This window comes from Lynx rufus, unplaced genomic scaffold (genome assembly GCF_022079265.1).
Source record: "Lynx rufus isolate CCGP_SWC_20201006 ecotype Redwood Valley unplaced genomic scaffold, mLynRuf1.p SCAF_2, whole genome shotgun sequence".
Lineage (NCBI taxonomy): Eukaryota > Metazoa > Chordata > Mammalia > Carnivora > Felidae > Lynx > Lynx rufus.
Genome location: NW_025814834.1, coordinates 62,302,937 through 62,375,025, shown reverse-complemented (window position 1 = coordinate 62,375,025; position 72,089 = coordinate 62,302,937). Strand labels below are relative to the sequence as shown.

Below are 72,089 nucleotides of genomic sequence, written 5' to 3'. Positions count from 1 at the left end.
TCAAGCGGGAAGACCCGCGGGACCTGTGAGCCTACCGCGGGGCGACTCGAGGCCTCTCCCGCCTGGGACTCCCTTCCAGCCCCTCTTTGGGGAGGTTCCGGAGCTCTGTGGGCAGCTGGTGGAGGGAAGACCCAACAGGCTCTTGCGTCTTCCTTCTGCCCTCCTCCCAAAGCAACGCCCGGGCTCCCAGCTTCCCTGGCCCGGCCTTCGGACAGGGACCCTGTGCCCCGGAGGAACAGGGGAAGTAGGGTGAGGAGCACTGCGTCACGCCAGGGCGGTTTCAAGCTCTTAACCATTCCCACCGTCTAGGAGATCTACAGTTTTGGGGGACCACACTGGGCTGACCTTGTATATAGGAAACACTGTTGAGTTAAAGCAGAAGGACCTTGGGAGATTTGAAATTGTGCTTTTTTTTTTTTTTTTTTTTTTTTTTTGCTAGGACCCGTCCGGGCTTTGTACAGGTTATTTAATAGCTTTGTTAAAGAATAATTATAATAATTATAACGTTAATAAAAATGTTACTTTTGTCCTCAGCTCCATGCAGAGCTACAGCATGAAATGTCTCTGTAAAGCAATCCGCAGTTGCAGCGTGAAAATAAATACGTTAACTCTGGGGTCACCTCGGGACCCGGCTGAGCCAGTCTCATTTGATCTTTTCTTCTTCGGGGAGGCTTTACAAAATGGTCAGATTTCACCGAGAAGACGGTTCCTGTAGACTGCATGTCGGGAGGTGTCTTTGCTTTAGAAGGGTCTGGGAAGGTGTGTTGGGTGCATGGATGGAGGAAGAAGGGCAGGGTCAGTTTTGCGGTAAAGAGGGATAGGGCAAGATTTTCCAGTCACACCTTGAGTTTCTCATGCGGCCTTAGGACTTGACCGGAGACTGTCGGGCTTCTCTTAAAAGTTTGATACCTGCTGTACATACAATGGACCTTATGTTATCTGGCGAATTCGTGGCTTTCCATTTGGTGGTACTCTAGGGACAGAGGTCACACGGAGCTGTGCTCCCTCCTGGCAGTGGGTTATGCAGGTGTTTGGAGAGATGCTGGAGACTCAAGGATTTGTTCACAGATGAGATTCCGGAGAGTTACAGAGAAACTGGGGGCCCTTCTTCAGGTTGGTCTTTCCCCCAGGAAAGAAGCTGTCACCTCAATCCTCTTGTTTTGCTTCTTTTCTTCTTCATTGTGCTGTGAAAATCTGAAGAGTCTTGTTTCACAATAGACGCTTAGAGATCTTCTGGCTGGGCCTGGAAGTTTTTAGTTCCACTTTGTATCTTGGGATTTTGGTTTTTTTTATTCACTGAAGTTGACCAGGATTTGCTCAGGGAGGAACCAGGAATACTCATAGGTAGGTTTCTCGCCTGTCTCTAAAAAAGTTTACAAGTGTTTTTTCAAGTGTCTTGACTCAGCTGACTCCTGGATGTTTACGTATATTTGAGTTTTTAAACCTGAAACTGACATCTTAATCTTAATAATTATCTTAATAATAAGATAATCTGATATAGAATTATCAAAGAACAGAAAATGTTCTAAATTTTGTTAATATGTTAAGCTGGCCTCATTAATGCCAGATTTCAGTGGAACTGAATAGTCTTCATGGTAGCAGAAGTGTGTATAAATTGATAGGATTTCGCAGTTTACAAACTTCTATTTGAAGTCAAACTGAAGGGTAAATTCTTAAAAGCTAGGAAGGTTGTGCTTGAGACTTACAGTATAAAGTAAAACACAGACATCAACATAATAGAGATGAAATTACTTTCATATTCCTAAGAAATGACATTTTACTCTAATTTGAGACAAGGTAGTAAAAGAATATTCAAATCATCGTGGAGATAGGCCTTAGAACCAGTTGTTCTCATTAGAGATTTTGAAACTGTTTAATGATAGATTGGAACGGGAGTCTTCAGGCTTCTCTACCTGGGAAGGATAGTTTGCTTAGCTAAATTTTCAAGACTGACAGGTTTGCTAGCAATAGTAATAAGAAAGTTGCTACGCAGTTACAGTAATACACATCTAAGTGTGTGGTCTTAATCTAAACCCAGATTCTTGAGAATCATTTCTATGAAGAGTTACAGAAACTCACATCAGAGCCAGAAAAGATGTTTTGTTTTGTTTTGTTTTTTGCAGATAGTAGGGAAAGAGAAATCCTGGTAGAGTGGAAAGACCAAGTGGACTCAAAAGTTAAAGTGATTCTCTCATTCAAAAGAGAATGCCCTTGGTGAAAAAAGAAAAATGGCAAGTTTGAAATGAGCCTGCTGGCCATTACTGACTGTGATCCTTTAGTATCTAAACAGATGCAGTGTTGAAGGTAAAGTTTCCTTCTAAGTTTAACTTTATGATTGCCAAGAGAACTGGATAGAACATACGGAACGTATCTAAAAATACGATATATAAAAAATTTAAAAGCAGAGCAGTCATTTGATGACAAAATAACCTTCTTATGTTTTCACTTGGTTAAACCTACAAGCTTAAAAAGTATGGCAAAAGTACAGTTTTTAGGCTAACTTGGTACCACGGAAAGAGCGTTCTTTATCCTACCACTGAACATTTGTGTTCCAGTTACTTTAGAACAAAATGCTCATGCCATTGTCCAAGTGGAAGCAAGGAAGCCACAATGATGTGATGTTATTGTCCAAGTGTAGGAAACCGTTTCATGTCTATACTGAAAAATAAGCTAATGAATCAGAAATATAAGTTTGACTGCAAAAATGTATTCGATTGTATAAACTGTTAAAATGTGAACTGCTAATGCATGGTCTGTTTCATAAAACTGCAACCAGTACCACTTAGGACTTTAAAGACTATTTTAAAATAAACCAATGTGCAGAAAGAATATGCATAAGTATGTACAATTAAGCACAGTTTGCAGAAAATTTAATAAAATTTAAAGTAAGAGAAGTTCAGTGCTCGCTTGGGCAGCACAGAAACAAATTACCATTACACGTAAACTAAAAGTTATTTTTTATTTAGAGTTTTGCTAACATCAAAAAGGAAAGTTTAATCTACCAACCAAATTCAAGGCTTTACTTAAAGACCCTAGCACCCAATTCAATTAAGTTTTAAAAATTAATTGAAGAGAATATGTTAATGATGGTCTCATATACATTTTTGAAGCAATGGTTTTAGTAGCATGCAAACAACAGTATCATTTTAGAAAATTCTAAAATTAATGTGATATGATTATTTTGAATCTAACAATTGATGAATGAACCGTTTTGATCAAGAACTTAGAAACATGGAGAAACTGACTTATCAGTTATTTAGGTAGCTCTGAAATGTGTGTTTCTAAACTTGTTAACAATACTCCACAGTTTTCTCAAGGGAAAATTGTGTAAATTTTACCTTCAGCTGACCGCTAATTTGTAATGAATGGAAGTAAATTATGTTAAAGAAAATACAACTCTATTATTTACTGTGTTAGTCTAGTTTCAGATAGAATTTAAATCTTAAAACCATGTTATGAATATTGTTTTAAATTATTTTGCTGTAAGTCAACCAAAAAAGACATAGCCATTTAAAAACTAATCTTGATGAGCATGCTTCTTGCAGAAACCTACTTGAAACAATGACATTTGTAGAAAAGGCAGTTTTTCACCCTACTTTGTACTCTGTTCTAATACTATAGGTTTTTCAGTAATCCGTTTAAAGCTGAACCTTTAGTGTTTCCCATTTATTTTGGTTTTGCTGTGAGAGTGTCACAGAATGTTACTATAGTGGTAGCTATGACTTCATATTCATGTAAACACCTAGTAAGCTGTTTAGGGCTCTAAAATTGCAAACCACTTTTACTTGCCTTAGCTCTTCACGGTAAATATTGACAAGTTGAGATACATTGATATCACACTGGGAAATGAACTGTGTTGCATAATGAGATTCAACCTTCAAGTTTTGTTTTTCTAGTAAGTGGAATTATGGTTTGCTAATATCCCCAATTGAGAGCTACTCAAAATAGGTAATATGAATGTTCTATCAGATATCACTACCTACCTCTGGTCTGCATGATAGAGAGGGACTTTAAAACAGTATGAAACCCAGGGCAGCTTTGAAATAAGGATATGTGCCAGCATAGTTTGATGCAACAGGAAAAAGTAAGGAAAAAATCTAGACAGAAAGATGTATTTTGGCAATGAAATCTTTACTTAGATTAATACAACAAAAGGACGCGTTTCATCATTGGGCCACCATAATGGTAACCTGATCAATGTGGTATCCAATATACATAAACAGTACATCTTTCTCTGGTGACGTTCAGACTCAGCACATTTTTGCATAAAGATCTTTGTGTCAATCGCTCCTCCCCCACTTGTTTTTAAAGAATCTGCAATGTTTCAAATTAGTTTATGGACATTGTAAAACAACTTACATAGTGTTACTATAACGAATAAGTCATACTGTTCAACAAAGATATAATCAATTTATGGGCCATCACAACTTTTTTTGATAGTTTCAGTTTTACTATTTCAACTTGTTACCAGTTAGAGATTTGCATGTGATGATTGATATAGTATATACATTTTCATGCTGACATTTTGATGACTTCCCTTTCTAGACTTTATATACTTTTCCTTCCATGTCGTTAGTGATTATGCTGAAGCAGAATCCCCAATGGGGTATGTGACACTTAATTCGTAATTTAGTCCATGCACGTGAACTGCAGTTTCTGCACAGCACATAATAAACTAGATTAACTAATATATTTTGGTTGCCTACCTAATACCAAAATCCAATTCAGGGGAGATAAATCAAGTTCCTAGTTTGATACATGGATAATCCGCAGCTTTCACTTTTCAAAAGTTGTTTCAACCTTATGAAGATTCAGGCCACCTAATATGAGGTGGTTGGGTTTTTTAACTCAAAACTAGTCATCTAACTTTTTTCATTACTTGTCAAAATTCTAACATCAAAAATATACTAAAGTCCTCCGAAGTCTAAGGCAGGAAGGAGATGTTACCTGGCTTTTTAATAAAAAACTCTTCAGTCATACGGGTGCTCTCTAATGATTTTGTGTTTAGCATAATCTAAAACACAGATGGAAAACATCTGGCCCTCAGCTCAATTTCATCCAATTCACAAGGCAAATATCAAAGCTGAATCCCCATTTATACTTACGGTGGGGAAAATGTGTCCTAATTTGAAAAGTATTTGGTGGCAATTTCCTAAAGTCTGCATAAGGTACCAGGAAAGCTTATTTCTCTTATTTCTGTCTTTGCGAGTTTTATTCTTAAATTCTGTATTCTGTTTTCTTTTTCCATTTCTGTATGCTTCTTGACTTGTGGATGTCACGTGTCTTCTATGTATCCATGGTCATCTCTAGCATGGAAACTCATTCAGTGTCACATGTCTCTCTTCCTTTGCTCAAAGTATTTATGCCCATTATTTGATTTTGCTCCCTAGAATGCAGAACTTGACAGGGTTCCAAACTATAGCTCTTTTAAATCTGTTGTAATTTTAATAGACATTTACATTTCTCGGTCTGAAGTTTATATGTGAATGAATTAAATTTATAGTTCTATTTGTAGGTTCATGTTTTATTTATGTAGTACATGGCTGTTGTTTACTGTGGCTTTGTGAGCATCAGTGGGAAAACATATTTTCATCGCAGTTGAAAGTAAAATTGTAAAGTATGATAGAGGATTATGGTTTGAAGCAGTCCCAGGTTGGATAGATTTTAATTAGTAAAAAGCGTACAAGAGAAATAGATTACCTAAATCTGTAAACATAGCCCTTTATTTACTTGAGCTAAAGTTTTAATGAAGGGGGTGTGAACTATGACCTGTAAGCATTTAGCTATTTATATTCCTTACTGAGGTTATTATATTTGATGGAGACTTCTTTTTCTCTCAAAGGCTTTATTCTTTTTTGATCCTTGATGAAGTCCATATCATTTCTTGCTAGTATCACAATAACTGCCAAGGAAGTCACTGTGGCAACAGATTTTGTGCTGAGCCTGGGTTTGGAGGAGAAAGCTGCTAAGTTGTTTGCTTCATCAGTCATGATTCAGGCATGTCGATGGCAAGTCTGTGTACCCTGAGCAGCTAGTAGCTGGAAGTTGTGGGCTGTAGCTTCCCCTTAGCTCCTTCTGTAGCAAGGAGAGTTAGAAATAGGGAAAAGGGAAACAGCCATGGGAAATAACATGACCATGGGGGAATAACAGATATTTGGAATACCCTGTTTAGACAGGCTTTATTTCTAAAGGGGTTGAATAGGATTGCATAGAAGCTGAAGGTTGCTTTTTTTTTTTTTTTTAAACCAAAGGTGAGTGTGAGTAGACTGTAAGGAAGATGTGAGCCTTGACTGAGGACATGTACACTTGGATGATCTTTATGGTCTCTTCCAAAGCTGAAGATCTAAAATCTGTAAGTCAAAAAATTCAAATATATTTGATTATGGCTACTAAAAATGCAACAATTGTATGAATATTTCTGGCAATGTGGCATCTGATTCGAGAAATCCAGTTCTTGGAGATATAGTTTATTCTTAAGTAGTTGAAGGTATTAAAGGGAAGCAAAAGTGATTGAGGGTAAATCAACCTCTATTTGAGTAATATCAGAAGTTAGTCCCATGACCTTGATATTGGCTTTTAAAGATAACAGTTCTGGGCCGGTCAGTCTTTGTAAGTGCTGTATTATTATGCACGTTCCCAAATCCTGTTTCTATGTACAGAAATCTCACAGTAATATGACAGGATTCAAAAATATAGGTAACTTATCAATGATTAAGTAGATGTAATTATTTAGATTTATATTAAGCTGAAAGAAACTGTTATTTCCCCAGTCAAAGTCAGTTAAAATAATATGTACAGTTAAGAATATGCGAGCTGCATACTTAATTCAGTATTTATTATTTATGGATATTAGATGTAGAAAACTAGGTATGAAACAAATTCAAAACATGTATACATAACTAAATTCAATTCACCAAAGAATTATTTGATGTCTACAAGATATAAGGTACGACGAGGCTTCAAAGATGAACACAATCTTTCAAAGAGCTCAGAGTAGTAAAACAGATAAGACTTCTACACGAATGAGTGTAATACAAGGCCTATCTCATGCTAAAAGCGGCCAAGGTACGAAATTTCTAGTAAAACACAAAGGAAAAAGAAATTGCTTCAGGCAAAACAGTGATAAAATATTTGCTGCCATAAATGAGTATTATGCTTTCAAAAACAATGCCCAAGTTGCCTCTGGAGCATTCAGAATCCAATTCGGTTTTTGCGTGGGAGCTGAGAGTTCAAGACAGCGTGGTCCGCAGACTGGCAGCATTAGCATCACTTGGGAACTTGTTCGAAATGCAAATCCTTGTGTCCAATTCCAAGTTACTAAATCAGAAACTCTGGGAATGCGGGCCAGCAATCTGCGTTTACTCCAGGTGATTCTGCTCCACACTAAAGTTTGAGAACCACTGGCTTAGGAAACTGCATATTTAATCATAAGATTAACCTATAGAAAGTAAACAAACTCTAGCTGAAAACATTTCTCACAAGCTACTCTGAAAAAGGGGAGAATGGAAAAACCACTTGGCTGAAACCTCTCACCCAAGTGAGACACTTAGCTGAGAATCTTCTAGCTCCATGAAAATACAGCAGTGGGTCTTTTTTTTTTTTTATTTTTTTTATTTTTAAAAAAAAATTTTTTTTTCAACGTTTATTTATTTTTGGGACAGAGAGAGACAGAGCATGAACGGGGGAGGGGCAGAGAGAGAGGGAGACACAGAATCGGAAACAGGCTCCAGGCTCCGAGCCATCAGCCCAGAGCCCGACGCGGGGCTCGAACTCACGGACCGCGAGATCGTGACCTGGCTGAAGTCGGACACTTAACCGACTGCACCACCCAGGCGCCCCCAGCAGTGGGTCTTAAAGAGTGATTCTTACATGCACGTTAAATAATTATGTTGACAATTTCCTTTTATGGTATTTAATACAAATAGACTTACTTTTTTTAAATAAATGGTATATTTTATATGCTAGTGGGATTTTTCTCAGAAAGTAGAACAGTGACTTTTAGCAACATCTGTTGTCTTAAAAAGGAATACTCAGCTACCTGAGCTGTTTGGGTTTTTAGTGTCATCAGATGACTCATAACTGATTATATCAGGGAACATATAAACTTCACCACTGCAACCAAAAAGTACATACACACCCTATGCTGCAGAAATACAGTGATGACACTTCCAAAACACAAGCCCAGTTTGCTTTGAACTTCTCTTTTGTTAAAATCGCTTTTTAGAACTACCAACAGGGAATTGCAGAACCCTGGGGCTTCTCTGTGGAGCCCAAACTTAGGAGGTTATAGATATTTATCTAAACCTAGAGTCTTCACTTCCCCTGGTTATCACTGCAGTCCTCATTAGCCCACCCCTCTTTCTCCGTGAAGTCTTTCTTGCTCAAGGTACTTCTCAGGGCTATAACTCAAACCAGAATATTATTTTGTAAAATCTCTTTGAAAAACAGTTCATTTCTAGCGTTCAAAATGTTAGAAAGCTGGGAATTGTCAGTACCAGGGAAGGTTGTAACATAAGTGAAAATATTCCATAATTGTTCCCAGTGAATGGGTGTCTCTCTGTGCCTAAGTCTAAGCGGTGCAAGCATCACTGATCTGAGATACTTTAGGAAGACCCTAGTGATGACAATAAGAAACTAGCATCATGCTGGTTCTGACATATTCCCAAGGAGTTCCCCAGAACCCTGAATGATCAAGGGAGCTGTCTATGACTAGGTATATCTACCCAGCCAGAATTTATAGAAATGGAATTGAACATGTTGAGTTGGAGGAGACTTTTAAAATCATCCAATCTGATCTTCTGATTTAACAGGAGAAAACTAAGGGTGTCCTTGATCAACAAAACAGTCATTATCCATGACATTAAATATTAAGAACACGCATTAAAGATACAGCAGCTTAGAAAAAGCAAGAGACAGCTGAGGATCACAAAGAGTGGAAGAAGACTCAGGGAGGTAGCATCAAGAGAACCTTTGGCCCCAAGCAGGCAAAAGACTGGTTCTTAACTTTTTGTGTGCATGAAAAATTACCTGGGATGCTGTAATTAAAAGCAAACTCCCAGGGCTACATTCCTAGACCTTCTGATTCATTAGGTCTAGGGGTGAGGCCCCGGAAGCTTCATATAACCATCACCCCAGGGACTCTAAGATAGGTGGTTAGAAGGCCACCATTAAAGATGTATTTCCTGACCCAAAAAAACCCTCTAATGAGTGGGGAGAGTTCTGAGCATTTTGACAATGGCAAGCGATCAGGTAATAAATCCATACCTAATCTTACTTTTTTTTTTTTTTTAATTTTTTTTTCAACATTTTTTATTTATTTTTGGGACAGAGAGAGACAGAGCATGAACGGGGGAGGGGCAGAGAGAGAGGGAGACACAGAATCGGAAACAGTCTCCAGGCCCTGAGCCATCAGCCCAGAGCCTGACGCGGGGCTCGAACTCACGGACCGCGAGATCGTGACCTGGCTGAAGTCGGACGCTTAACCGACTGCGCCACCCAGGCGCCCCCCTAATCTTACTTTTTAAAAAAGTCAATAGCTCATGTGCTTGGTCCTGAGACACATTTCAGAATCTTGAAGAGTGGAGGTGGCTTACAAGTTTTACCTTATTTACCCAGGTCTTTGCCAAATGCTGTGGGAGTCAGGATCCTTTCCCTGTCATTAAATAAACAAATAAATAATAAGTAAATAAGTAAATAAATAAATAAATAAATAAATAAATAAATAAATAAAAGTAAACTCTACCCACAGTGTTGGGTTCAAACTCACAACCCTGAGATCAACAGTCACATGCTGTACTGACTGAGCCAGCCAGGTGCTCCTTTCCTTGTCACTAAATTGTCACATGGAGACTCTAAATTGTCACATGGGTTTGCTAAATTCTCAGCTAACGTTAGTTAGATTCTGAACTGAAGTCAGGAAAATTGAAGTAAACAGGTATGTTCTAAGTCTCTCATTCTGGGCTCATATCTTTTGGTGAAAATTCAGAATCAATGAGTTACTGAGTTTTATAATTGAAATGCTTTCAAGAGTTCACCGACTAAAAGCTTATCATTGTACAGATGAGGCAACAAGGCCATCAAAGGAAGAGAAATGTCCCTAGCCATAGAGCCCACAGCTCAGAACTCCCTGACATGCCTCATGTCTATATTCTCATTGGTCTCATGGCCTATAATGATTTACAACTAGGTTGTATTGTATATAAGGTTAGAGAATTTTTCTACTACAATGTCTATAGACTAACCTCAGTTTCTTGGTACATGGGTCTTTCCAACATGGCCACTTACTTCATCAAAACATGTAACTGAGAAGGCAGTAGAGTTGCCAGCAAGAGGAAAGTACATCTTTTATAATTTACTCATGGAAGTGACAGCCTGTCAACATTCTATTCACTTGAAGAATGTCACTCAAGAGTAGGGGATTAAACAAAGCTTTAAATACCAGGAGGCATGAATGATTGGCAGGGGGTGGGGGGACATTTTAGAGAATGTCTGTCATGACCTGTGACAAAGCTTAACAAAAAGAATAATAATAATGCAGTCACATATATAGATATAAAGACTTGGACAAATTATTTCATCAGCATTTCCTTTCTTCCTTTTAGTAACAGTAATCCCCAAGTTGTTTCTGTTTTTGTTTTAAAGATTTATTCTCTTTTCAGTGTAGGTGCAGTGGGGTGGTACAGAGTTCAGAGATTTTGGAGTGAGGCTTTGTGATTTTGTTATAAGTAAGCTTGACTCCCTACATGGGGCTCAAACTCACAACCCCAAGATCAAGAGTCACATGTTCTACCAACTGAGCTAGCCAGGTGCCCCAGCAATCCCCAAGTTTTAAAAGAGGCATATGGCTGTCCATGTAGAGACTACATTTCCTAGCCACCTTTGTAGTCAGGTATGGCTATTTGACTAAGTTGCCATCAATAGGATGTGAGCCTAAGTGATGTATGCCACTCCTGGGTAACATCCTTAAAGTTGCATGTGCTCCTTTCCACTTTTCCTCCTTTCTGAGACAAGAATTCAGCCGTGGTAGTAGACATGCAGTTCAATCGTGTGGATGAGGGTAACACCCTGGAAGATGGCAAAAGAGAAAGAAAGAGAGAAAGAAAGAAAGAAAGAAAGAAAGAAAGAAAGAAAGAAGAAAAGGAAGGGAAGAAGAAAGAAAGAAAGAAAGAAAGAAAGAAAGAAAGAAAGAAAAGAAGAAGAAAGAAAAAGAAAGAAAGAAAGAAAAGAAGAAGAAAGAAAGAAAAGAAGAAAGAAAGAAGAAAGAAAGAAAAAAGAAAGAAAGAGAAAGAAAGAAGAAAGAAAGAAAGAAAAAAGAAAAAGAAAGAAAAGGAAGGGAAGAAAGAAAGAAAGAAAGAAAGAAAGAAAGAAAGAAAGAAAGAAAGAAAAGGAAGGGAAGGAAAGAAGAAAGAGAAGAAAGAAAGAAAGAAAGAAAGAGAAAGAAAGAAAGAAGAAAGAAAGAAAAAAGAGAAAGAAAGAAAGAAGAAAGAGAAAGAGAAAGAAAGAAAAGGAAGGGAAGAAGAAAGAAAGAAAGAAAGAAAGAAAGAAAGAAAGAAAGAAAGAAAGAAAGAAAGAGAAAGAAAGAAAGAAAGAGGAAGAGAAAGAGAAAGAAAGGAAGAAAGAAAGAGAAAGGCAGAGGAACCAGCGTCTCAGGACCATCACTTGAAACAGAGCAGCTCAACTTTCCTGGGCTGCCTGCCAGCTGGACTTTTATAGAAGAGGAAAGTAACTCATCTTGTTTAAGGCATTGTTATTTGGTGTCTGTTACAGTAACTAAACCATTATCCTAACTGGTAGATCGCAAAATGCTTCTAGAGGCAGTTTTTAGCTGTGCTCTTGCTGAGTCTTCCTGTGGCAGCTGTGAATTACATCCCTTTAAGAGATGCCACATGGTGTCACCTTTCCAGCTCCTCCTAGTCTGTATCTGTTGGAGTCCTTAAAATGAGTTCTCAACCCAGAAAGCATACCCTCTTAGGATGCTGCTATGGAAAACTCCATCACTGCTTTCCAGCTTTGCCCATGCTCAGGGATCTAGGGGACTTCATTCATTCAGTTATTCCTTTATTTCACTGTACTATTTATATGAAACTATTCTTTGGTCTAGTTCTTGAATCCTGTAAGTAACGTTCATTTTTCCATTTCAAAACAGAAGATGAAGTTCATCTTTTTTATTTATTTTTTTTAATGTTTATTTCTGAGACAGAGGAGACAGAGCATGAGTGGGGGAGGGGCAGAGAGAGAGGGAGACACAGAATCAGAAGCAGGCTCCAGGCCCTGAGCTGTCGGCACAGAGCCTGACGTGGGGCTCAAACCCACAAACCGTGAGATCATGACCTGAGCCGAAGTAGGTCGCTCAACTGACTGAGCCAACCAGGCTCCCCAAGTTCATCTTTTTAACTGCTTAATGGTATTCTGTTGTCTGTATTTATACTAATCTATTTGGTTGAGAGATTGATGGACATGGGGCCCAGGAATGGGCATTTTTTTTCATTTTTTAAGTAAGTTTTTAATTTTAATTTCAGTATAGTTAACATACAGTGTTATGTTAGTTTCAGGTGTACCATACCGTGATTCAACAATTCTATACATTAAGAACCCATGTTGGAGCATTTCAAGGTGAAGTTTTATGATGTCTGCAACTTAATTTCAAATGTTTCTACAAAAAAAATACATCTAGGCTATATCTACACCTTATCTATCAAAAGAGAAAATAAAGCAAATGTAGCACAAAGTGAAGAAGCATTGAATCTAGGTAAAATGTATACATGTGTTCGTTGTTATAATCTTCCAATTTTTCTTCTTTTTCATCATAAGTGTACTTTTTAATCCATAACATTCCATTGGATATAATATATCACATCTTCTTTATTCATTCACTATCAATGGACACTTGGACTGCCTCCATAATATGGCTATTGTAAATAGTGCTGCAGCAAACCTAGGGGTGCATGTATCCCTTTGAATTAGTGTTTTTGTGTTTTTGGGGTAAATACCCAGTGGTGAGATTGCTGGATCACAGGATAGTTCTATTTTTAACGTTTAAAAAAATTATTTAAGGTTTTTTATTTATTTGTCTTGAGAGAGAGAGAGCACGCACGCAGGGGAGGGGCAGAGAGAGAAAGGGAAAGAGAGAATCCCAAGCAGGGTCCACGCTGTCGGCACACAGCCCAATGCAGGGCTCAGTCTCACGACTCTGAGATCATGACCTGAACCAAAATCAAGAATCAGTGGCTTAACCTACCGAGCCACCCAGATGAGCCTATTTTTAACTTTTTGAGGAACCTCCATACTGTCTTCCACAGTGGCTGCACCAGTTTTCATTCCCACCAACAGTGCAGGAAGATTCCTTTTTCTCTACATCCTTGCCAACACTTATTGTTCCTTGGGTTTTTTATTTTAGCCATTCTGACAGGTGTGAAGTGATATTCCATTATAGTTTTAATTTGTATTGCCCTGATGATGAGTGACATTGAACATCTTCTCATGTGTCTGTTGGCCATCTGGATGTCTTCTTTGGAGAAATGTCTGTTCATGTCTTCTGACCATTTTTAATTGCATCATTTGGGGGGGTTTGGGGTGTTCAGCTATACAAGTTCTTCATATATTTTGGATATCAACCCTTTATTGGATATATCATTTGCAAATACTTTTCCCATTCCATAGGTTGTCTTTTAGTTTTGTTGGTTGCTTCCTTTGCTGTGCAGAGGAAAATATGCGTACACATTTTTATGTAGTCCCAATAGTCTATTTTTGCTTTTGTTTCCCTTGCTTGAGGAGATGTATCTAGAAAAAGGTTGCTACAGCTTATGTTAGAGAAATTACTGCCTGTGTTCTCTTCTAGGATTTTTACGGTTTCAGGTCTCACATATAGGTCCTTAACCTGCTTTGAGTTTGTTTTTGTGTGTGGTGTAAGAAAGTGGTCCAGTTTCATTCTTTTGCATGTAGCTGTCCAGTTTTCCTAACACCGTTTGTGAAGAGACCTTCCCATTGCATATTCTTGCCTCATGAATGGGAATTTTATGAAAATGTATTAATGTACTTACTTTTCTGGAGAGTGGATCCAAAATTCAGTTAAATTCTGAACAGATTCATAATCCAAAAGCAGGTCTGTGACTTAAATGGACCAATCCTTGACTTAATCATGTGATTTCACCTTTTTTGTGCTCCAGGTGCTCTGTCTATGCATTCAACTAAATCACTCCACCCTCTTTCCTAGAAATGTGAAAGCTGTCTAGAAAAAACACAGACAAAAACAGAAACATAGAACCAAAATGAACAGTATTACTAGGTTTAAACTTGATGGTTCCATTTTACCTCCAGCTCTTCAGTGGAGAAGACTAATTCTCAGTGTCTACATTTGAGTTTAGTTAAACAATCCCCAAATACCTTCCCATCGGGCTTTCAAAACCTGAGTTTCTGTACTATATCTTCATAAGGTCTATTTCTTTTCCTCTGTAGAATGTGTCCTTATTATATTTTCTTCCCTTTGCATCTATTCTAAAGCACCAGTTTTGAGAAGATACATAGGCTCCATCAAACACTTGAAGAACACCCTATAAGTTTGCTCTCATCCCTACAATTTAATGCCATGAACTAGATAGTCTAAAATTGTGATTCGAGGGATGCCTGACTGGCTCAGTTGGAGGAGCATGTGAGCTTGATCTCAGGGTTGTGGGTTTGAGCCCCCCCCCCCAAAAAAGCTTAAAAAGTATATAATAAAATTGTCATTCAAAGCATGTTCTTTGAATACCAGTGATTTTAATATTGAACTACCATGATAAGAACTTTAAGGGGAAAAATACAACTGCCTATTTTGATTTTGAGGGATTTCAGTTCTGAGATACACACAGAAGTGCAAAGACCATAGATGATTATAGGCAAATTACTTTTAGACTATGAAACAGAAATGGAATACCCTATCTACAAGAAGAATCCTGACTCCCATCAGTCACCAGGGGTTCTCAGGAATTACATTTGGAAAATTAGGGATTCCAAATGTAATTCCTGAGAACCCCTGGTGACTGATGGGAGTCAGGATTGTCCTTGTAGATAGGGTATTCCACTTCTGTTTCATATTCTGAGCTCTTTTGATAACCATCAGCCAACTGAATGATCCTTTCCGTTTCTGTTATGAGTCTGTATCCCATGAACTACAAGCATAATCTATGCTTCTCAGAGCCATTGGTTGATACACAAGGTTTTGTTCATACATGGTGTTGATAAAAGAAAATTAGAAGACAATAGTGGAGTGGAAGAAGCCATAGGAAGGAGAGAGAGACCAAGGAAGACTGAGAAAGGAAGAAACAAGTTGGTCGGTCTAGTAACATGATCCACACTTACTCTTTAGATACACCCCATGAGGAGCTTAGAGGCTTACCCAAAATCAGGGCTCTATCCCTCAAGAGAGCTAGAACTTTGGTGAAGACTCTATCTCTGGCAGAATAGCTGGTACTGTTCCAGTTCACAGAAAACTACACTGTGCGGTGGACACATCTGTACTGTAATGGAAGAGGAGTTCAGGCTCTTGGTCTGCTATTAACTAATGGGATGACCTTAGGCAAGCCAAGTAGTTCTAGGAGAGTCAGGGTTTTTTTTTATCTGAAAACTGAGGCGGTAGGACTCAGTGACTCTCTTAAGGTCCTTTCCTGCTTGAAAATGGCATGATTCTTAGGATCACTTGTATGTATAGCCAGGTGTTCAGGTTTATCTATTGTGAAATGGAACCATCCAACACTTAATTGCCATAAAGTAGCAAGTGTTGTATTATGCTCACACGTTCCGTGGGACAGGACAGTGGGGGTGGCTTGTGTCCCACAGTGTCTGGAGTCTCAATTGGGAATGACTTAGTTAAGGGTGACTCAAAGGCACTGGAATCATCTGGAGGCTGCCCCACTGACACATCTGATGCCTGAGCTAGAATGACAAAGTCTGAGCTCAGTAGAGTCTGACAAGCAGAGTGCCTATTTGTGGCCTCCCCACATGACTTGGGCTTCACAAAACATGGCAAATGTGTTCCCAGAGGGAGTGTCTTGAGAGTGAGCATCCCGACAGTGAGCACTGCAAAACAGGCAGAAGCTACATGGTCTTTTCAGACCTAGCCATAGAAGTCACTTAGTAACACTTCTACTATATATATATATATATATATATATATATATATATATATACATATACACACACACACACTATATACTATATACTATAGTATACTATATACTATATATAGTAATATATTACTATATTAATATATATAAATATATAATATATATAATAAACAAATCAGTAAGGCTAGCCTGGATTCAAGGAAAGGGGAAGGAGACTGCAGATCTTTTTGCAGGGTTAGCAAGTTCATACTGTGAAAGGGCTGTCATTGCTACCATCTTTGGAAAGACAAGTGGTATCTTACAATCCTTGAAAGGCCAATTATCTGTCTGGTATAGTTCATAGGCACCATCTTAAATCTTTCTGAGATCTTAAGAAGGTATTTCAAGTCACATCATTGGTCTCGTTTTTACTCTGGGACTGTGTCTTCCTGATAGCACCCTGGATTTGACCTTTGCGCTGAGGACCTTTCTTACTTTGAGAATGCTTTATGCCCTGGAAGACTGGTTTGAGCCCTCTAATACTTCCTCTAAATTTTGCTGGAAAATTGAACAGATTCTTTCTCTTCAATCATATTTTATCATCAGTAACTAAAAGAAACCAGTGGGCACGTTCAGCTTCCCGCCAGGAAATCTCCTTAGCCAGATCCACTAGTTCATTCAGTATACTTTCTACTTTTCATGTTACTGCAGGTGACGGCGTTGCTAAACCTTTCATGACCACGTATCAAGGTCACCTTTTTCCACCTTCCAACTATAATTTCCTCCTTGTCCCTCTAGCCTTCACTGACAGCCTACTCAAGGTCCATCCACATTTCACTAACAAACGTCCTAAGGCCATTTGACCTTGAGAGATTAAACACATAGTTAATGGCCAGATAGTATATAGATATGGAACTCTGACTCACCATCTTCTTATGGCTAAGAAACCAAGCCATAATCTATAGTAACCAGCCCAGGAAGCCAGCCTACTATAAATCAGACTTGCAGGAAGTCAGAATGCTAATCACTAGCAAAATTCCAGGAACACAGACAATAACCCCTATAACAATTGGCCTAAAGTGACCAGGACTTGATTAGTAACTGACGGCTCCCTTAATTTTTGTCACCGTTTCCAACTTAAGACCAACCAGAAGAAGCTGGATGTGTACCCTAACCAATCACCCAGGACAATGCCCTGCTTCTAGTTAGCCCACCTACAGCACCCCATGCCACCAGTCTCTAATCAGAACAATGTCCTCCCTTTCTTCAACTGAAACTATCCCACACCTCTGCCTGCCTTTGACTTTCTGCCAAAATGCAAGTGATGGTGAAGTTCTAAATAAGAGCTTTTGCCTCTTCTCATCTAGTTGGTCTTACTTTATTTCCACAAGCTTCCTCCTACTGCTCAGTAAAAAGCCAATGGCTTATGCTTTTGTTTTTTGTTCTTTTTTTGTTTGTTTGTTATGAAAGATTCTCTCTTCCAGGTACCAAATTCTATTCTGGTTATCTATTACTGCATAAAACCACCCCAAAACTTAGTATAATGAAACAAGTCACTTAGGCTCACAGAGCCTGTGGGTCAGGAACTCATCCAGGACAAATAAGAACGGCTTATCTATGCTCCACAATGTCTGGGCCCTCATGTGGGAAAACTTGCATGGCTGGGGGCAGGAATGATCTGGAGGCTGCCTCATTCACCTGTTCGACACCTGGGCTGAGGCAACTAGAAGCCCAGGCTCCACTGGGGCTGGTGACCACTGGCTTTAGCTCTTGCCAGCATGGGAGCTGGGCTCTGTGATGGAGTGTCCTAAGAGATGCAACCAGACATCTCTTAGGAGAGAGAAAGGCAGAAGCTTCACAGCCTTTCCTGACATAGCCTTGGAAGTCACCTTTGTTGGTTTAGCGAAGCAAATCACCAAAGCTAACCTTGATTCAAAGGGAGGGAATTAGATTCACCTCTTATTATTATTATATTATTATTGAGTTTATATATTTATTTTGAGAGAGAGAGAGAGTGAGTGTGGGAGGGGCAGAGAGAGAGAGAGAGACAGAGAAAGAGAATCTCAAGCAGCCTCCATGCTGTAAGCGCAGAGGCTGACGTGGGGCACAAACTCATCATCTGCGAGATCAAGACCTGAGTCGAAACCAAGAATTGGACGCTTAACCAACTGAGACACCCAGGTGCCTCTAGACTCACCTCTTAATGGGAGAGTGACAAAGTCCCTCTGCACAATTACACGCGGGGTGGGAGATGCTGTTGCAGCCGTTTTTGGTAACTATGATTTGCCACTACAGATCACCCTCTTCCTGACATCTGTCTACTCATTCATTCCTACTACATATTTTTACCCTACTTCCTCTCAAAAAGAATTTGAGACACCCAGCCATATTTAGAAGATAGATTGGTGGGCGTGGAAACAGAACAAATGAAATTGGTTGAGCTCAGGTGATAATCTCATACAGGTATTCATTTATTCATTCCATAAGTATTTTTTAAGCGTTAACAGTGGCTTGCACACTGTGATCACCTCAGAAGATGTGAGGTGAGCAAAATTAACACAGGCCTTGTTCTCATGAAGCCTAAGCCCCACTGGAGAGGCGGACATTTAAAAATAATCCCACATGTGCTCGCTTCGGCAGCACATATACTAAAAATAATCCCACAAATACGTAACTACAAGTGCTATAATCTTATGAGTGTTACACAACAACGGTCCCAGAGCTAACTAACGAGTGTGCAACAGAGAAGTCTGGTTTAGTCCAAGGCATCAGAGATTTCCCTGAAAAAGGTGACAGTTAGGCTAATAACTCAAAGATGACCAAAAAGGCAGGTAACTAAACCAGGAGGTTGCCAGATACGTTACATGAGCCACTGGTAGCACAGAGATGTATTCTTATTGTCATTATTATGCATTTATTTCACAGTTTTGTGCAATTTGTGACAAGTGATATTGTCACAAACCAATATGATATTGGTTTTCCATATTTGTTAGCACATAAGGTTTTCTTGTAAAAATAAATAGTTTTAAGTTTAACAAAGTTGTCAGTTTAAAGAACAATGGTAAGTTAAATAATAGGGTAGGCATTACACAAGAAAGATAAATATCATGTAGGTGATGTGTGGATACCTGAAGCTTAGAATGCACTAGACTTGCTATGTTGGGGGATCAGGTAGGGAGGGGAGTCATGGGCAGTAAAGGGAGCATCCTGGTACAAAAACCCTGAGGTGGAAAGGGTGGGGGTGGGGGTCCAAGAAACAGAAAAGTAGCCAACACAACTTGAGCAGAAAGCAAGAGGGAATAGTTTGTAGTGAGCTAAGGGAAGCCAGCAGGGCCCTGGTGTTCAGGGACTTCAGTTCAGAACTGAAGTCACCAAAAATAAAAATGAGCAATTGTACTTTTTTCCCTTAAATATTGTACCTGCAGCAGGTGAATACAAAATCAGTGGTATTTGAGTAGTATCCTTATAACAGAACAAATTTATACTATCTAGATAGCAACGATATTGACTTACAGAGTCTGAGAGCTAATATTCCAGTTGGAAATGGTGTTGTTTCACATGTTTTAATTATCCTAATAGCAGTGGGACATCACTGAAGAATTTGGGAAAGGAGAGCGATAAAATCTAGTTTTCAAGGTCTTAAAAAAAGGGAATTTTTATCAATATAATTCATGCATTTGCAAAAATTGTACAGAAGAGCTAATAGTAATAATAAACAATATTTTTGCTCTCCAACCTCTTTCCCACCCCCAGAAGCAACCACTTTAACTCTCTTCTGTTGTTATTCTTCTGACAGTTTTCTTATCTTTATATATGAAAATATGCTTATATCTCTATTTCTTGATTTATTGAGTTGGGGACAGCATACTCAACAATCACATGTGCTTGCTTAGATTTCTTGGGCTCACCTTTCTCCCAGGCTCACAGCTTGTCCTGCCCAGGCCATCCCAGCAGTGACAACTAAGCCTGAGCTTCCAGTTCTACCACAGGAGGTCTTCAGGCCACATGCCCAGATCTGGCTTCCCCAGTGGGACCAAGGAGGTTCAGTGACACAACCTGCATGGGGATGAAGGTAGTTAACTCTCCAGGCAGCACATTATGACCAATGGAAGATAGAAAACAAAGGCAGATTGCAGATATATTTTCTCTTCTTTTCTCCCTCTGATGGATTGTTCCAGGCAAAATATTTCCACACATTCTGTCCAAAGAGGCCCTTTGTGACTGAGTGGTCACCTGCTGAGGAACCAGCTATGTTTATTCGTGGTACTTCATGAAGCAATAGCCAGTGCAGTAAAGCAACGTCTCTTATCTGCTGCCAGTCCTTTCCTGCTTCTTCCATTTCCCTAAGTCTTGCAGAGCTGGGATGACACATCCTAATAAAGCATTAGCCTTTAAGCTTTGCCTCAGGCTGTTTTCTAGGAAAATTAGGCTAAGACAGATATTGCCAATCTTATCTATTGATTTACAGCTATGACTTAACACCATCACTCACATCTTTCTCCCATGTTCCTATAGTTAACTCATTCTTAGTTCTATTAACTATGCTTGTAACTTTCAGCTTTGTGCTTATAACTTTACTTCTTTTTGCAACCACCTGAGATAGGATCTCTCGTCTCTGGCATTTTACAGAATGAAGACACTGGTATCCCTTTCCTTCTTTTACTTCTCTCTCCCTTTCACTCCAAACCTCTGCATCATACTTTCACATGCTTAAGGTTGACAGCATTTGCATCCTCTTCTCTAATCACGATGGTCCTGTTATTTCCCTAAGTGCTAAATTTGAAGTGCAATATACAGTGCCTATGCTATGATGACTGTCTGTTGAACAATAAATGTTTGCTGAGAGTTTGCTGTGTTTCAGGCACTGTTCTGTGGGCTCTAGGGATAAAACCATGAACAAAACAGACAAATCCTTGCCCTTGCAGAGCTCAAATTTCAGTGCAGAGACAAAGAATAAGATAAATATGTAAAATATATTGTTGGTGGCTAAGTACTAGGAAGAAAATAAAGCAAGGAAGAATAGGAAGAGTCAGGCTAAGTGGCTGAAATTTTAGGTAGGCTGGGCAGGGAAGGCTGCACTCAGAAGGTAACCTTATGGAAGTGAGGGAGAAAGATAAATGGCCATCTTGGCAAAGGGAACAGCATTTTAAGCAAAAGGACTAGCAAGTACAAGAGCCCTAAGGCAAGAGTGTGCTTATCTTGCAGGAATGACAGCAAAGAAGCTCATGTGGCTGGATTGATCAAGGGGGAAATGTACAGGGGACTAAGGAAAGAGAAGAAATAGGGAGCAGATTGTGTAGGGCCATGTAAGTCCTAGTGAGGATGCTGGCTTTTGTTGTAGGAGAGATGGGACACCTTGAGAGGGTTTTGAGCAGCGGAGTGACAGGATCACTCTTGATATTGTGTTGAGAAGAGACTGATTGGGGGCAAAGGATGAAGCAAGAAATCTAGCTAGGAGAAGATAGAAATAATCTACGAAAGTGATGATGGTGGCTTGAAGTAGAGTGTGGTAGCAGTGAAAAGGATGAAAAGTGGTCAGAATCTGGATATATGTTGAAGGTAGAACCAACATAATTGGTGAATGGTTGGATATGGGAGAAAAAAAAAATGGAGTGAAGAATGACCATATGGTTTTTGACCTGAGCAACCACAATAGTGGTGTTGTCCCCTCACGAGATGAGGAAGACAATGAGAAGACCAGGCTTTGAGGGAAAAGACCAGGGACCCAACCTTAGCTGGGTTGGGTTGCTATTTTAGTGGTCTATTACTGCATAGCAAATCACCGCAAAACTGCCATGGCTTATGGCTTCTGTGGGTCAAGATTCAGAGACAGCTCAGCAGATTTCTCATCGAAACTATCCTGGTTTTATCACTGAAAGTCCTAAAACCCACTGGTTCCTGGGGCACCCCTCCCAAATTGTGAGCTCCGGTGATGAGTGCAGGCTTTGCAGCCAAAGAAATTGGAACTGAAGGCAGCGCTGTTTTTAGTGCCAAATGAACATGGCATAAACTATCTGCCTGTAGCAGTTGCTATCACTGATTTTTCTCTTGACCACTAATGCTGGCAACCATGATTTAGTTCACAATAATGGATCACCTGTTGTTATGTCCTTTCGAGTGGTACAAGTGTAAAACTCAAGTGCTTTGTGATCATAGTATTAACAGTCCATGTTTGACTTGGCCTGTGGATTAACTGTTGCACTTTGTATTAAGATTATTTTGGCCACCTTGGATAATCAGGATAGATCCCCACCCAAAATTTGGTTTAAATGTTGAGATTGATGCACACACCAAAAGGCTATGGAAAAGTTAATTTATTTATATCATTGAAGCATCTGGGAAGAGCAGGACGGACATCTCCAGCCAGCCCGGGTGCTTTGAGAGAGCAGGGAAAGGAGACGGATGGGCTTGGAGTTTCTATTGCGGTGAGGGAGTGTGGGTGGGAGGAGGGTTCCCAGTGTGGGTACAGGTTGTGTGGTTTGAACCTCCCAGTAGCACCAAAAGAGAGAACAGGCTTTCGTGGCAGCTTGCCCAGATGTAGGGCAGGGTGGGGATACAGAAGGGATGAGGCTACAAAAATGGAGTCAGCCTCCTACTACAGAGATAGCGCTAGGTTAATTTTTAAAACTGTGAATAGTGTGACAGTGTTTTCTAAAAGTTCAGATCATGAAAACGGGAACACCTGAAATATCACAAGCATGGTCGAGATATCACTGAAAGGGAGGTTAACTGTGTGATTTTACGACGGAAGGAAAGACACACACAACTGGACTAGGGCAGTAAATAGCCTGAACAGAGCATGCTGTACAATATGCAGAAAATAATCTCAGGTTGGCCGAGACTGAGGAGGAGACTGTGAAAACACATGCGGGGACTGAATCTCACAAGTCTGGTATTAGACAAGGAAACACTGAATTAATCAAATGTTTGTCCCCCAAAGGTACCAATGCTCAGCTGAAAACAGTGACCACAGAATTAGTTTGGGCATACCACATGAATGAACACACATTATTTGATCATCCCCCTTCTGGCTCTGTGGACCTGAGTAAAGTTATATTTACTGATTCATGGGCTGGAACTAAAATGTCCTGTGGGGCAATCTGAGAACAGATCTGTTGGCCTCTGTATTGGGTTGCCAGGGCTAGACAGTACCACAAATCAGGTGGCATAAAACAACAAACAAATTGTAGCCCCTCACGGTTCTGGGGACTAGATGTCTGAAATGAAGGTGTCAGCAGGGCCGGGCTCCCTCTGAGGCTCTAAGAGGAATCTGTTTGGTGCCTGTCTCCCAGTTTCTGGTGGCTCTGCCAATCCTTGGCATTCCTTGGCTTGTAGCTCCATTGTTCCAGTTTCTGCCTTCATCTTCCCATGGCCATTCCCCTCCCCGCCGCCCACCTACCACACCCCCCCACCGTGTCCAAATTTCCCTCTTCTTAAAGGACATGGGCCCATGCTAATCCAATATGACCTCATCCTGACTTGATTACATCTGCAAAGACCCTATTCTCAAATAAGGTCACATTCACAGGTTTCAGATGGACTTGAGTTTTGCGGGGGACACTATTCAACCCAGAATGACCCCTTACACTGTAGAGCTCATTCTGTCAGATCTTACCCATGAATGTACTTTCCTTAATATGTTAAGTAATGCATTGAATTACAGCAACAACAACAAAAAAATGTTTACCCCCTCTTAGGTATTGTACTTATTTTATTTTATTTATTTGAATGTTTATTTAATTTTGAAAGAGAGAGAGAGAGAGAGCTCCTGCACAAGTGGGGGAGGAGCAGAGAGAGGGGGACAGAGGATCCAAAGCAGCTCTCTGCACCCACTGGGCCACCCAGGCTCCCCCCACCACCGTCTTAGGTATTTTAATGTGAAAAATGGAGTCTCAAAGCATTTTCTTGGTTTCTATGAAGATTTTAAGAAAAGTGTAGAAACTGAGAACAAACTGAGGGTTGATGGGGGGTGGGAGGGAGGGGAGGGTGGGTGATGGGTATTGAGGAGGGCACCTTTTGGGATGAGCACTGGGTGTTGTATGGAAACCAATTTGACAATAAATTTCATATATTAAAAAAATAAATAAATAAAATAAAAAAAAGAAAAGTGTAGAAAACAGAAAACAAAAGATTGTTGATACCTTGTTCAAATAAAAACTAGACCTTGCTCATCTATCTGCATATTCAGCAGAGAGCGCAAATGTAAATCCTGGCAAATTCTATTCAGTCTATAAACTTCTCTAATGTAGACTTAATAATGGCAGAGCTGCAAGTCAATGTGAATTTACATTTGACTGTATTCAGTTTTACCACTACATAAAAGACCCCCCCCCCCATGTCTTAAAGGCTGCAGGCAGTTCAGAGAAATGTTATTGGCAAAGGAAACAAAGATTTAAAACAACATACTTATGGGACACCTGGGTGGCTCAGTCAGTTAAGTTTCTGACTTCCACTTAGGTCATGATCTCATGGTTTGTGGGTTCGAGCCCTGCTTTGGGGCTCCAGGCTAACAGCTCAGAGCCTGGAGCTTGCTTCAGATTCTGTGTCTCCCTCTCCGTCTCTGCTCCTCTCCTGATTGCTCTCTGTCTCTCTCTCTTGCTCAAAAATAAACATTAAAAAAAATAAAATAAAATAACCTACTTATATCAGAAGACAGAAAAAAAATCATTGTTATTTTTTATTAAATATAAGTAACATTTGTTTCATGTTACTGTATTTATGTTATCTTTTAAAACCACCTTAAGAATACATAGTAAAACAGCCTATAAAATTTAAATTTCCAATATAAAGTTTAAAAAGAGATCAAATAAATCGCTATATCCAGGACAAGAAGTAAACTATTAAAATGTTATGTTTTTCTCATACATATTATTTAATTAGTCCTACTATTAATTACTTCTAAATGCCATTGTTAACTAGTCCTATTATTATTTATTTATGTATTTATTGTAGTATTTATGTTTATGAGCATATATTGATCTCTAGCATTCTGCTTTTGAGAGTCGTTTGATAAAGATTTCAAATAAAAATTAGAAAGAACTTCATTAGCTTCTTTAGACCTCATAATCACATTTTCTGTTTATTTAATGAAATTGAAATCTGTAGCCCGCTGAAAACAAAACGAATCTGAAGCTAGTAACCATTATTTTAAATAGGTGGTAGACAATATTTAACATTTTATAAGATGAGGATTAATTGTAACTGAAATAAATATTTCATCATATGATTTAATAAAGTGGGTACTAACTACATTATTTAATAATGTACACCCTAATCTGAAAGAAATCACATGAAAGCTTTATCTGTAGCTTTTATCTAATGTGTCTTTTAAAACTCAGGAGTCCCAGAAATCCTGCCAGTCACACCGAAAAGAATCTATGCGATTAATTTACAGTGATCTGCTGTTCAAAATCCTTTCTAGCTAATGACGTGGCCCTAAGGATGAATATTAGGAATAGCTAAAAAGATTTGCCAGCGTTTAAATATATTTAAAAAGCCACTTTTAGTGTTTATTGTTTTTCACCGATCTTTGCTCCCGTGGACTCTCCCCACAATAATGCTCTGTGTTCCTGACAGCCTGGGAATGGAGGAATCCAGGTCTTTCCACAAAGACTGTCTCCATCACTCTCACAACCCTACTCTACAATGTCTCACAACTGAAAACATTTCAACATTTCAAGATACGCTATTTCCAGCGCTGCTCCGCTTTAACTGAAATACACATAGAACAGAGAAAGATGGGAAATCTAAACTGTTGATGTTGTCCGGATCCATCACGAAAATGAATCGCCCTTTGGCTTAACCCCGGAGTATTTACACCACAGGGCCACCTCTGAGCTTTGAGATGGGTGAGAGGTATGCCTTTCTTTTGTAAAGTGAGAGGAAAAGCAGAAACAGGAAAGAGTCCATGCAGATGTTGAGGATCCTGTAGCTGATTTCCTTAAACTATTTTCTTCTTGGAAAGCAACTGCAGTTTGAAGACCACTGGTGTAGGAGAGGGAGAGCAGATGGACTAAGGACATGTGGCAGGATGGTAGGGCAGCACTGAGGACCCCCTGGAGGTTAACCGTAATGAATTTAAAATGAAATTAGTCATGTGTTTTCCATTAGCTGCAGTCTGTTGGACTGATACAGGCATGAAGAAGGCAGAGAACTGGATTTAACTGGGGTTGTAGATTTAACCAAGTAAGTAGTCTTGAGAATCTAAAGATGTGATACAGTGACCAACAGGACAAAAAAAAAACAAAAACAAAAACAAAAACAAAACCAGGAGGAAAGAAAGAAAGAGAAAAGTAATCACAGTGCACTACTAGATTCTGCAAGGATACATTTTTATATAGACTTTAGCTCCTGACACATCATACTCTCTAAGACCAGCCAGTCTATATGATGTCACCTCTCCACCCCCATCCTCCTTGCTGTGGATTTAGACCTTTTTTATTCTTATTTTATCTTAGTAAGGGTACTGAGGGAAAGAGGTAGGTGATAAACATATGGTGTGCATAGTTTGTCATTTTGAAAAAAAGTTCTCAAATTACATTTTAATTTTTTTAATTTATATTTATTTAGTTTTGAGAGACAGAGTGAGACAGAGCGTGAGCAGGGGAGGGGCAGAGAGAGAAGGAGACACAGAATCCAAAGCAGGCTCCAGGCTCTGAGCAAGCATTCAGCACAGAGCCCGACGTGGGTCTCAAACCCACGAACCGTGAGATCATGACCTGAGCCGAAGTCGGACACTTAACCGACTGAGCCACCCGGGTGCCCCTCAAATTACATTTTAAAAGATCACTCTGGCTCTTAGAGAATGGATTTGGTGGAGACAAGAATGAATGTACTAACCGCAGGGCAATGTTGCAGTAATCCAAGGGTGCCGGTAGCTTGGTCCAAAGTGGTAGATGGTGGAAATGAAAAGAAGGACATGGTGTGGAGAGTTGTTCAGGATGGAAAATTGACATGACTGGGTTATGGAATGGAAATGAGGAATAAAAAAGAGGAATTTGCCCAGGCTTCTTGCTAATGGCTATACTCACTACTAAGTTAGGGAACACTGGGAGAGGGCATTTTTGGTAGAAGACTATTTCTGTAGTTTTAAAGCTACTGAGCTTGAAGTATCACTGATATATCCAAATGAAGATGTCAGAGAGGCACATGCTGTATGAGTTTCGAGGTGATGTCTGAGAAGGAGACATATATTAGGCAGTTTGATGGTATATCAAAGGACAACAAGGTAAATGAATGGATAAAATCTGTTAGGAAGTGAACACAGAATAAGAAGGGACGGGGGTTGTAGGATACTATAAAAAATGGCCATATGCTCCTCTCATCCTGGTTTGCATGATTCATTGCAAAGTGATTTTGTCTCCCATTTACTTTGACCAATAGAATATAGTGAAAACAGTGTGGGAATCTGAGCTGAGATATCAAGAGGCTTGCAGCTTCTGCTCTTGACTTTGAGACTACCACGTAAGAAGCCCAGACTAGCCTTCTTGAGGATAACGGACAATGAGAGGGAGGTCCAGCCAAAAGCCATCACTAACCACCGTACATGTGAATAAAGTCATTTTGGATTATCCAGTCCCCAGTTTTACCATTAGATGACCATACCTGCATGAGCACCCATAGGTAAGAGCAGCAGATGGGTTGAAGGTCATGATCACTTAGCCAAGCCAAACCCAACTTGCTGACCCACAGAATCATGAACAAATAAAATATTTGCTATGATTTGGGGTTTTTTTTATTTTTAATTTTTTTTAATGTTTATTTATTTTTGAGAGAGAGACACACACACATTGTGAGCTGGGGAGGGGCAGAGAAAGAAGGAGACACAGAATCTGAAGCAGGCTCCAGGCTCTGAGCTGTCAGCACACGGGGTTTGAACCCACGAACCATGAGATCATGACCTGAGCTGAAGTTGGATGCGTAACTGACTGAGTCAACCAGGTCCCCCATTTTTTTTTTGATATTTAAAAAAATATTTTCTATTTTTAAGCCGCTAAGTTCTCAGATAGTTTGCTGTGCAGCAATTGACCACTGATGCAGGAGCCTAGTGGTGGAGAAATTCCAATATTTAAATATTGGACAAAGAAACAGAAGATGGTTTCCTGACCCCCCAAAAAAGTGAAAGAGAGAAAGGGAGAAAATCAGAAAGGTATAGTGTCACAGCAACAAGCAATAGACCCACAGAAATCAAGGAGTGTTTCATGAATGAGGGAATGCCAACAGTATCAAATATGGCTGAAAGTTCAAATCAGATGAGGTGAAAATGCCTGTTGGATTTAATGACATCAAGGTCGTGAAAACTCAGTGTGACATTTGGGGCAGAGGGAAAATTGGTAAGTTCAGTTTTAGACAGGTAGAGTTTGAGGTGCATAAGGGATGTCTCAGTACGTGGCTAGATGATATGTCCAGCACATAGTTACATGATCTGAGCTTGGAGCTCACTGGAAGGTTTAGGGCTAGTCAGCATGTAGATGATACAGCCAGAAGCATAAATGACATCCACAGGAAGGCTGTGCAGTATGGCATGGGGAGGGGATCTTGGGGAACACTAAGATTGTAGAGGGTACACACAGGCAGAAACACCACAAAGAGAGGCCCATGAATTAGCAGAACTGGGAAGAAGAGGTGTGTGAAAGCTAAAAGAATAGTATTTCAAAAAGGGGTGAGAAGTAACTGTGTCAGATGCAGCAGAGAGCTCTAGTAAGACAAGACCCAGGAAGGCACCCCATTGAACCTGACACCATTTGCCAGAGCATTTTCAGCAGGGTGGTAAGGCCAGCATTTAGAGCAAAGACTGAATATTAGAATATGGGTATTGATACGTAAAGAGAATCCCAGCAGAGAGAAGGGAGAAACAGAACACTTTAAATGTCAACTGTTTGGGGTTTTGATTTGGTTTTGTTTTGTTTTAGGCTATTTGACTTGAGCTTGTTTCTTAATCAATGGGGAAATGTAGTTTAAAAAACAACAACGACAATGGGAGCGTCTAGGTGGTTCTGTTGGTTAAGCGACTGACTTGAGCTCAGGTTATGATCTCTTGGTTCATGAGTTCAAGCCCTGCATTGGACTCTGCACTGACAGAGTCAGTGGAATTCTCTTTTGGAGAATTCTCTTTTGGAATTCTCTTTTCCTCCCTCTCTCCCTGCCTCTCCCCCACTCACACACTCTCTCTCAGAATAAACTTTAAAAAAAGAATAAAAACAACAATGAAAGGTTATACTCTAAAGGGATTTTTTTCCCCAACATTTGCTTTTCTAGCTTTCATGAAAAATCCTATATGTATTTAGTTTTTACAATACCGCCCTTCATTTTAATATACAGTTGGTTAAAATTCCCACATTTGTTTGTTTTTTCCATTACAGTTTTTATATGAGCTGATTCCGGATTAAATCGCAGAGAGATAAGGGGCTCCTGGCTGATTTATATGGTGGAGCATACAACTCTTGACCTCAGGGCTGTGAGTTCAAGCTCCACATTTGGCATGGATCCTATTTAAAAAAAAAAAAAAAGTTGAGGTGGGGCAGGCGATTTTTCTCACTTGGAGTTATTTTCAAATCACAGAGGAAGTATCTAGTGATCCAAGAGTTCCCAAATGGCGCTAAGAAAAGAAGTGAAATTCCCTTGTCAAATAATTTGAGAAAGGCTGTACATTTAAAATCTCCCTCTGAGAGACTGACAAACCACATTAGCATATTAAAGCCCCAAGGTGTCCTACATTAAGCAAAACAAACAAGCAAGCAAACAAAAAAAACCCTAACAGTTTATAACAGTTTAACAAATTAATTTCCCCCAAGGAAATTCTTTTTATTCTGTATGTCATTAACATGGCAGAAGAATTTCTTCTTAGCACCTCTCCCCTTAGAACACCTTGCCAGAGCAAACTGATTCTACCTATGTTCTGTGTATTTCTGTTAGATTTTACAATAGAGAAGTTCTTCTCCATCTTATCTCTATATTTAAGGAGTCATGTTACCTTAGGGACTTGGAAGACTCCCTAGACTATCTACAGTGAAGAATCGTGGTGACACCACCAACTACCTTGGGGACCCCTTTATAACACCATGGGGGAGAGAATTAACAAAAGATAGGACAGAGGATAAAGATGGTTGAGGATAGGTCAGCAAGAGACAATGCCTTTAATTGACATTAACGAAATGTCCTGCTCTGTAAAAGGACTGGTAATTTATTAGAAATCTTTCTAGAAGGATATGATTGAGGACAGGATCAAAGTGCCTTTTTACATGTCTGGAGGAAGCAATCAACTAAACTACAATCACTTTAAATTAAGACATGCAGTTGGAGATGGTAACATATTTTCAGGTTCTGATGAAATAATCATGACATAATCCTCACAGACATGGGTGATCTAATCATGGATTGAAAGGGAAAAATTGTGGAGAACAGATATGTCAGGGTGGCAGTGTGCAAGCTCCAGCATCACTCAGAGCAGAGCAGAAAGCAATGGGATTCCAGTGTGAACCCTGATGAGGTCCAGCCTGACCGGCAACCAACCTTCCCCTGCCCATCTTTTAAAGTGGTTATTGGGGCACCTGGGCGGCTCAGTCAGTTAAGTGTCCGACTCTTGGTTTCTGCTCATGTCATGAGTTCGAGCTCTTTGCAGAGCCTGCTTGGGACTCTCTATCTTTCCTTCTCTCTCTGCCCCTCCTGCTCTCTTTCTCAAAATAAATAAACTTTAAAAAAAGTGATTAAGTACAACCAACTTTTTTTTTAATTGCTCTTTCATGTATATACATACTAGTATTTAAATTCATCCACACATCAAGAATCGGAAGACAATCATCATTTACATGAGGCCTAAAATAATGTTTTGGCTCCAGGCTCCCTCTGCTGTCTCTGCAATAACAGACAAACATTTTATGGCACTCTCCTGACTAGATTCCAGTATTTATAAAAGTCAAATAAACACAATTCTTGTGCAATAATAAAGGATATCCTCAGTATGATAACCAGGAAGCTCAATATTTGGAGAAACCTGAACAAATTATAAACTAGTTAATGAAATATTACATAGATGGAACCAATGGCCATATGAAGGTCATTATTTGATCGTTTTTAATCCACAAATTGTCACTTCATGTGGTTCAACCTTATATATGAACATTTAATTGTCAGAGAACAGTAAGGGATGTGTATGTGTGTGTTTATGTGTGTGTGTATGTGTATGTGTGTTGGGGAGTGGTTATTGCTTTTAATCCATATTATGAAATGCCCTAAATACACTGGTTAATTTACGTGATGCTTCTTGACCAAAATTAACAACGGGATGTGTTGGGTCTAGTGTCTTATATTACAATATAGTACATTCTATAACTTGGGTTTAGAAGAAAGAAATCTGCCTTCAGGTTAAAAAGCGTGAAGATACAAAATGTTTCACACAGGAAAGTAAATGAAAGAAATGTAGAAAAGCCTTATGTTTACAAGAGGAAAGCTGGAAATAAAATAGTTAACAGGTTAACTGTGAAGGGAGGAAGTAGGGCAATTTGCATATACTTCAAACAATCTCACCCTATTGTGAAAACCTGCAAATCCTGGAAAGAATTAGAGGTAAAAGCCAAAGTCAATACACTTCAAATACCCTTGATGTTTCACACTCACTAAGGAGAAAGCATCTCCTGGGTAAGTTCACACGTTGCACAAAATAAATATTAATTCTGTTGTTGGTAATTTTCCAAAAAGTTAATATTTTACAGTTCAGAATTTTATTTCTTAAGTCTGCCTTTGAAGCTGGGAAAATGCTTTTTGAAGTTCTGTTTTCATCGTCCTAGGAATTTAGTCTAAGAATGAAAGATGCTATCAAAGATTTACTTACAAAGATGTTCATCAAAACCTTATTTTCATAATTACTGCCCACTACTTTAGTTTTACGGTTGGATAGTGCCTAATATACAGTAAGCACTCAATAAATGTTCTTGAAAGAAAAAATTACAGGAGAAAAGTTGGAAATTTCCATATTGGAGACTGATTGACTAAATTATGAATAAATTGTGGTTTATACATATTATATAACATTATATGGCCATTAACAATGTTTTGAAGACTTTTTAAAGACATTGGGGAAGTGTTAAGACACTGGAGAGAATGTTAAGCAAAAAGAGATGCTAACGATGTATACAACATTTAATACAAACTTTATAAATATATGCACATGAAAAGACTAGAAGGAAAAAAGAAGTTACTGACTGAAATGGTTTTTATTTTTTCTTTGTGTTTCTCTGTATGTTGCAAATTTTCTATCATGAACACGTATTACTTTTTCGTAATCAAAAAAACACCAAATGTTAAACATTTTTATGATGTTCTGCTAGCATTCAGATCTGTATTAAAAATTTATCCATTAAAAACCATGGAGTTTAATAAGAGATAGTTGTTGTGGGGTAATTCAGTATCTGTATGAGTACTTGGCTTTGCCCCTTCACTTTGTTAGAACAAATCCTCACTACATAGATACTTTGGGTAATTTATTCAGTGACCTAAATTCAGGAGCCAGAACTAAATTGTGCTCTACTTTTGAGTATTACACCAATAATAACTTTTGCACAAAGGTTATAAAGGGAGGTGAATTACTTCTAAAGTTACTCAAAGATGAAATGTGATATTTTTTTCATCAGAGAGAAATAAGATAACTATCATTGGTTCAAACAGGCACTTTACCTAAATGATCTTTAATCATTTCACAGCTATCTTGGAAATAGGTACTTTTATTCATACATATAATATTATAGTAGAAGTAATAATAGCTAAGAGTTATTGATCAATTGTCATGTGCCAGACTGTATCAGGGACTTTTCTCTCATTTCATATTCTGAGCTACCAGGGCAAGGAGTGTTATTATCCCCATTTTGCACTTGAAGACCTTCAGGCCGAAGGTGGAAGCCAGAGCTGTCTAACCACTCCCCCACGTGGAGAAAATTTAACGACCAAGGTCATTAAACCATTTTTGCCCCTTCTTTTGGGAAGAATACATATTGAAACACTGCATTCTACAAACGGACTTGAGCTCTTCTGTTGAGGGAAAGAGGGGTAGGAAGAGGAAGTCTAATTAGTTAAATTTGAGGTTTCCTTACATTTCTTTGGAGTGGGATAATGGAAATAGCCAATCAGATGTTACTTTTTTATCAATACTAAACAAATTCATCAAAACTAATGTTTCAAAGGCATTGAACAATAAAATGAATTTTCCTTTGTCTTGATTGAATGAAAAGTCTTCAAATTTAAGACATCAGCTATGTAACGGTGTTCCTATAATAGTGGAGATAGTGGTTTTCTATGTCCGGATCAAACTGGGTATGCATTTGTCTGGGACTCATTGAGTTTTTTATTAAAAACAAACAAACAAACAACTTACATTCTGACTTTTTTCCTTTGCCTCCTCCCTTCCATCTAGGAATCCAAGGATATTGAATATGGACAGATGATTAGGATAACTTAAAGATAACCAAATCTTGGGGCGCCTGGGTGGCGCAGTCGGTTAAGCGTCCGACTTCAGCCAGGTCACGATCTCGTGGTCCGTGAGTTCGAGCCCCGCGTCAGGCTCTGGGCTGATGGCTCAGAGCCTGGAGCCTGTTTCCGAATCTGTGTCTCCCTCTCTCTCTGCCCCTCCCCCGTTCATGCTCTGTCTCTCTCTGTCCCAAAAATAAATAAACGTTGAAAAAAAAAAAAAGATAACCAAATCTCTATATACTCTTGGTTCCTGAAATGGTCCGTTCAACTGGTTCTATTATGATATTGATGATAAAATTTACCGCTTTTAAAGCATCTTCTACATGTCAAAGTAGTATATACTTTGTTATTTGAAGCACAGTATCATCTACCAAAGTACACATTCCCAAGAAGGCACCTAACCCCAGAAGTTAAATAGGGATTATACTCCATATATTGTGGCTACTTAGTGAAATTCGAATCCAGATTTTATTCCAAAAAAAAAACGGTCATCCTTCAAAACCTGTCGCATAGCAACAAATCGATCCTAGAGACTTCCCGATCCCAAATGGAGAAAAGCAACCAATTCCTTCCTGGAAGCCAAGCTTGAGGCACAATTAGAATTTTCTAATAGAAATGCTCCCCCACCCCCTTTTGTGACCAAAGCAGTTATTTAAGCCGTAAAACCTCCCATTGGCCAAGCTCAATTTCACATCCCAGGACGTGGCCTCCGCTGGTGTGAGAAGAGGGTCTCTGTTCTAATCACTCGAATCTGATTTCTGGGGAATCAAGACCCCCAGGAAACTCATTTTCTTGGGCGACTTCAGGTTGGAGACCAAATCCTGCAGGCGACATTCGTTCATCCACATCTGGAGATAACCCTTTCTCCCAACTCAAGACTTCTTTTATCCCCACCCCCACTTTTCCCTCTCCCCGACAAGAATAGGTTCAGTTATGGACAGCGACATTCCAATCTCGCTCCTTTCTTCACTTCTCAAAGTAACGAGTGCACGTCCGGACGTGTGTTCGAGATTGCATGCATCTTATTCGCAGCGCGACGCAACCGCTGGGCTCTCCATAACCCGGGTTTCTCGCCCCGCCTCCTTTGTGATTCCCAGAGCCTGCTCCGCCCACGTCCCGCCCCCGCCCTGCCCCTCAGCCCCGCCCTATGTTCGCTCTGCCCCTCTACCCGGTCCTGGACTGGCTCAGCTTCCTCAGCCTAGCCTCGCAGGCCTGGCGGGGTCCCGTCCTGTCCCACCTTCCCCGGCCCGCTCCCTCCACAGCTCCCCGGGTGCGGCCCGCCTCCTTCCTGGCCCTCAGTGGCTCCCCCACCTCGTCCCGCCCTCGCCCCTCTCCTTCCGCTTCCCTGAGCCGCAACCAGGGCTCCGGCCGCGCGGGGTCTCGTCTCCATGGCGACGCCGTGTGTACAGCTCGCAGCTCTGAACACCGCGCGAACCCCGAGCTGGGCTGGCCTTCTGTATCCGCCCCGAGGAAGGGCGGTGTGAAGGAACCACGGGCAGGTAAGAGGCACCACGAGTGCCCTCTTCCCACCCTCGCGTGCAGCTCGACCAGCCCTGGCCTCCCGCTCCCCCAGGCGCCGCGCCTGAACACGTCAACTTCTCTGCCCCCTCCAGGTTCGGGCTCTGGGGTTCCACGGCTGCCGAGGTGGCGATCGAAAAGGTAGGATCCGCGGGGCTGGTGGGGCACCTCGCTCTTGGCTTCCTCCTTTGTCTGTAGTCCGGCACTCAGGAAGAGATATAGTATTTGTGTCTACATGGGTGTGAATGATAACTGGGCAGTTCTAACAGGCGGTCTACACCACCATTCTCTGACCTGCCCATTGGCGTGCACCAACTGCTCCCCTCCCCTCCAAAAAAACGATGCAAATAGCCTTGTTGCATCGCAGAACTTCCAGCTACTCCGTTTGATCCTCGCGCCTCTCACCCCCTTTAAAAAAAACAAAACAAAAAACACCTTTTTTTCTTTTACTTGTTTTTTTCTTTTTACTTTTTATTTGGAAAACAGCTTAATGGCCAGTAGGAGCCAGCATTCACTGACTGTACTTAAGAGTCATTACTAGACACAACTTGCCCGGCCATAAAAAATTCTTCTGGAATTTGGACAAATTGTTGAACCTCCCTAGACCTTGTTTTCATCTTATGTAAAATGAGGAGCGTGGACAGTGAATCACTTCTAAGGTCCAGTCTTCAGCCTTCTATGAGGTAATGAAATGACTTGAGATTTCCAAAATCAAGATGCGTGGCCTTTGATTATGAAAACTGCTCTGCACTGTGCCCCAATGGCACTCAAATTAGCACGTGGAATAATTATAAATTTGTTGTTTGACTTCCCAGAGGGCATAGGTGAATTGCACCAATTTGTTCTTATCCCCAAGAGACTCCTGGAAGTTGTTGTTTTTTTTTTTTTTTAATCTGAAAAAGACACTGGAAGTGTCTTTTGTTTCATTCTCTTAAAACCAAATCTAGTGATCCCCAAATCCACCTTAATTTTTTTTTTTACTCTCAAGAAAACACAGATTTTTACAGAGGCGAATTCCAACACCTTTGTAGGGATTCCACTGCACTACAGAATTCCAGAGCTTCCTACCCCCTCCCCTCACCACCACCATTTGAACTAAATGTTCAATGTTTTCTCCTCCTTCTTTGCTCAATCCAGTCTCAAATTGAAAGCGCTTAGAACTGGCTTTCTTCGAATTTACCTTCAGCACTGTCCTTGCTAGGTGGTAGGTAGTAATAATGGTAATAGGAGGAGGAAGAGTTGTAGTAGTTATAATTACAGTAGGAGATAGGTGCTATTATTTATTATAAGCTATTTATATTAATCCTCATATAACTCTATGAGACAGGTAGTATTTAGTCCTCATTTTACAGTTGAGGGAAGTGAATCCTAGAGAGGTTAAGGAACTGGCTCAGGTTCACACAATTTGCTGAGATTTGAGCATAAGCAATCTGACTCCAGAGTCTGGGCTCCGAGCTCTACATTATGCTGTAAAGGAAAGATATAAAATATGTACGTAGTCACTTTTAAATATGAATGTAAATGATAGATGATCATTAAAACCATTTTCATATACATTTGAAGCTATGCAATGAAGATTGTCCTTAAATCCCATTGTGTCCGTACTAGTCTCCTCTAGGATGGAGGATGGTGCTTAATCAGCTGTCTCCATCACAGTAGCAGGGCCTGAGCATGTGGCTATCTATTTCTTAATTTATCCTTTGCATATTAGAATTCTAGGTGGCTTATAAAAACAAATAGCCCAAAAGGAAAAGATAATTGCGCAAATGGAATGGAGGAAAGTGTGTGTGTGTGTGTGTGTGTGTGTGTGTGTGTGTGTGTGTCTTCCAGTATTACAAGAGAAACCTAAAATGAGAATTTTGTGAAATGTGAATTTTGAATGCTGGTAACTCATTTTGTAAAAGGTTTTTTGAAACCTACAGAATCCAAATAAAACCTTTTTGACCCACCCTATTGGCTGCTGGTTAGTGAACACTTACCTGGAGGAGTAAGGGAATGAGATGTTTTAAGTTTTGTTTTTGTTTTTTTTTTAGCACTAAGTCTATAACCTGGTGTACATATCTTAAATTGAACCAATCACATTTCAGGTGTTCAACAGCCACATATGTCTAGTGGCTACCATATTGGATCGCAAAGCTCTACTTTAATACTTTCTTTTCTTTTGCTTTGTTCCTTCCTATTCAACAAATATTCTTTGGGCACCAGTTTATGAGGCGCTTGAGTTTTTCAGTTCCATTTCAGCTAGTCCAAAAAACTAGCTGAACCAACTGAGCCTTTGACTGGAGTTTTTATTGAGAGAGTCCGTTTTTCCATAAATGCTACAATCATATCATATAAAACTCGTGTGTTGTACCATGTGTAGAAAATCTGTATTCATGAGAGACAGGGAGCTCACCTGCAGGGAGAAGCTGAAATGAACAAGGGAAAACCCCCATGCCCCTCCTTGAACATAGCTGTATCCACAATTCCTACTTCCACACAGCTTGGATATTTAACTCAACTCTTGGATTCTGTGAGCCAACACTTTTCTTCTTTTGCCTAAGCTAACTTGAACATGGTTTCTGTAACTTGCAACCAAGAGTCCAGACCAATACAGCTAAAAAGCCAAGAACTAAGCCCTTTCTTTTAAAAATGAGCCCATGATGACCCCCACCCTGACCCCTAAAATACATTTTCATTTACAAAATAAATAGTTTCGAACATACCTAATCACATAATTATGTCTTTATAAATCACTTTGTCATGTACATTTTATATATTTACTTAACTGGGTACATTTATCTTTTGATTAGCCATCTTTTGACTACCCATCTTTCTATACTAGTCATTCAGTATTTTTTCTTTCTTTTTAAAAAATTTTTTTAATTTTTTTTTTTTTTTTGAGAGAGAGAGAGAGTGTGAGTTGGGGAGAGGTGGAGAGAGAGGGAGATACAGAATCCAAAGTAGGCTCCAGGCTTTGAGCTGTCAGCACAAAACCCTCTGCGGGGCTTGAACTCACGAACAGTGAGATCATGATCTGAGCTGAAGTTAGACACTTAACTGACTGAGCCACCCAGGCACCCCCCACCTGCCTCTTAAATGTTGGTATTTCCCAGGATTCTATCCTTGGCCTAGCCTTATTCTACATGGGCCACACCATCCATTCCCACTTTTTCACAGCTATCCCATACATCATCTTTTCTCTTAAGTTCTAACTCTCTTTAACAGAATGGAACGCCACTTGATTTTAGATGACCTACAGACATCTCCAACTCAGAATTTTCCCCAAATAAACTCATTATCCCCACTCCCCCTCCCCAGAACGTTTCTCCTCTGGTACCCACATCCTAGTTATCCATACTAGAATCATCAACTTCTTTTCTTCTCCCTCACTTCTATGTCTAGTGACCCTCAGTTTTACCTCTCTTTTGGCTTTGTACATCCTCTTTTTTTCCTCTGAACTAGGATTTGGCAAATTTCTTCTGTAAAGGGCCAGATAATATGTATTGTAGGCTTTGTGGGCCATACAGTCTTCGTTGAAACCATTCAACCTTGCCAATATATCCTGAAAGCTGCCATTGACATTGTACAAACAAGCATGTCTGTTCCAATAAAATTTCATTTATAAAAGTAGACAATGAGTCATATTTGGCCCAAGGGCTGTAGTTTGCCAGCCCCTTCTCTAAATGATTTCAGTAGCCTTTTAAATGGTTTCCCCCACCTCCTTCTCTCTCAAGTTTACCCTCCACAGAATTTCTTTTCTAAGATAGTTCTAGTCATATGATGATGCTTCAAAGCTTTTGTTTGCTTTCCATTGCCTACTGATTAAAACCCAAAATCCTTAGTACATGGTAATTAATGACTTTTAAAGTTTGCTCCCACATATATATCCAACTTCATCTGTTTCCATTTTCTAAGACACTGCTTGACTATTCTTCCCCTTCTGTTTACTGCCTACTTGACTAACGAAATGTCACATTCGTTGTGAAGCCTGACTCTTGCTTCCCGCAGCAGGTAGTACAATACCATATTCTAGGGATGCTGGTAGAAATCATGATACCTGGGGGAATATAGCAAACCTGGAGGACATTCCTCAGAACTGGATTCTGGAACTGGAAAGTTGTTCGGGTACAGTTCTGTTGATTAGACTCTCTCTTCTTTGTCTTTCCAATTCTGTCTCCATTGCCTGCTGACTCTCCTTGGGTAACTTCCCATCTGTGAGCTCAAAAGAAGGGATTTGATTGATCCTGTTTGGGCAATATGGAAAATTACCTTAGCGGGAAGCATTTAATTCAGTACTTTGAATCTTGGTCTTTCCTATATATAGAAAACTTAGTACTTGTTTCCCCTATACAATTCTGAGCTTCTCTTAGCTTCTCTTGTATTCCCAGAGCTTATCACAGACATGTTTGTGCTAAGACACATAGTAGGTATTCAGCAAATATTTATTATAAATAGACATTGAATATTGGGACATGAAATAGACATGGAAATTGGGAACTGTCATAACTGTGTTGTTCTCTTTACCACTGGGACTATTGAAAGACATCAGAAGAGTCTGCCCATGTTCCAAAAGCCAGAGGGTATACTTGGTAAAGACTCAAAGGCTAATTAACTAAATGTTGTGATGTTAACATTAACCATATGCAATAGAAATGAATATATAAAGTGTGCATGTATATACCATTCTTTCTGGATATTATGACCTCAATTTGACTAGGGACCACTGGGTGGAGAAGAGAATTGAAGTGGCACAAGGCTGACATACAGCTTACATGCCTGTAAGAGGTGGATAAACAGAGGTAAAAATGTTGTAAATTTTTTGAATTGCTTTTTAAAAAATAGATATACGTTTATTTTGTTCAAAGTTCAAGAGATACAAATGGGCATAAAGTAAAAATCTCCCTCCCACCCCAGTCCTGCAACCATCTCTCTTTCCTCCTCAGAGTCAGCCATATTGTGTTTCTTTTCTGAAAGCATTTCCTTTCAGAGATACCTTTTGCATACCAATTATTATTTGAAAAATACATATTATTTCTACAATGGCTGGACCTCTTTCAGCTCAGTTTAAGCCACTGCTTTAACTCTACCTGTGTTCTCAATGACTCTTTTTCCCTGGAGTCAGTGATCTTTCTAAGCAAGTATCATTACTTTGAGGCTTTGGTGATTTTTTTAAAATTAATTAATTAAAAGTCCTCAGAGCTAGTCTGCTTGTCTCAATCAAACAAATCTCTTTGTTTCCCTAAGCAATCTTAACCAGCCCCACAGGACATCTTTGCAGTTTTTCCTTTAGATAAAACATCAAGTTGTTTGTACAGCATCCCTCCTATGTGCCAGGTACTATGCTAAACACTTTACCAAATAATCCTATTAAATCTATACAATGGTCCAATGAAGTTGGCACCACTGTGATTCTTATTTTACAGATGGAGGAACCGAGGCCTAAAGAAATTAAGTAACCTACTGAAAGCTTACATGAGAAGTGGTAGAACTGGGCTGTGAATCCAGTCTCTTTCACTAAAGAACCCCAACTCTCGACTATTACTCTGTACTGCCCTCCACCCCATAGAGTTCAATTTTATGAAAGGAAATTAAATGGACATTTCCTAGATAATGATAAATCCAGACCTAGCAGAGCCTGGGTTTCCATCAAGGGCTGGGATCTGCGCATCCTAAGTTTTTCTTTTACCAGGTAAAAGGGGAGAATTGTATGCACTGATGTTTCATTCAGGTAAAGAGTAGAATGTAGCAATCTGGAGAGAAAGGCTGTAAATGTAAAGAAGATGTCTATCCAGATATATGGGTTTCCACAGGATTGTGGAAATCAATAGAAAGTACTTCTCTGGACAGAACATCTTGGATTTCTTTTGCGAAGGCCTTACTTGGTTCCTTATTGCATTGTTTCAGCTTTTGAACTCTATTGCCCTAGAGAAGTAGGGCATTTATGCTAGAGTTTGGTCTTCTACAACTCTTTTTCCCAAAAAGATGCCTTGCTTTTCTGATAGACTTGAGCTGTCTTTAAATTTCTCAGAGGGATAATCAGGTGGATAATATATATACAATGTGTGACTTGATCAGAATTCCCCAGAAAACAAAGCCTGAGGCAAAAGTTTATGTACTAATGCTTTATTCCAGAGTGCAAATCAGCACAGAGTGAAAATTATTTTGAGGCGGACAGATTTATAAAGAGAAAAACTCAATATAAAATAGCAGTTCTCTTTTGTTGTCCACAGTTTTGGCCCTGAATTTTGTATTCCAGAAATCCTTAGTGGATACTACTACTACCAATTTTTTCAAGTCTTGCTTGGGATGTAGGGACAACAAGTGTTGGGGAAGGAGAGGGCAAGTGAATTGTTATTTATGAAAAATTTAAGTGTGCCCTCTCATACTTAAAGCAAAAACAAAAACCCTTAAAAGTTGGTTTTTCTCTTTACAGTCAAAATTAAATTTATTCAAATATGTAAAGGGCTAAGTTATAGGAAAATTTATTTAGGGTAACCTAAGAAAGCTAAACATTAACAGAGAAAACCTAAGTACTAATAAATACATAGGGGAACTTAAAGGGTAAGAATTGTGTTTTAAAATGTATCTTTTTGGATAAAATCAAAGGTTAATTTCTAAATGTATTTGTTGAAATAATATTTTATTTAAAATACTCTTATCTTCAAATACCATGGAAAAATTTCTTATTCTGGCTTAAATACACTCTATGAAGGCGTTTTTCATAACACAGATGAATTGGAATGTGGCAGATAGTTTGGTTTATATATTGTTTTATTTTGTTAAAGTAGGGGAGAAAAGTGGTGTTGTAAACATGAGCCAAGCTGAATTTATGATTTTTAGGGTCAGCTCAGTAGGAAAAGGGAGTCCTTAACCTGCTCTTGATTGTATTTGGATCTGGATCTAGAGTCCAAGTTATGTAAAACCAAAACAGTAACAGAATTAGAGATTTATTTAATACATCAGTTTTCTAACGTGCAATATTATTCCTATAGCTCTTTTTATATAAACTCCAAGATGAAATGGGGAGAAGGGGAAGGGTTAATTTCTCTAGACTCTTTTTTAACCCAATTTCATAATCCAAAAGAAAGAGGTTTTTCAGTTAAGATGGAAGTAACACTGCTAAATAAATTCACGCACACACACACGCACACACACACACACACACACACACAGTATTTAATACCCTTCTGACATAATTCTGCATTGTTTTATTTATAATCTAAATTTGTATAGTGTTTAAAGACTTAGGAAGTTTTAATATTTTGGGTTTTTGTTTTTTGCAGGAATTATCAAGACAGATGCTGTAAAGATAAGATCATATATAAACTATTTTTTAGGATATTAGATCTCTTTTACCATCAGTTTATATAGTTTTTGAATAATTGACTTCAGTGTAAAATTACATTTTAGCATAGATAATAGAAATGTTTATATAAAGTCTACATAAATTATTTCAAATACCTCAAATGAAAATAATGATGATAATGCTAGTTTTAATTTCTGCTTCTATTTTAGGTACCAAAATATAGACAGAATGGCAGAGTGCTAGTGTTTGATCCAAAGGGTAAATGATTTATTACTTAAAAAAAAATATGTTTCATCACCATTTTGTCCTAAATATTAAGAAGATAGTCTACTGGAGCGATTGAATGTGATTGAAGTCTTAGCAATTAAATCCTTTAGTATATTGCCTGTCATTCAAAAACTGCTTAAGTATATTTACCAATCAGGAATTCCTGTTAGGAACATTACTACAGATAAAATACTGAGTTGTGTTTTTCTTTTCTTCTCTTTCAGCAAAAGTGATGCTTGAACCAAATGAAGCAATGTCAGAGTAAGATGTCTCTGGTTGTGCAGCTGATCTATCACATGCCTTTTAAGCAATTAGAACTAGATAATGCAATCATTTGTCACCCAATTAAATTTGAAAGGCCAGAAATGCATGGATTAGCACTTTAATTTTTGCTTCGGTCAAAGCAGTTGTTACTTTAGATAAAAGGGCATTTAAAATGAAAAATGATTTTTGATAAAAGTCTAGAGGTATAAATAATATTCACTTCCACTTTTTAAATGCTTAAATACCAAGTAATCGGTATTTTACTTATACAACTTTCATTGCTCATTCCTATTTCTTCTTGGTACTTGCTTATTTCTTTCAGAATATCCCTTTAAATTAATATTTACTTTAAAGATTCTTTATTTACTATGAGATGAATCATTACTACTAAATAAGGGAACTAATCACCCTAATTAGTTGAAGGGACTGGTGTTAAAAAGAATCATGGTTCAATTTCAGTATAGTAGCTAAATATTCAGTACTTGCTTTGTTCAAGGCACTGATTCTGATAATTCTTCAAAGCCCTTCCTATTATGATCATCTCCTACCTCCTGAAAAAAAAAAATCCTATTTTTTATTCCATGAAAAATGACACTTTGAATGTTGATCGTAAAACAGACTCATAGATATCAATTATTAACAGATCGGTAGAGTGGTGCCAAACTGATATTATTTGGTTTATTTTTAGTATAATTGGCTGGAAAATTTTTTACCTTATGAAATATATATTTTAATTTTTATATTCTCAAAGCTAAAAATGAAAATTACAGTTCACCTTGGCTTTTGTTGCAAATTATATATTAAATACATGTGTTTATCTTAAAAAGAAAGAATGGGGGTACCTGGGTGGCTCATTCAGTTAAGTGTCTGACTCTTGATTTTGGCTCAGGTCATGATCTCATGGTTTGTGAGTTCAAGTCCACGTCAGTAGCCTGCTATCAGCACAGAGATTTTCTCTCTCCCCCTCTCTCACTGACCCTCTCCCACTCTCTCTCACTCTCTGAAAATAAACAGTAAAAAATAATTTTTAAGAGAAAGAATGTATAACACATCAAAGACAGAGAATCTATGTTTATTTCAGATTAAGTGTTATAGACAACCAGAAAAAATAAATGCCCCATTACATATATCAGTCTGCATGTAAATGTATTAATCTACATGTAAATATCTATATTTAGTATCTACATGTAAGTATCTATATCCTGTTACATGGTTGAAACATATTTAAATTTTAAAATGTAAGAAAATTTTAAGTCTTTGAGGGAAATATGATATAACTTCAATAATAATAGTAGGTCATTAATGAAAATAAAATTACTATTGTATCTGTGAATACTGATGTTCATAGACTGTGATAAGTCAGCAGCATTGGAACTGGAGCAAGGGGCAATTCACATCCTGAGTTAAACCCCAGGGATAAATCAAATGCGGCCTGGGCCAAAAATAGAAAAGCAGAGTGATTACTTGTTCTCTTGATCTCATGAATAATTGTATCTGCGTGTCAAACTAATTTTTGCAAGGACAAAATGATCCCTTTTTCACGTGCAGAGGAGAGTTTAGGTTTGGTTTGATTGTTGTTTGGAGTGAGGGAGGAGGAGGAAAATGGCTAGTGTAGCCAGTGAGATTCACAGGTGTGTGGCTTTGTTACCTATGTACCTTACCCAGAGTTTAAGGTAGACAGGGCCACCAGTCCTGGAAAAATATGATCAAGTAGGAAAAAGGAAAATCATAGTGGACCTCTGCTTGAGGAACAGTATGACCTGCAAAGTTGATGAATTTTCTCCATATAGATGTCTTTCCAGGAGTTTCAAACTTCTCTGCATGCAAAGCCCATATTTATTATTTCCTCTTTTCCCCATGGATCCCGTGTGTGAAAGATTTTGTCTACTCAACAAATTGAACTTAATTAGCCATTTTCAGCAATAAAAATAAAATATATCTTTAATGCTAGACGAAATTTTATAGATCTTGAACCTTTGATTTGTTGGGCTTTGAGTCAAGATTAAAGATGTGGGGGAGGGGTGGCACCTGGGTGGCTCAATCAGTTGAGCATCTAACTCTTGATTTCTGTTCAGGCCATGATCCCAGGGTGGTAGGATTGAGCCCCGTGTCAGGCTCCATGCCGAGTGTAGAGCCTGCTTAAAATTCTCTCTCCCTCTTTCTCTGCCCCTCCCCTGCTCGCTCTCTCTCTCTCTCTCTCTCTCTCAAAAAAAAAAAAAAAAAAAGATGTGAGGGGAAATGGCTGAAGTAAATCCATAGCATAGCATTCAATTCTCTGAGGTTAAAAAATTGTGTCTATAGGTTTTCCATAATCGCATGTTTTATCCCTCCTAAAATGAATGACAAGTTATTTTCTTATTTCTATTTTTATACTTTAAGTAAATGCCTCTTTGGACGCAGACCAAGATTGGCAAGCAAACTTTGTACCTCACCAACACAAGTCTCTCTAAATGTAGCTAGGACGATCTCAGAAAAGTAAGTTTTAATCAATTATGGTTTTAGGCCCATGTTTGACAACTATAACTAATTTTAAAACCAAGTTTAAAACCTAAACTTACTGAAAAAATTATTCCAATAGAAATTTGGGACCATTTCATAAATATGCCCCAAACTCTTAACATACTAAAATCTAGGTTATCTACCTTCCAGCATAAATATTTCAGTGTCTTACTTGACTAACTCTCTAACCTAAGTAGAAACTAAATTAAATACCTTCCATTTCCAAAGGATATTAGATAAAGTAAAAATTTGAATTTTTCTTCAACTGTAACTGTATTTGAATTAAAACAAATCTTTTAGAGTATACTAGTTATCTATTTTTCTTAAGTGGTTAGAGGCATTATTACCAATAATGTCACTTTCTCAAATGGAAATCAAAAGATTAAGTTGAAAAAGACATTGGACTTTGGGCCTTTGATTCTTTGAAACTACATATGAGAAAGACTACAGAAGGTGAGCAGAAAGGGAATTCATATTTTACTGTTAAAATGATTTTTGTCAATTCTCATGTGTATTTTTGTGGCATGTTCACTGCTTCCAAATAGTAATATCCCATTTAATATCAGGCCGTTGAGTATGTTGGCTTCCTCCATGTTGTGTCACTAAGGTTATTAGAGGTATTTCCAATTACTTCAATGCCCAGAACTATAACAGATAAATTCCCTTCCTTAGGGATATAACTTAGTGAATATGCAAGTAACATGTTTCATAGACTCTAAAGCATACATATTTTCTTCACATTTTAACATCTCTTAAAATTGATTACATCTTACACTTAAACTTGGCAGTGCTTTTTCTTTTTAAATAACAGTATGTCTTCTAATAAATACATGGTATCTTAGATTCAATGAAACACTAATTCGTGGAGAGCAGGGAGGCAGTAAAGCTCTTTTATTTAGATTAGATATTAGAGCATATAAATTCTAGTTATCACTTGTAGCAACCTTTGGCATAATGGGAATCTCACCAGGCTAGAAATTAAATACTTAACTGATTTCTCAAATTTTTATATGTAGAGTTTCTTCTTGGATGCTTTCTTTCACAATTAGAAAATCAAGGAGGGCAGAGGCAGACCAAATGTAAATCAACTTTGCATTTTTCATTACCAGACAGGGGTTTTGCTTTAGAAGCATATACTGAGGAAGCCAAGATTCTATTCCCTCTCAGTGTTAAGAATATCAGGAATTAATATCAGGAATTATCAAGCTGTCCAGCCTGTTTGCTAAATCACTGTACAAGATCACTGACTTAACTGTACTCACGTTCTGGATTCACATGTCAATAACTTTGGGGGGAAAATACTTTACATCTTTTTATATCTTGACATGCAAAGCAGAAGTTGAATTTTCTTTTCACTTGGTAAAGGAGACATATTAAAAAGAATCTTAAGACCTCAGAAAACAGACTTGGGACTCCTTTTCCACCAGCATGAGTACCTATCTTTGTAAACAGAGTGCACCACACAAGAATCCTCTGTCTTAATGCATTATTCTTGACATGAAGTTTCAGGCTGAAAGGCTGAAAGGGAAAATTAACCCACTTTTATTTCAGCTACTTAATGGAAAGGCAGGCTACTTTATATTATGACCAAGGGTTGATCTTAGTGTTGGACTCTCTCTCTGAGTGTAGCATTTAGCAATGGTAAGAATTGATTGATAACCTAGAAAAAACTCAAGGCTAGTGTTCCTAGTTTTATTCCAATGTGTTGCAGTGATGTGCCAAAGACATTCATATAATTGAGTGCTTGTATGCTCTACATTAAAGAATTCTGAAAAGATTTTAAGAATCATTACACAATGACAGATGCCAGATAGAAATAAAATTATAATTATCAGTAAAAATTATTTGTAATGCTTTTCCACAAAGAAGATATTAAATTTTAGCTATTTAGTTTATTATTGATATATTGTGTTTGTATTGTGTGTGTGTGTGTGTGTAAGCACGTGTGTGCATATGGATATGAACCCATATGAGGCTTTATAAACAGAACCGTGACCTAGGAAAGTATTTTTTCACTATTTATTTTAACATTTAGGAAGGAAGTCTCTTCAAAAAATATTGAAAATACAGCCTCTTTAAGGAATACTGAAAATAGAGCATCTTCAAAGAGTATTGAAAATAAAGATACAGAAACAAATCTACAGTCTAAGCTATGGTCATCTTCCTTCTTAAAAGAAAGCATAGGTAATAATGTTTTATGTGAGTAAATGTAGCTTCTCTTTGAGCCTTCTTCCATGGCCTTTGGTATTCTGACAACTCTGTAGGTCTGGAGCAAATCAAAGGAACCTGTACTATAATTTTTGAAATTCATGTTCCAGATGATTCTGATATGCGAGTATGGCATTCATGCTATACATTATATAAAATGGTAATGATGAGGCATTTTAGAATGGATTAAAATACCAATGAAAGCATTAACTTCCATTCATTCAACAATGGTTTATTGAGTACCATGACTGTTTTAGAAGCTGTGGATACAATAGTTGGCAAATAGGAAACATCCTTGCCTTTATGGAGTCCACATTCTAGTGGGAGATAGTCAACTATTAAATATAAATAATAAACAGAAAAATAAGACAATGACAGGTTGTGGTAGGTGCTATAATGTAAATGAATGGCTCAGTGTTAGTAAATTGAATGAGACGGTTCCTGTGACATCCCATGAAGTCTTTAATTCCCTATTATGACCTTACCCTGATGACATCAGCATGATGAGTCTTGAACAGACCGGGTACCCACTGGAAGATCAGGGTGGCTGTGAGCTGATGGAGACTATTAATGAAAGAGAAGCAGGTAGATGTCCTGAAGAGCCCAGCCATCCTACTCTTGGAAGGACTGGTACCTGTTTTCAGGGTAGCATTTTTTGGTTTAGGCAGGTGTTTGCTGTGGAGTCTGGAGTTTTATCAGCTTTTTGTTTTTTTGGCCTGCGTTTTCCTAACATTATTGTCTCTTGAGATCTCCTTGATTTCTTCATTTCATTTCCGACACGAGTGTTTCTACATGATTTGGAGTAGCTAATGGCCAAACTCCCGTCCAAGAAGGCATCTCACAAGACTTCCAGACACTCAAAATCTTACAAGAAGGCAAGGTTTCACACAAGTTTGGGTTGAAACTGTGAAAGACCTTGGTAGAGCCAGAGCAGTTGACAAGCTCACTCAGTAGTATTTCCCAAAGAGATAATTTTAGGAAACACATAGTAACTTTTTTTAAAAATTAGTTTAATGATAATATATTTCAATGTATGTTAGAAAAAGGTAAGACATGGTCATGAATATGGATTCTGGAGCCAAACTGACTCCCAGATCCACCACTTAATTAGTGGCATGAAGTTGGGTGGGTTATTTAACCTCTCGGTCTCTCTGTTTCATCTAAGAACAGAGTGAAAATAGTACACACCTCATTGAGATGTTGAGAGGATTAAATGAGTTAATATATCTAATGTTCAAAACAGTAATGACTTATAATGTTTGTTGGGATTATTATATGTTATTTTTATTCGTATATCCATAAGCTTCATGGATGGTAATATTTGTGATCTGATAAAACTTATATGTTAAAAAAGTAGATTCAAAGAAAAATACTGAGTAATTAGTATAGGTGATACTCATATGGCAAAAATAGATGCAGATAATATAAGAATTGAACTGTTGGAAAATGTTCCAGTAGATTGTGTCATAGAGACTTTACTTCTTAAATAATTCTCTAATCTACTTCCCCCCCTCTCCATCCCTATTTTACCAGTTCATATTAGTCATATTTCTCACCTAGACTTTTAAAAGAGACCTCTAACCTCTCTCCTTGCTCTTTTTATTTTTTGGTCTCCCCTCAAATGTACTTTCCACCGTCCTGACCAAGTGTTCCTCCAGAAATGCAGATTTGACCATACTTGTTTTCGTACTTAAAATCCATCATTAGTAGGGTTTACTTTTAGGGTATAGTCCTAATTCCAAGGCTCCTGGCCTGTAAGATTCCATTATCTACCTACCCCTCCAGCCACATCTGTCACCATTTTAGTCTCAACCTTGACTCCTAAGAAGTATCAAAGTGCTTTGAGGCACGGTCTTGTTTCTGTGTTGGTTCATGCTGTTTCCTCTCCTTAGAAAAACTGATCCACTCAGACTGGGCAACTCCTGACCACTCTCCAGGTTGGCATGGGGCCTTCCTTTGTTCTTTTGTTTATTCCACACGTTTTTATCACCGTACTTCCATACTGCTTTATCACTATCCATTATGTTTCTGACTCCCCAATTAGAGTGTGAATGAGTACCCTGAGGTCAAGAACTGTCATTTTTTGAAATATGGCCTTTTGTAGCAACGTGGATGGAACTGGAGAGTGTGATGCTAAGTGAAATAAGCCATACAGAGAAAGACAGATACCATATGGTTTCACTCTTATGTGGATCCTGAGAAACTTAACAGGAACCCATGGGGGAGGGGAAGGAAAAAAAAAAAAAAAAAAAGGACGTTAGAGTGGGAGAGAGCCAAAGCATAAGAGACTGTTAAAAACTGAGAACAAACTGAGGGTTGATGGGGGGTGGGAGGGAGGGGCGGGTGGGTGATGGGTATTGAGGAGGGCACCTTTTGGGATGAGCACTGGGTGTTGTATGGAAACCAATTTGTCAATAAACTTCATATAAAAAAAAAAAAAAAAGAAAAAAAAAAAAAGAACTGTCATTTTTGTGTTCCTGGGACTCTACATAGTGCTGGGCACTGAATGGGTAGTTATTAGTGCTTATTTTTATTTTTCAGTCATCTGCATTTCACCGTAACTATTGTGTTTCGACATTAGAAAAATCATTACTAATGTTATGTAACTTCTGGTTATAGCTAGAATACTTCACATGTCTCTTTTCTTTTAAAAAAATGTTTTTTAACGTTTATTTATTTTTGAGACAGAGAGAGACAGAGCATGAATAGGGGAGGGGCAGAGAGAGAGGGAGACACAGAATCTGAAATGGGCTCCAGGCTCTGAGCTGTCAGCACAGAGCCCGACGCAGGGCTCGAACTCACGGACCATGAGATCATGACCTGAGCTGAAGTTGGCTGCTTAACCGACTGAGCCACCCAGGCACCCCCACATGTCTCTTTTCTAATTTGCGTGTGTGTGTGTGTTGAGAGAGAAAGAACTTTATTCTCAAGTATCCAAGCAGTGACATGACCTGCCTGAGAAGAACTATTTTCTTTTCAGCCTCTCCAGTCTTACTTTTACTCTCCAGGCTCTTTATTTCATATTTACCTTCCATAAGAACAATTTAGGAAATGTATTTCTGGAGGTAGAATAGTATTCATTTCTTTTTTTTTTCTTGAAATCATATTTTATATAAACAAAACTGTTTTCCATTTACTATTAAAATTTTAAGCGCCAAACAACACTAAGATTAGTTCAGTGTTTTGGGTTTGTTTTTTTCCCTCTTGGTAGTTGTATTACTTTTTTTTTTTTTGGAAATCAGGTAAGTTCATTGCAGTGCTGTTTATTCATGAAAAAAATAAACCCCAGAACAGGGAGCCATATAGTATATATACATCTTAATTTAGGAGTAACCACTTTTAATTTTTGAACTTTTCAGTATTGATTAAATTATGCATATTCTGGGGTGCCTGGGTAGAGTGTCTGACTCTTGACTTTGGCTCGGGTCACGATCCCAGGGTCACAGGATCTAGACCTGTAGTGGACTCTGTGCTGAGCATGGAGCCTGCTTAAGATTCTCTCTTTGTCTCTCTCTCTCTCTCTCTGTCTCTCTCTTTCTCTGTCTCTCCTTTTCTCTCCCTTTGCCCCTCTCCCTGGCTTGCATGTTCTCTCTCTCTGTCTCTCTCTCTAAAATAAAAATTTAAATTTAAATTAAAAAAATATGCATATTCTATTTTAGGTCAAGTGGGCAAAGATGCAGTCCTTCAAGAGCAGGAGAAAAATAACAAACGTTGCCTTCAGGGTATTGATAATAAGTTATCTGAATCGACAGATGATGATGGTGAAGATGATACCAGTGATGATGATAATGATGAAGACAGTCACCCTAATAAGGATACTCATGCTCCATTAGAGTTAATGGCAGAAGTAAGTTTAACTTGTGCATTATAATGTAAGAAAGTTAAAAATATTAAAATAAGTAGTGTATAGTCTTGAAGATTGAAAAAATAGGAAAAATATCCTTGCCCATATACAGATGCTTACCTAGCTACTCATCTCTTACTACCTTCACGAAGTGAGAGGTGAGAGAAGATTCTGGAAGTGACTTATTCTGCCCAAGGCAGAAACAGGAATAAAAGTTTGGGTACAAAACTCTGCAAGGACTGCTTTAAGGGATGCTTTCTACACAACTGGGCACCATGCTAGTTATTGGGGATATTTAGAGATAGATAAGAAAGATATGTCTCCCTTGAAAACTAACAGGTATAATGTGTATAGTACAATTTATAATAAAATGAAATCTGTGCTAGTAGAAGTATTTATGAAGTTCTCAGGGAATAGGGAGGATTAAGTGACTGAGAGTAGAAGTAGAAGAAACAGGATAAAGGAAAGATTTTTAGAAGAATAGTCATTGGAGTTTTAGAAACTTGAAGGAAAAGGGAAGCTCAGGAATTCATCAAGTAAACAAGTAGAGATGGCATTTTTGGCATAGGAAACATGTGCAAAGGCACTGAAGCCTGAAACATCACATGCAAAAGTTGTACATAAACGTTTACTGATAATTCTATGTAGAAAAAAGCAATTTTACCCCAGTTGTGGTATCACAGTCTACCTTTAGTTAATATTATACATCTTCATGTACATTGTAAGAACTTTATAACAATATATTTTAATTTCCCCCTTCTTATTGTCATGCATTTTACTTCCATGTATATTATAAGCCCTATAATACATTGTTACTATCTTTATTTTAAATGGTCAATCCTCTTTAAAAAAATTTTTTTAATGGGAAAATATCTTTTTTGGAACACATTTCTGGTGTTCTTTATAGCTTTGTGTAGAACCCAATTTCCACCTGATACTATTTTCCTTTTACCTGAAAAACTTCTTATGGTTTCTTTTGTATAATGTAGTTCTGTGAGCAGTGAATACTCTCAGCTTTTATCTGAAAAAGTCTTAATATCTTCATTAAAAAAAAACTTTTTTAATGTTTATTTTTGAGAGAGAGAGAGAACATGAGAGGGGGTGGGGCAGAGACAGAGGGAGACACAGAATCTGAAGCAGGCTCCAGGCTCTGAGCTGTCAGCGCAGAGCCCAAGGTGGGGTTTGAACTCACAAACCATGAGATCATGACCTGAGCTGGTTGGGGGCTCAACTGACTGAGCCACTGGGGCGCCCCTATCTTCATTTTTAAAGAATGTATGAGCTAGGAATTTGTAGGTTGCGAGGTTTTTTTGGTGCAGACAGTCCCTGACTTTTAATGGTTCAGCATACAATTTTTCGACTGTATAATTGTGTGAAAATGATATGCATTCGGTAGAAACCATACTTTGAATTTTGAATTTTGATTTCTTCCTTACCTATTGATATGTTGTATGATTACTCTCTCATGTGCTGGGTAGTTGCAGCATTCTGCAATTCCCAGCCAGACACGCAATTATGAGGATAAACAACCAATACACTTACAACCATTACATTTTTCATTTTCAGTATAGTATTCAATAAATTACATGAATTATTCAATACTTCATTATAAAATATATTTTGTGTTAGATGATTTTGCCCTACTGTAGGTTAATGTAAGTGGTCTGAGCATGTTTAAGGTAGGCTAGGCTAAGCTATGATGTTTGGTAAGTTAGGTGTATTAAATACATTTCCAATTTATTTCAACTTATGATGGGTTTATTCCCATCATAAGTTGAGGAAGATTTGTACTTTGAAAGCTGTTCCATTGTCCAATACTTTGCATAGTTTCAGACAAGATGTCTGCTGTTATTTTGTCCATCTGTATATGTTTTTTTCTCATTATTTAATTTTTTTTTCTTTCGTATTATTATTTTTGGCAATTTGATTACAATATGACTTGATGTGGTTTTCTTCACATTGCTTCTGCTCATTGAGATTCTTGGGTCTATGAGTTTATAGTTTAAACCAGATTTGAAAATGTTATTAAGTCTTCAAATAATTGTTTTTTTAACCTCTTCTCTCCCTCTCTTCTTCTGGGCTCCAAGTTACATGTATGTTAGACGACCCAATGTTGTCCCAAAGGTCACTGATGTTCCTTGTTTATTTTCTGTATATATTACATTTTAGAAATTTCTATTGGTCTCTCTTCAAGTTCATGATCTTTTCTTATAGTTATACTCTACTGTTAATCCCATCCTTCCTCCCTCCCTCTCTCCCTCTTTCTCCATATATGTGTGTGTATAAAATTTCAGATATTTTATCATCTCTAGAAGTTTTAAATATTTTATATCAGTTATTTCTCTCATCTATTCATATATTACTTTTAAGCATATGACATATTTATAATAGCTATTTTAACGTGCTTGTCTGCTATGCTATCGTTTTTGTCAGTTCTAGGTCGGTTTCTGTTGCCTAAGTGTTCTCCATTATATGGGTCATATTTTTCTGCATCTTTGCATGCCTAGTAATTTTTTTTTACTAAATCATAGACATTAAAAATTTTATATTCTTTGGCACAAACTTTTGTAGTTTTCCTTTAAATATTTTTGGGCTTTGATCTGGGACATAGTTGGGTTTCTTGGAAGCAGGTTTCTCTTTTTGAGTCTTATCTTTTAAGCTTTGTTGGGAGGGTCCAGGGTAGCCTTTATTTTTTTTATTTTTATTTTTTCAACGTTTATTTATTTTTGGGACAGAGAGAGACAGAGCATGAACAAGGGAGGGGCAGAGAGAGAGGGAGACACAGAATCGGAAACAGGCTCCAGGCTCCGAGCCATCAGCCCAGAGCCTGACGCGGGGCTCGAACTCCCGGACCGCGAGATCGTGACCTGGCTGAAGTCGGATGCTTAACCGACTGCACCACCCAGGCGCCCCGCAGGGTAGCCTTTATATTGTAGGGACAGTACTAAGGCAATGCCTTTATGAGGACTCTTCCCAATGCTCTGTGTATTAAGAGGAACTTCTAATCTGGCTGGAGAAAACATGAGCTCTGTTCAGCCCTGTGTGTTATTCAGTAATTGTTCTACCTGCTCATTCCAGCAATTCTTTCTCTAGCCTCAAATAGTTTCTTCATACTCATATGCAGATGAATTCCAGACAAAGACTCAAAGAGACACCTCTGTAGATTGCTGGAGCTCTCTTGAAAATATAACATTGGCCTCTCTGAACTCCAAACTGTCTTTTTTCCACTCCAATCACTGGTATCTGGTTCCTTCCTGCCTGTGCTCGTACCTGGAAATAGCCCACACCCGTAAACTGAGGTAGTAATAGGACCCATCTTGTTTCTCTTCTCCAGATCACTATCCCATAATACCTATTGTCAAATTACTGAAAACTCTTGTTTCATATATTTTGTACAGTTTTATGGTTGTTTAGGAGGGAGAAAAATCTGATCTCTATTAGCTCCATCATGGCTAGAAGCCTCAATTAGAGTTTTAGCATAAAATGCTAAAGTGCTTGCCTTTTAATATAATTTAACCGAAATGCTAAGCCATGGAATCATATAAAGAAATCAGACACATTTGCCGTATTTTACTCTTAGAATAAAGCATATGTAGAGAGTTTTGAAACTTCCTTAATATTATAAGGTGTTTTAGCAAGGGAGAAAAAAATTGATGCCAAGCATTGGGAAGATTTTACTTAGCCTCATCCTTTGACTGAACATCTATATCATTCGTGAATTATAAAGCATTCAAAGACCCTATTTGCCATAACCAAACTCTTTGTAGTTGCTCATTTTATTGCTTTTTTTTTTAATTTTTAATTTTTTTTTTTTTTGAAGGAGAGAAAGAGCATGAGCAGGTGAGGAGCAGAGAGAAAGGGAGATACAGAATCTGAGGCAGGCTCCAGGCTCTGAGCTGTCAGCACAGAGCCTGATGTGGGGCTCAAACTCACAAGCAGTGAGATAATTACCTGAGCCAAAGTCAGACACTTAACCAACTGAGCCAACCAAGTGCCCTGTCACTATTTCTTTTGTTTTTTATTTTTTTAAATTTTTTTAATGTTTTTATTTATTTTTGAGGCAGAGAGAGACAGAGCGTGAGCAGGGGAGGGGCAGAGAGAGAGGGAGACACAGAATCCAAAGCAGGTTCTAGGCTCTGAGCTGTCAGCACAGAGCCCAATGCAGGGCTCGAACTCACAGACTGTGAGATCATGACCTGAGCTGAAGTTGGACTGAGCCACCCAGGCACCCCTTATTTCTTTTCTACTTTTTTTTTTTTAATTTTTTTTTTCCAATGTTTATTTATTTTTGGGACAGAGAGAGACAGAGCATGAGCGGGGGAGGGGCAGAGAGAGAGGGAGACACAGAATCGGAAACAGGCTCCAGGCTCTGAGCCATCAGCCCAGAGCCTGACGCGGGGCTCGAACTCACGGACCGCGAGATCGTGACCTGGCTGAAGTCGGACGCTTAACCGACTGCGCCACCCAGGCGCCCCTCTTTTCTATTTTTTTTGACATTAAATTATAAAAGTAATCCATGACTTCATTTTCAGATAAATATTCAAACAATATGAGATTGCTTATTTTCATATGTTATGCTGTATCTGTGCATAAGATCTTTTGTTTTCAGAATGCATCTCTTTTGAAATTCTCAACTTTATTTTCAAAATTTTCAAACCTACAGAAAAATTGAAAGATTAGAGACAAACCAAGAAACAGACTCATAACTATAGAGAATAAACTGATGGTTACCAGAGGGGGGATGAGTGAAGGGATGGGTGAAAGAGGTGATGGAGATTATGGAGTGCACTTGTGATGAACACTGGGTGATATATGGAATTGAATCACTATATTATCTACCTGAAACTAATATAACACTGTATGTTAACTGTACTGGAATTAAAAAAATAAACAAAAACAAAATATAGTTAACAACTAAAATCACAACATGAATTTTGATGGAATCCTGCCTAGGAAAAAATCTTAAAGACAATTAAAAAAATTTTAAAGACAAATTGGGAAGTCTCAATTTGAATGTAATATTTTATTACAGAATTACTGTTAATTTTCTTAGATGTGATAAGGGTATAATGTTACACTGAAGCATGAACTTATTCTTAGGAGACCCATGCTTGAATATTTCAGGGTGAAATTTTACAATGTCTGCAACTGTCAAATGTTTCTGTGAAAAATATCTAGACTATCTACACCTTACCTATCAAAAGAGAGAGATAAAGCAAATGTAGCACAATGTTAAGAAGTGTTGAATCTAGGTAAAATGTATACGTGTGTTCATAGTTCTAATCTTTCAATTTTTCTTTTCTTTGTTTTCATCATAAGTGTACTCTTTGATCTGTAATATTCCATTGTGTATAATATACCACATCTTCTTTATCTGTTTATCCATCAGTGAACACTTGGGCTGCATCCATAATTTGGCTATTGTAAATAATGCTGCTATAAACATAGGGGTTCATGTATCCCTTTGAATTAGTGTTTTTGTATTTTTTGGACAAATACCCAGTAATGCAATTACTGGATCATAGTTTAGTTCTATTTTTAACTTTTTGAGGGACCTCCATACTGTTTTCCACAGTGGCTGCACCAGTTTGCATTCCCACGAACAGTACAAGAGGGTTTCTTTTTCTCCACATCCTCTCCAACACTTGCTGTTTCTTATGTTTTTGATTTTATCATTCTGACAGATATGAGGTGATACCTCATTTCAGTTTCAGTTTGCAATTCCCTGATGATGAGTGATGTTGAGCATCTTTTCCTGTGTCTGTTGGCCATCTGAATGTCATCTTTGGAGAAATATCTGTTCATGTCCTGACCATTTTTAATTCGATTGTTTGTTTTTTGGGTGTTCAGTTGTATAAGTTCTTTATATATTTTGTATAGTAACCCTTTATCAGATATGTCATTTACAAATATCTTGTGTTCAGTAGATTATCTTTTAGTTTTGTTAATTGCTTCCCTTTCTTTGCAGAAGTTTTTTTATTTTGATGTAGTCCCAATAGTTTATTTCCCTTGCCTTAGGAAACATATCTCGAAAAATGTTGCTATGGCCAATGTCAGAGACATTACTGCCTGTGCTCTCTTTCAGGATTTTTATGGTTTCAGGTCTCATATTTAGGTCTTTTGTTTTTAACCTTACAATTTTATTTAATATTATCAATGTAATATAGGTAGTCATAGTTTTAAAAAGTGTCATTATTCTCTCTTTCTTGAAAACTACTCTGTTTTTTTTATTTTTTGCACGTACCTTTTCATTTTTTAAAAATGTTTCTCCATCCCCCCACTTTCAATCTGCAAGTGTCTTTAGGTCTGAAATGAGTCTCTTATAGGCAGCATGTAGATGGGTTTGGTTTTTTTATCCACTCTGTCACCCTATGTCTTTATTGGAGTGTTCATTCACGCTCAATGTAATTATTGATAGATTTGTATATATTGCCATTTTGCTACTTGTTTTATGGGTTTTTTTGTAGTTTTTCTCTAATCCTTCTCTTGCTCTCTCTAATGATTTGTTGGCTTTCTTTAGTGATATACCTAGGTTCCTTTTTCTTTATTCTTTGCATATCTATTAGTGGTTTTTGATTTGTAGTTACCATTAGGTTTGTATATAACATCATCTGCATATAGCAGTCTATATTAAGTTGATGGTCACTTAAAGTTGAACCCATTCTTTTTTCCTCTCCTCACCATGTTTTAGGTATATGGTGTCATATATTACATCCTTTTATTTTGTGAATCCTTTGACTGATTTTTTACAGAAATATTTAGTCCTACTACTTTTATGTTTCCTACTTTTCATACTCTCACGTATGTTCTTTCTTTTCCACTCAAAAAGTCCCCTTTAATATTTCTTGTAGGGCTAGTTTTGTGGTCATGAACTCCTTTAGTTTTTGTTTGTCTGAGAAGCTCTTCATCTCATTCTATTCTGAATGATAGCCTTACTGGATAGTGTTTTTGGCTGCACGTTTTCCCCATTCAGCACTTTGAATATATTCAATATATTCCACTTCCTTCTGGTCTATCCACTGAAAGCCTTATGAGATTTCCCTTATAGGTAACTATCTTCTTTTCTCTTACTGCTTAATTTTTTTTCTTTATCACTACTTTTTGCCATTTTGATTACTATGGTGTGGACCTCCTTTGGTTGATTTTGTTAGGATCTCTGTGCCTCCTGGATCTCTGGGTATCTGTTTCCTTCCCCAGATTAAGGAAGTTTCCAACTATTATTCCTTCAAATAAATTTTCTGCCCCCAATTCTCTCTCTTCTTCTTCTGGGATCCCTATAATGTGAAAGTTATTATGCTTGATGGAGTCACTGATTTCCCTAAGACCATTCTTGTTTTATGTAACTCTTTTTTCTCTCATTTGTTCAGCTTGATTACTTTCCATTACTCTATCTTCTGGTTCATTCATTTGTTCCTCTGCTTCTTCCAGCCTGCCATTTATTCCATCAAGTGTATTTTGATTTCATTTATTATGTTCTTTCTCTCTTATTGGTTCTTTTTTTATCTCTGTGTTAAGGGTCCCACTGATGTCCTGCACCTTTTTCTCAAGTCCAGTGAGTATCTTTATGGTCATTACTTTAAATTCTCTATCAGGCATATTACTTATATCCATTTCGCTTAGGTCTCTTGCTGTGATTTTGTCCAGTTCTTTCATTTGTGACATATTCCTCTGTCTCTTCATTTTGCCTAACTCTCTGTGTCTGTTTCTGTGTGTTAGGGAAGTCTCTTGCTCTTGTAAGTAGTGGGAAGGACATGCACTTTGACTAGGTAGCACTGGTCCTCTTCCACAGGGGACACACGGCTACCACAGAGACAGAGCTGGGCACTCCACAAAGGATGAGCAGTCAGGGGATGCAGTTTTAACAAGGTGCACACGTCCTCCGTGAGAGGTCAGGAGAGGCACTGCTGGCAAGGTTTGCAGGGGTCTTCTGGGGGAGAGGATCTGCAACACAAGGACTGAGGCAGGCCTGACTGGAGGGGGCGGGGTGTGGTGTAAGCAAGGTAGGTAGTGAATGCCAGTGTTGTGCTGGTTCCCACAGGTAGTTGTATGTTTATGATGAGGGGCAGGGGAGGGAATTGGAGCCTGCCAGCTCCTTTGTTCCTGGAGAAGTTCCTCCCCAAACTCCTGAGTTGGTAACCAACTCTCCCTCCCATAAGCTCCAGGTGACTTTCAAACTGTTTACAAGCTGTATCTCTGAAGGATGTTTGCTGTGCTATCTCTTTAAGGGTAAGGGCTCAGCGTCCTATCACCCTCTGAGCTCTCCCAGAGCCAAGGCTGCTGAGTTTTAAAGTTTCAGGCTTTAAGTCCCTCTGGTTGTAAGCACTCAGGAAATTTAGCCCCTCTGGTTTTCAAAGGCAAATGCTGTGAGGATTCCTCTTCCCCCTGCAGGCTCCCCTTGTGTGATAGTCTGTTTCTCACCCCTCTCTGGGTCTGTGGCTCCCTTCTTCCAGTGGTCAGATCTATGGGGTTTAGGTTCCCACTGAATCCTCACCCTTCTGACCCTCTTTGATGTGGCCTCTTTTCTATATTCAGTTGTAGAATTTGTTTGGCCAGTCTTTGGGTCATTATCTGGGTTGTTTGCAGTGATGCAAGTGTTACCTAGTTGTATTTGAGGGACAAGGTGAGTTTAGGGTCCTGCTACTCTGCTATCTTCCCTGGAAGTCCCATCTCTTTATTTTGAATGTCACAAATAATTTAATGTAAAACCACTTTTTTTAAACCTGTCTTCTTAATTTAGCTTGACTTTGAAGTTTTAAGCAATTCTCATGAAAGTCTTTAGCCAAATATCCATTGCATGAATTTCTTAATTTCACTGCATTTTGAACTGTTAAAAGGAAATATATACATACACATTTTTTTGTTAACAGCAACAACAAATAGGTCAGTGCTAAGTACATTTTTAAATTGATTCCATGCTCCTTTTCATTTTCTGAGGCTAGTATTATTAACATAATGCTTCATGAAATAGACTAGATATTAATTGATATTGAGAAATTCTTGTTAATTTCGTTAGGCGTAATAGCCATAGTGTCATTGGGTTTTTAATTTAAAGTGAAATGAGGGGCGCCTGGGTGGCGCAGTCGGTTAAGCGTCCGACTTCAGCCAGGTCACGATCTCCTGGTCCGTGAGTTCGAGCCCCGCGTCAGGCTCTGGGCTGATGGCTCGGAGCCTGGAGCCTGTTTCCGATTCTGTGTCTCCCTCTCTCTCTGCCCCTCCCCCGTTCATGCTCTGTCTGTCTCTGTCCCAAAAAAAATAAATAAACGTTGAAAAAAAATTAAAAAAAAAATAATAAATAAAGTGAAATGAGATGATATCTGTAAAAAATCTTAAAACAGTCTAGGCAGACTGGGGAAAAGAATGTATAGTAATATTGATACAATCAGATTGACAAAATATTAATTTTTGAAGATGAGAATTGGAGATGTGTACTTCTTTTACTATTTTTTCTACTTCTGTGTTTATTTAAATTTTCCATAAAGATTTTATTTTTTTTTTTCAACGTTTATTTATTTTTTGGGACAGAGAGAGACAGAGCATGAACGGGGGAGGGGCAGAGAGAGAGGGAGACACAGAATCGGAAACAGGCTCCAGGCTCCGAGCCATCAGCCCAGAGCCTGACGCGGGGCTCGAACTCCCGGACCGCGAGATCGTGACCTGGCTGAAGTCGGACGCTTAACCGACTGCGCCACCCAGGCGCCCCTCCATAAAGATTTTAAAAATATAAATAATAGCTATATATGATACTGGTCACATTCTCTGTTATGAATTAAACTAGGCACTGAAAATAAAAATAACTACAATAACAAAACTACTTTAAACTAAAAGGTATTCTTCTGGATGACACTTGAATTACAAATCAAAATCAAAACTAAACTTACAAACTACTTAGAAAATAGTGATAACCACAACACTAAATATTAAAGTTTTCAAAAAGAGCTTAAGGTTTTGAATACTTAAGTGATGACAATGATGATTCAAAGTGGAATGACAACAAATGAACTAAATAGTAATTCCTAGAAAAAAAACAAAATAAATATAAGGAAAATAAGAAAAGGAATTAAATAAACAAAATTCAAAGTAAATACCAAATTACTATATCCATTTAAGAACAGGATATTTGAAAAAAGAATGACCTAGATAAACCACAAGATACCATAATTAAAATGGAAGGAAACCACAAATAGGAATGAAAATAAATAGGTCTTAATAGACAAAAATAGATTTTAAAAATGTAACAGGTGCCTGGGTGGCTCAGTCGGTTAAGCCTCCGACTTTGGCTTAGGTCATGATCTCACGGTTTGTGGGTTCAAGCCCCATGTTGGGCTCTGTGATGACAGCTCAGAGCCTGGAGCCTGCTTTGGATTCTGTGTCTCCCTCTGTCTCTCTTCCTCTGCCCTCCCCTGCTTGCACTGTCTCTCCCTCTCTCTCAAAAATAAGTAAATATTTAAAAAATTTAAAAAAAAAAAAACCAAAACAATTCTGTTTAATGAGTTTACCATAGCATTTATTAATATGTGAAAAAGTGGGGATTATGGTAAAGGTAATGGTTTATAGAAAAATCTGCAGAAGTGTTCTATTTCCATTAGAGAAATGTAAATAATCATACCTGTGGAAGAAACTGAAAAAACTGGTAGAGAACTTCTTAAAATGGTGCCTGGGTATATATCAAATGTCTAGAAACATGGGGAAGTGTCTCTTCTAATACTCCATGCCCTTGCCTCTTGCAGAAGAAGCCTAGTATACCTGCCTATGTTCAGAATATAGTGCACACAATCAAGAACAATCATCTAAGTTTAGGGTTATTTTTTAATGGAAGCAGTCTAAGTAAGTTTTAGAATAGGACATTAGTTTTATTAACCTGTAACCTAAGTAAAAAATATATAAGAATATTTAATTTTATGGGGAGAAAATTATCATGATACGTGGCTTATTTTTTTTTTAATTTTTTTTTAACGTTTTTTATTTATTTTTGGGACAGAGAGAGACAGAGCATGAACGGGGGAGGGGCAGAGAGAGAGAGAGAGACACAGAATCGGAACAGGCTCCAGGCTCTGAGCCATCAGCCCAGAGCCTGACGCGGGGCTCGAACTCACGGACCGCGAGATCGTGACCTGGCTGAAGTCGGACGCCTAACCGACTGCGCCACCCAGGCGCCCCAATATGTGGCTTATTTTTAATAAGTTACTGAGGGGCGCCTGGGTGGCTCAGTTGGTTAACCAACTGACCTTGGCTCAGGTCATGATCTCATGGTTTGTGGAATCAAGCCCCACATCAGGCTCTGCACTGACCATGTGGAGCCTGCTTGGGATTCTCTCCCTGCCCCCTCTCTCTGTCTCTCTCTGACTTGTACTTTCTCTCTCAAACTTAAAACAAAAATTTTTTTTAATAAAAAAAAAATTACTGAATAGGGGCACCTGCGTGGCTCAGTTGGTTGAGCATCTGACTCATGATTTCGGCTCAGGTCATTTTCCCAGGGTCATGGATCCAGCCTTGCATGGGGCTCTGCGCTGAGCATGGAGCCTGCTTAAGATTCACTCTCGCTCTCGCTCTCGCTCTTTCACTGTTTTGCTCTCCCCCCCACCCTCTCTCCTACTCACATACATACTCTCTCTCTCTCTAAAATAAGCAAAAAAAGTTACTGAATAATCCTAGTTTTTGTGAATATGTGTTTAACTTATGGAAAAATACTAAAATGATATGATGAAGATGCTAAAAATAAATATCTCTGGATGGTAGAAATATAAATGCTTTTTAGTTGGGGACAGAATGTGTTTATTTAGCTTTTAAACTCCCTACATACAAAAATATGTACTACTTTGTAACAATAAAAATATAATAAAAGTGAAACAAGGGAACGCGTGGGTGACTCAGTCGTTTAAGCATCCTACTTCAGCTCAGGTCATGATCTCATAGTTCATGAATTCGAGCCCCATGTCGGGCTCTGTACTGACAGCTTGGAGCCTGGAACCTGCTTCAGATTCCGTGTCTCCTTCTCTCTCTGCCCCTCCCCTGCTCATGCTTGGTCTTTCTGTCTTTCAAAAATGAATAAACATTAAAAAAAATTTTTTTAATAGTAAAATGAAATGAATTACAATCTTAGTCATGTAATTATGGACTAAGTTTACAAAAAAAAAAAAAAAAGCTGTATATGAACCAAAGGGGTATTAAAGTGATGAATGTCTTTACTATCTTTGCCGGTTGAACCAACCTATGTATTCTGAAATTGTTAAGTAATATACATATAGTATGGCTGCAGTAACATAGAGGTATCATACTTGTTTTCTGTTGCCTTGCCATGGGAAGTCCTTAAATATTCTTCATTAATTGATTATAGACTTCTGCAAAAATGTAGAAATATTAAAAGAAAAATATTTAATAATTAATGTAATATTTTTAGGGGGTTTATTATTGACATTTAAATTCTCTCTGAAAGTACTTATCTGAAGAGTTTCTTAATGTTTTCCAGTTCCTGAGAGCAGAAATGGGCCAAGACTACCATTTGGCAAAAAAATTATGTCAGATGAGTAAGTACAAAATACTTTTATGTTTTCTTTTTTTTCCAAAATACTTTTCTGTTTTCTAATCTTTTATTTGTTTCTAAATGCATTTCATAATTTGTAAGATGATCTGATTATTATAGCCTAGTAAACTCCCTAATAGTATCTCAGTGATTCCTTAATAGTAAGTTAAGTTGATTGGTGTAAGGACTAGTTTAGACATCTAGAATAACTTTGGGATAAACTAAAAAAGACTAATCAGGGGCGCCTGGGTGGCTCAGTCAGTTAAGCGTCCGACTTCAGCTCAGATCATGATCTCACAGTCCTCAGGTTCAAGCCCTACATCGGGCTCTGTGCTGACAGTTCAGAGCCTGGAGCCTGCTTTGGATTCTGTGTCTCCCTTTCTCTCTGCCCCTCTCCTGCTCATGCTCTGTCTCTCTCTGTCTCAAAAATAAATTTTAAAAAACATTAAAAAAAAACATTAAAAAAATATTTTAAAAAGACTAATCATCACTGGAAAATAAATAAAAATCTTGACCTTCATGATAATGAGTTAGTTAACTTTATGCCTTTAGTTTCAAAGACATGTCAGGTAGTATAGCAAACCTTACTTAATATGCATTTATTCCACAAATATTTGAGTGCCTCCATGTGCCAGGCACTGTTTTAGGCACTGGAAGTATAGCAGTCAATAAGACAGATAACAATCCCGCATTTATATCTAGTATCAAACAGATAACAAATTCATATATAACTAGTGTGTCATAAATGATAGGTGCTATGGAGAAAAATTAAGTAGGGAAGAAGGAATAGAAAGTACTAGAAAGATGCAAAGCAGTTTTGAATAAGATGGTCTAGGAAGGCAGGACTCATAGCAAATGTACTGAGATGCAAACATGCCTGATGAGGAACAGCAAGGAGGCCAGTGTGATCAGGGCAGAATACCTAAGGGGAAGTGTGACAGGAGATGAGGTCAGAGAGGTTATGGTTTGGGGATTATGTAGATTGCATAGCACCCTTTCATAATTTAAGGACTTTGGCTCTTTCTCTGAGCAAAGTGGGAAACCATTGGGCACTTTTGAGTAGAGAAATAATAACGATCTACCTTATTTTTCTTTCTTCCTTTGGTTTTTAGTAGTTTGGCTGATGTATCTTACACTTAGGCTGTTGTTTCTTTTTTTTTTTTTTCGTTTCTTTTTATCTCTATGCTTTGTTTTAGAATTGTTCTACTAACCTACCTGTTTTTGAGTTAACCTGTCCTATCTTCTGCTGTGTTCAATCTGCTGTTAAAACTATCCAGTGAGTTCCTGGGGCTCCTGGGTGTCTCAATCGATTAAGCGACTGACTCCCGCTCAGGTCATGATCTCGCGGTTTGTGAGTTCAAGCCTCGCATTGGGCTCTGTGCTGACAGCTCAGAGCCTAGAGCCTACTTTGAATTCTGTGTCTCCCCCTCTCTCTGCCCCTCCCCTGCTCATGCTCTGTGTTTGTCTCTCAATAATAAATAAACGTTAAAAAAGTTTTTTTTAAATATAATGTAGGAATTGTGAGGATCTACTTTCACTGGCCTCACATAGACTCCCCGCTATGGATACAGTACTTCTTACATCATTGGCTAAATTTTTTTAAGATCGTATTTTTAAGTAATCTCTACACCTAACGTGGGGCTCGAACTCACAACCCCAAGATCAAGAACCATGTGCTCTTCCAACTGAGCCAGCCAGGCACCCCTCATTGGCTAATTTTTAAAATGGGTTTCTTGAATGCTTTTCGCACTACTTATTTTATATCCAAAATAATTTGCCTTGTCTAATTTAAGCACTTTTGACCTTTAGAGCCATTGAATAAAATATTTTGATTAAAAGTATTTTTGGGTGGTGCACAAACAGAATTTCTGATAAGAAGGACTCCTTCAAGAAAATCGTGTCCATTCCCATTGTTACAAATAACAAAGCAGAAGCAGAGAGAGGCTAAGCGGCTTGGTCAGCACCATTCAGGGAGCTAGTGGCATGGCCAAACTGGAGCCCAAGCTGCCGCCTCCCACAGCACCCCTCTTCTGTTGGGGGCTGGGGTACAGGTGAGTGAGTCTGTAGCTCTCAGTCCCAGCTCCCAGAGTTTCTTGTGCAGCCTAATAGTGGGAAAATTCATGTATTATATTTCCGTATCCATCAGTCATTTTAGAAAGCCTCTGGCTGAAGCTGATAAAATATATGCACTGATATCACCACATCTGTTAGTCACTTTTGATTGTTAGGCCTGTAGTATGTCGCATAAATAGCAGGTGCTCAATAAAATGCTTATTGACCTGAGTCAAACCAGTAAACGTCCATTAAATACCGGCATTGAGAATGAAAAAGTTCAAACTGGTCTATCCTAATTGGGTTATGTCCCCGTAAAATTTCTCTCTCTCCCTCCCTTATGTCAAGCACAGACTTGTACCAGACATTGTGCTGGGAGCTGGAGAGAAAGCAGGTATCACAGCACACATGCTCTAAACCTTTTTGGGGTTGACATTAACCATGGTTTGGTTTGGTTTGTTACTCCACTGGCTCAGCCAGTAATACTGTTCACTTTTTTCTGTCAGTGTCAAATAGCCTCAGACTAGGATTAGAAGACAGGAAAAGGAGCTGTGGAGGGCCCTAAGACCGGCACCATGCCAGGTGGGAAAGAACACTACTCCCAAAAGAGGAGGATGACTGGAAACGGGGCAGAGAGGTGCAGAGATGGGAGCGGGGGCTGGCTGCATGTGCATGCAAAATAGGATTGGCTACCCCTGAAGCAGATTCCAGCCAATGATGTGAAATTAGGGAGGCCCAGGATTAGCAATGCTAAGCAAGTTCAGGAAAGAACAGAGAGTTGGAGACACTGTCTCAGGGGGAAGAAAGTACTAGTTTGATGCTAATAGGAAACACTTGGCTGAGGACTGACCAAACTTCCTCTCTATATTCAGAACAACAGACGAAATTAATTTTTTTCATCTAGGATGGCGTCAGGTTATTTTATATGTAAATGCTTATAGTATATTGTCCTTTTTTCTTTCTTTTTCATTTTTTTAAATGTTTATTCAGTTTTTGAGAAAGCATGAGCAGGGAAGGGCAGAGAGAGAGGGGGACACAGAATCCCAAGGAGGCTCCAGGCTCTGAGCTGTTAGTACACAGCCCAATGCGGGGCTTGAACCCACAAACTATAAGATCATGACCTGAACCGAAGTTGGATGTTTAACCAACTAAACCACCCAGGTGCCCCAGTTTGTCTTTTTTTCCCTATCTTCTACCTCTGCTCCTTTCTCTCTCTCTCTCTCTCTCTCTCTCTCTCTCTATATATATATATATATATATATATATATTTACTTATTTATTTATATATATCTCTCTGTATATATCTATATGTATTTATATATATTTATGTATCTCTCTATATATTTTTATATATATTTATGTATGTAAACATAGATTATTTACATATTTATGTATTTATGTGTCTGTATTGAGCACTTACTAATAATGAGAACATTCTTGAATACCTTGTTTAATTCTTAAAACAATTCTATGGGGCAGATATTATGAACCCCATTTTATAGTTGAGGAAACTGAGTCTTAGCAAGGAAAACTAATTCACCTAGGATTAGATCCTAGGTCTGGCTTGAAAGCTTCTGATATCCTACTATATTTCCATTTCCTCATTTGATTAGTAAACTTATAACTCTAGTCAAGGAGGCAGAGACTTGGAAAAGAGGTACTTTTGTGGGTCATTCAGGCTTGAAATGGCTCCTATGGTCAACTAATATATTTATTTTCTTTGTATCTGAGGCAATTAATTTACATAAAGTAATGCATCTTTGTCCCTTCTGAAATGTTTTAAAAATTCATTTTCTGAATAAAGCCACTGGTTGCCGGTATGTTTCCTTGCTGTCCAATCACAGTGTAATCGTTTATATCTCTGTTTGGCTTCAGGGCTTCCCACCTGGCATCCATTGGTTTCTTTTCTCTTCATCCTGCCTTTAAAAAAAGAAATTGTATTGGGTTCCCCCAAGAAATTTTATTTGTCGGTAAAGGCTTGAATTTTATCTTTCACACACAGTTTTTATATGTGCCTAATATTTCCTCAGCCATTTTCCTGCTATGTCATGCAGAAGTGATATATTGGCTGTATGCCATTTCCTGCCAGGCATTGGAAGCATCCTGGGAAAGTGGTTTTTAAATGGGACTGAAAGTCAAGAGTCCCAAGTACTTTTCTTAGTTCATCTCATGATTGACTGTGAGATGTTGTGCCGGTCAATCTTTCTATTTACTGGTCTCTTCACCTGTAAGAAGGGAATGTGCAGCTCACTTTTCTCAGGGCACAACAGTGCTCCTCACAGCAGCCCAAGATTTTACACACAAAAAACATTTAGGCCTGGAAGACCTACTCATCAATTATAATAATTCTAAGTGTTTGACAATAATGGCCTGAGAACCAAGATGGTTCTCATCATTTTGGTCTAACACAATTACAGATGTATCTTCAGAAAAGATAGTTACTCTGCAGTTTTCTTTTCCTTTCTTTTTCTTTTTGAGTAAAGTAAATCACTCTTTCCTTTTTAACTTAGAGTATAATTTAAAAAAAAATTTTTTTAATGTTCATTTACTATTGAGAGACAGAGAGAGACAGTGCTAGAGCATGGAAGGGGCAGAGAGAAGGGGAGACACAGAATCCGAAGCAGGCTCCAGGCTCTGAGCTGTCAGCACAGAGTGCGACGTGAGGCTCGAACTCACAAACCGTGAGATCATGACCTGAGCCGAAGTCAGATATTTAGCCGACTGAGCCACCCAGACGCCCCTAACCTAGAGTATAATTTTATCTAGGCATCAAAGGACTGCTTCCTACTATTCATTTATTCCATTTTTTAATGTTTTGAGGGCTCCGGCTCTGTGTCAGTCTCCTAGGGATGCTACAGTGAACAAGACCAATGTCTTATTTACCTTAGAATAGCCTCCAGTCTGAGGGACTTAGAGCCCAATGCACAGCAGAATCCCCCAGCTCCCTGCCCCAGCTCTTTAGCCGGAAGGAGACATCCACTGAACATTTAGGAAGGAGCCAAGCCTTTCTCTAGGTCCAAAACCATTCCAGGAAAATGAATGATAATCAGCAGTTACTTGGTTCTTAGTGCACTAAGGACTGGACTGAGTGTTTTATCTGCATTATCTCACTGATTCATCAAAATGGCCTAATGTGGCCAATAGTATTATTACAGATAATAGAACTGAAGTACAGAGATAGTAAATATTTCCCCCATGGAGACCCAACTAGACAGTGGCGGAACCAGGATTCACATCTGACAGTCTTTCTTCAGGGCCCATATTGGAATCTGTTTATGGACTCAGGTTGGGAACAACTCCTAAGACACTAACTGAATGTGCTAGAGGCTTTTACCTTTTTACCAACTCTACTAGCCTGTCAAAGACTTTTTGATTCATCATCTAGAATGCATATTTGTGGGCTAAGTTTTAAAGCAGATACCTTTCCCTCACTCTGAAAATTGACAATTGTAGAAGTCAACAGTTTTTTTTAAACCATGAGAGTAGCTGATCTCATACTCCAATCCCATGAAATGATCCTAATTCCAATATGAAATTTTCTAAACTGTATTCAAGATTTCTTAGTAAGTGTTCAACCAAAAAGGCTTCCATGGGAATAGTAAGTTGGGGAAACCACATTCTCATAATGGTCTGAGCATATTAATGGTTCTGTAAAATCCTGCAATTTCTTCTACTGTAAATTTTACCTGATTAACCTCATTTGACCTAGTTTCCAAAATATGTATTAATATCTTAAGAAACTAGCTAGTATCCCAAGGGGCAAATTGGAGAAACTCTGCTCTTGAAAAGGCTCAGAGAATATTTAGACTGCTAATGATAAGTATATTTTAGTCCAATTTAAAATGAATCAAGATACTTTTATTAGAAATCTTAAAAGGTGTCTAAATACCTATAGGATCCTTAAAAGCAGGCACACAGTCATGCTAACCCAGACTGATGGTAAATTATGTTGGTAGATTAGGAAATAGAGACACTGGTTTGGTGTGTCAGGATGAAAGCCATATGGGATGAGGTCCTCTGAGCACTGGGGCCTAGTTGAACCAGCCACAATTATTTGTCTTACTCTAAGCCAGAAGAATAGCACACTTGATGTTTTAGCGCCCCCTGGGGGCCATCAAGATAGTGCACAGGAGTCACAACATTAAATGGCTAATGCAAAATTATGAATACCCCTCAAGGCAGGTAGGAAGAAGGTAGAGAGAGATCTGGGGTTAAAAAATAGCCTAAAGAACTCTGAAACAAAAGTTGAAAATGTTTCTAACCTCTAAAACATTGGTAACATACCACCAAGCCTCCCAAAATCTACTGATATGGTCCAAAGATGACACATGCTGTTAAGTAGGCAATGACTAGGGTGTAAATCAGGGTAAAAGTTTTCAGGATGAAGAGAAAAAAGAAACATAAGTTCTCTCTCTTTGAAAGATGAGTTTCTCAAAATGGCATCTCTACCATGGAAGAGCTTGCATTAAAAAAAATCATAATAAAATTCCGTTCTGTGTTCAGATAAGGTCTCTCTTGTAGACATTGAGTGGGAGAGATGAAAAGCAGGATTAACAGACCTCCAGGCACAGTCTTCTCATTAGCAAAGCCTCCACATTTTACAGGATATGTACCTTGTTTGTGGGATGATTATATTCAAGAAACACTCTGGCTACAAGGCCTATGAAGAAAGCCTCATAGTGGTGGAGATTGCATTTTTTAGACAGGAGGTAGAAAATATATTGAGCATTATTTCTCTTACAATGCACCTATGATAAGTAGAACATTTTCTGTATTTACACTTTGGTATTCCTATGGTATAATTGGTATTTGTTGCTTTGTGCATTTTTACTTACTCTGATTGACAGTTCCAATCTCATTCTGAGGAGTGCTTGCTGAAACACTTTGAAGATTAATAACACACATTCTGTTGTCCATTTTCAGTTCTAATCTATGAACCAGAAAATCCGGAGGCCAAGGAGTTTTTCTCACTTATTGAAGAAATGTTGCTGATGGGTAAATTTAAAAATTGAAATTCCTTCTTTCTCATAGAACTATGAGCAGTCACTATTTAAAAACCTATTATCCCAGGAGATTAGTGAAGTACACCCTCAGAAAGTGGTTAATAAAAGGCTAACTGGTTGTCTTGGATGGTTTAATGAAACCAACTTGTCCTTTGTAGATGGTCAGGGTGACTCCCTTTTCTCTGTGGGGTAGAACTGCCCGAGTAAATCAGGCTCCCTGGGTACCAGGCATCAGGAACTGACACAGTCTTCACAAGGAACAGAACGTGCTAATTGCCACACATGTTAAAAGAGCTATCCTACAATTCCAAGGAAAACTAGTACCCTCTAAATTATCCTACATCTCACTTACTCTTATTATATTTAATTAAGAATTACATTGACAATAGTAAAAAAAACTTTATAGACCTATGTTTTAAATATACTCTAAATCCATAAACATCTTTATACCAGTAAGAATATAGTCTTTGTACTACTATTTTGACCCTACATACAGTTAACAAAGTTCAGCTCAGTCTTCATGTTCCAAAGATAGGTATTTCTTAGTGGAGGGAGAAGCAAGAAGAATTATGATTTTTCAAAGAGTAGAAATATCAAGAACATTTTAAGCAATTTTCTTCCTTTCTATGGCAGAGAAATCTCAAAATCTTGAGGAAGATGATGAAGATAGTGAAGAAGACAGTAGCAGTGAGAGTGAAGGAGAGAGCAGTGAGGAGCTAAGTGAAGAAAGCTCTGATGAATGCGAAGACGGGTGATGAAGGTTGCTGCTATGGTTTAATCTTCATGTATTTTCATTACTGTATACATGGAAATATAAGGGAGAAAGCTGCATTTTAGTCTTGTTCTTTATTTGGCACAGAGTTCTTTTAATTTATCCGTATCGGTTTGAGCTCCTTCTTGATATTTAGTTCTTACCTCTATGTGAGTTACTCAGAGAGGAAATTAGTAATTGAAAATATTTACATAGCTGTAATTGTGTACCAGGTGCTGTTGTGCACACATTAGTTCATTTAATCCAACAAACCCATGAGGCTTGGGTTAAAACAACACAAATTTATCGTCTTACGGTTCTGGAGGTCAGAAATCC

At 38.4% G+C, this 72,089-nt stretch overlaps 2 protein-coding genes across 2 annotated transcripts in view; both read left to right on the top strand.

The window, feature by feature from the left end:
* Positions 1–29, top strand: part of SP5 (Sp5 transcription factor) — a 1,902-nt gene extending 1,873 nt beyond the window's left edge. The window contains exon 2 of the mRNA XM_047083222.1: positions 1–29. This exon is cut by the window's left edge and continues 1,120 nt beyond it. Coding sequence (XP_046939178.1) covers positions 1–29 — 29 coding nt within the window.
* Positions 30–34,472: 34,443 nt separating this feature from the next.
* Positions 34,473–71,887, top strand: ERICH2 (glutamate rich 2). Its single transcript, XM_047084585.1, is given in 10 exon segments — positions 34,473–35,038; positions 35,153–35,198; positions 42,555–42,603; positions 42,837–42,873; positions 45,256–45,351; positions 47,411–47,559; positions 51,243–51,430; positions 63,894–63,951; positions 70,923–70,994; positions 71,636–71,887. Coding segments are annotated over 10 exon segments (1,383 nt in total). The 3' UTR covers positions 71,758–71,887.
* Positions 71,888–72,089: the final 202 nt, after the last annotated feature.